Genomic DNA, 72,089 nt, shown 5'->3' with positions numbered 1-72,089 from the left:
AATCCAAATCCATCAGATTCAGGGCAGCGCCTGAATCCACAAACGCCATGACAGAATACGATGACAAAGAGCACATTAAGGTAATGGACAAAAGGAATTTGGACTGTACAGTACCAATAACGGCAGAGCTATCGAACCGCCTAGTGCGTTTAGGACAATTAGAAATAGCATGAGTAGAATCACCACAATAGAAACACAGTCTGTTCAGACGTCTGTGTTCTTGCCGTTCTACTTTAGTCATAGTCCTGTCGCACTGCATAGGCTCAGGTTTACTCTCAGGCAGTACCGCCAGATGGTGCACAGATTTACGCTCGCGCAAGCGACGACCGATCTGAATGGCCAAGGACATAGACTCATTCAAACCAGCAGGCATAGGAAATCCCACCATTACATCCTTAAGAGCTTCAGAGAGACCCTTTCTGAACAAAGCCGCTAGTGCAGATTCATTCCACAGAGTGAGTACTGACCATTTCCTAAATTTCTGACAATATACTTCTACATCATCCTGACCCTGGCATAAAGCCAGCAGATTTTTCTCAGCCTGATCGACTGAATTAGGCTCATCGTACAGCAATCCGAGCGCCAGGAAAAATGCATCAACATTACTCAATGCAGAATCTCCTGGTGCAAGAGAAAACGCCCAGTCCTGTGGGTCGCCGCGCAAAAAAGAAATAATAATCAAAACCTGTTGAATAGGATTACCAGAAGAATGAGGTTTCAAGGCCAAAAATAGCTTACAATTATTTCTGAAGCTCAGGAACTTAGTTCTGTCACCAAAAAACAAATCAGGAATCGGAATTCTTGGTTCTAGCATCGATTTCTGATCAATAGTATCTTGAATCTTTTGTACATTTACAACGAGATTATCCATTGAGGAGCACAGAGCCTGAATATCCATGTCCACAGCTGTGTCCTGAAGCACTCTAATGTCTAGGGGAAAAAAAAGGCTGAAGACAGAGCTAAGAAAAAAAAATGATGTCAGGATTTCTTTTTTCCCTCTATTGGGAATCATTGGTGTGGCTCCTTGTACTGTTATGGCTGGCAATCAGGCAACACAGCGTGCAGTAATCAGCGCACATACAGAGATCTGGCAATAATTAAAAACAATAGGACGAGCTCTGAGACGTGGAATCTCTGTAGACTGCAGTACCTGATCTATCCTCACACAACTATAAGCAGCAGTGGATTGCGCCTAACAACTACCTATGCAACTCGGCACTGCCTGAGGAGCTGACTAGCCTGAAGATAGAAATACAAGCCTGACTTACCTCAGAGAAATACCCCAAAGGAATAGGCAGCCCCCCACATATAATGACTGTTAGCAAGATGAAAAGACAAACGTAGGAATGAAATAGATTCAGCAAAGTGAGGCCCGATATTCTAGACAGAGCGAGGATAGCAAAGAGAACTATGCAGTCTACAAAAAACCCTAAAACGAAAACCACGCAAAGGGGCAAAAAGACCCACCGTGCCGAACTAACAGCACGGCGGTGCACCCCTCTGCTTCTCAGAGCTTCCAGCAAAAGACAATAGCAAGCTGGACAGAAAAAACAGAAAACAAACTAGAAGCACTTATCTAGCAGAGCAGCAGGCCCAAGGAAAGATGCAGTAGCTCAGATCCAACACTGGAACATTGACAAGGAGCAAGGAAGACAGACTCAGGTGGAGCTAAATAGCAAGGCAGCCAACGAGCTCACCAAAACACCTGAGGGAGGAAGCCCAGAGACTGCAATACCACTTGTGACCACAGAAGTGAACTCAGCCACAGAATTCACAACACACATGTTAAGGAGCTACAACTCCTAAACCCTTCATCCAATTTTAATGTGGATACCCTCAAATGAAAGCTGAAAGTCTGAACTTCAACTGCATCTGAATTGTTTTGTTTAAAATTCATTGTTGTAATGTCTGTAACCAAAATTAGAAAAATGATGTCTCTGTCCAAATATATTTGGACCTAACTGTATGTATCCATTGTTGCATGCTGTGTCCCCTGTCATATATACTGATTGGTCTTTTGACCATTTTGGCTCGTTTAGCACATTTTGTGCAAGTCTACAGCATTGAGCATCTACACTCGGTCTGGGACAGGGGTTTGTTCGCAGCTATATTTACCTGGCATTTATGTTTTTGCCTTGTCATTTCTTGTTAGGGGTAGGGAGTCACTGTATTTGAATATGCAGTACCAGCAGCATTATTAGCCTGTTAAAGGTCCATATATAATAAAATGCGTCTTCATACCCTTTTATATGTATTAAATACACCCAGCATGTAGGCTTGTTCCCCGTTTGGGGTTGCTTGGTGTCAACTAGGCTCATCCAGGGTGATCTTTGGCTGAGCATGCCAATCATTTGTGTATGAATAACTTTATTATTTTTCCTGTATAGTTTTTAAGCTATGTCACATTGAGTGAAACACTGTTTCGCAGATCAATGGTAATTGGTCGCCGTCAATACTCACTGCACCTTTGATTAGCTTTAAAATCAGACGAGCGTCTTGTCAGCCTTACCGGTGTTTGCATGCCAAACTCCTTTCTTCTGTTTACACAACTTTGCTGTATGTATAATTTTTTACCGGCTGTTCATTCCGCCATGTTTAGTACCGCTTCGAAACCAGACTCCTCTGTCTGGCACGTTTGACCTTAGATACCTTTTCACAGGGCTGATCTTCGCTATTTCTAACCGCGCATGTGCATATTGTATGGGGGCTGATGTTTTTTGAGATGTACATGAGGCATGGACGTGAGGGTGCTTAGCTGGTACGTAGTATAGTATATGGAGGGCAAACATTCAGATCGGCATTTATGCGTCCTGGTTGCCATAGAGATATGGCCGCATGCGCCGTACCCTTTGAGAATACTTACGACATTCATCGGGTGATCTCAGTATGCCGACTCCCTCTATAACAATGGATGGGTGCTAAGTCCTTTAGGTATTATCAGGGTTATTCTCTGAGTTAGATAGTGGCAGGCGATCCGACTTAATGATGGCCCTTATGGGACCTTTTCGTTTATACGGGTTGCCATGGTGATCTAAGTCGCAGGCTGACGCTTGCACAGTACATTACTCTGGGAGTCTGGCGCCTGCGTACTGGGGATTCATGTATGCCGCTTTAACAGATTTGCTCTGAGTACCGCCGCCATTATGCTGCTCACCTGGTATGTATTATCGCTTGTAATTCTTTGTATTTAAACTGTGCCCACACCACCAGCTGACTGTGGACCTTGAGGAAGATGTCTCTAGCGTCGATACGCGTGGGTCACACATTGCTAGAGTCTCTTTGCTTATTGAGTCGGTGACCTGCTTTTTTGGTGGTAGGGGGGATAGATATTGGATCCTTGGCGGCTTTTCACTTGGCAGCCGCTGAATGTCAGGCCCCTTTGGATACTCTGAAACCCCCACAAGTTTGTATGGGAGATTGCTTTATAGGTAGGCAAGCTGGTTATATATATCTCAATAATGGATTAAGGTAGAGGATACGTTGAAATTGATAGGAGACACAGCATGCTCATAGGGTATAACCCATATCTCCCACTGCATGGTCACATCCCAATATTGGTATTTATAGCTGTTATATGACTCTTCAATGTTTTCTAAGTATTGTATTTGTGTATTATATGGACCCGTATCTCCCATTGTTCTGGGAGTTTTTAATTGTTTTTACTACAGTTTTTTGTGTGGTGTTGTCTAAATAAAATATGTTACCTTTTTTTGAATTATTGATGTGGTGATCCCATTTATATGATGCCGTTTCTTTTTCTTGTGTAGTGTTGGTTTACATTTACATGCATCAGGTGATCCCCCTTGTGTACTAGTGTTGGATGGTGCCCGCTCAACCTATGGTTTCTCTCTCAAGGACAGTTCCATCCCGCACGGTAGCCAGGGACCGTGCGACCAATATTCCTGACGACAGCAGGTCGCCTCTGCTGGGCTTAATTTGGACTTCGACCCCTTCCAGCGGAATGCCAGCTCGTATAGGCAGGGGAAGCACCGTCTGCCCAGGGGGCAACACTCGATTGACTGAGGCAGGGGCGACGACTTTGCCGAGTTCCTTTCCGTCGCTGTATGCTTGCCGGACCTGGGCGGTCCGTATCAGTTGTTGAAAGACCCTTCTCTGGGCGGTTTGGTCGCTCCATTGTTGCAGGAACTGTTCCGGGGACTCATTGAAAACCAGGCTTCCGAGGTCTTTTAACACATTCATGCCCAGGGTCACGGTATGGTCTTTAGCTACCTCTCCATGCACCAGTACCACTCCTCTTCTCCCAAAGTCTTTTCCGCAGACCTCTATGTTCATCCATACCACCCCTGCGACCGGGATGGGCAAGTGATTGGCTGCCATAAGTTTGATTTACAGGGCCCCATTCCGGCCGTAGCGCCTCTGTGAAGTGACGGCGGAAATATCTCTCAGGCATGGTGTTCACTTGTGAGCCAGTGTCTATCAAGCACTGCACTGCTCTTCCATTGATTTCTGCCCAGACCAGAGGGCACGTGGAAACAAGGCTGTGGGGACTTTTACTACTCCTCCTCTGTTCTTCACACTCTGAGCAGTGCCCCTCAAGCTCAGAGCCACCTAGTTTAAAGGAGGGTGCGGGGATGGTCGACTCTGCCGGGGACACCATCCAGCAATGTGGCCGGATTTTCCACAAGTGTAGCATGTAAGAGGGCTTCTCCTCCTGGTAGTTTCACCCTCCCTTCGGGGGGCAGCTTCTCTGTCTCGCACCAAAGGGCCGGGTCCTTCTGCCAGAGTACTTCTGGAGGTCACCATTTCTTCATGGACCTGTCTAATCTCCATTCTCAGGTCCTCCACCCACTGGGGGATATTGCCTGCAGTGGTGGTTACCTCCCCGCTCTGCACCCTTCCCACCAGCCCTGTCACTCCCTGTTCTTGTTCTCGCTCACGCGCTTCACTGCCAACCTCAAAAAAATCATCTCTGGCTTTACTCGCATGCGCTCTCGCAGTGCTTGTTTCATCATTGCATCATGCAGTCCCGTCACCAGCTGATCTCTGAGCACCACATCAACCACATGACCCTGCACGTGACCCAACCCCTACACCGTCCTTTCATCTGATAGCAGTGTGAAGCTCTTGTAGGGCGTTCATGAATTGGGTCACGGTCTCCCCCTCCCATTATACCCGGTGAAACAGTCGCATGCGAAGTTCCCCTATGTCAGTGGGGTCCCCATGCGTCTCCTCAAGTATGCGCAGCACTTTGTCCAGGGTATCTCTCTCCCGGGGGGACCTATGCATGACAGATTCCCACGCCTCCCACTCCAGGGCCATCCATGCAATTTCTGCCTCCAGGGCTGGTGTCATGGGATGCATCCGCATCATTCCCCGGATACGCTCCATCCAACTCCACAGCATTACATTGTTCCCAGTGAACCTTGGCAAATTATTCAACATGGCTCCCAGGGAAATGCTAGACCTGGGAACTTCCCCAGCTGCTTGGTCTGCCCTATCCGCGCTACCATGTGACATCCTGCCGACTACGCCAAATGTAATAGCATGCAGGTACTGAGTATGTCACCACGGAACAGACAGACAAACAGTTGAGGGGTTTAATAACAGGAATCAGGTTCTCATCGCAGGGAGGAAGCAATAGAAAATAACTAGCAATAAAACAGTGCAAAAATATGGGAGTCAAACAGTGTAACAGAAGTAAGCAAGATTTCTTGAGAAAAGAATACTTATCAATCTGATGAGGACTTGCTTGAAGTTCCCTCAGTGGGGATTTCACGGTGGCCCGACCCGGACCGTGGCCCTATGAGGGGCGCCCAATAAAAGGCAGAGTTCGCAGATAACGGTAGTGTTTGTGACGCCACCTGTGGTATTCAGTCAGGGTGACCGACTCTGCTTAGGGGTCCGCTGGGGTGATGGAATGGCAGCTAGATGGTATACCTTCCCACAGGTGAAGTATTTCCCCAGGGCTTCCCAGAAGTGTAGGTGGTGATGGTGGATGGTGCAAGGCGCAGTGAATAACGAGGACACAATGAGTGCAGTCTCTTTACCTTTACTGAAGGCTTCAGCATTCACAGTCCAGGGTGCCGGATGACAGGGTCGGCATAGTCCGGCCGGTCTGATGGCAATTCCAGAGTCCCCTTATCCAGGTGGAAATCAGTAGCGTTCCCCTTGCGCACAGTAATGTAGTAGGTCCCTACTTGCATTAGCTACCATAAGGTGCTCACTCTTGTTACTTCTCTCTCTCTGTCCCCCAGATGGATAGGACATAACCCGTATGACGGTGGTGGCCTGAGGCTATTTTATAGGGACCTTAGAGACGCCCCTCCTCCACGTTGCCACCTTGTCTGATGAGGTGCTTAGGTCAGACAGCCAACTTGGAATCGACTGCCCTGCCGGTCTCTGAAGTAAAGCGTAGAGTCTATTACTCCCTCGGTGTTCCGGCCACTGGATCTGCGCTCAGATGGAGGCAGCCTGCTTCTAGCTGGTCTCCCACTGTTGTTTCACTCCTCTTGCTATGACTTCTGTGCTCACTCACTACGGCACACTTCCTTTCTTGTCCTTTCTTAGGAGGCTGCCGCATGGGTTGCAGGCGCAGCTCCGTGTCCTTCCTACTGAGCCACTGATGTTCCTTCGTGTTCCTTTGTCTGCCTGACAGGAATTCCCTGGGCTGAGCCCAGTCTGCTTCTCTCCCTCTATTCCTCCTGGCTCCAACTGTCTAACTTCCTAACCAACCCACCAGTTTTACCCTTTGTGAGGAGTGGCCTAGTACATAGAACCCTTAGAAGTGTGTGTTTGTGTGGCTGTGATACCCGGCGGGGTGAACTCCTTTGGTGCCATCAGACGTAACATCGCTCCCCCTGGTGGAAGAACGACATTACTGCAACGACCAGGACTCTGGGGCGCTACACTAGCCCAAAAGGATTGGCTGAGCTAGATTACACCAAATGCTGTGACAAACACTTGCACAGCGCAGGCACACTCCTGCCTGGCAAACAGTGCTATGAACTACTGTAACCTACCCTTAAAAGGGCTGATATTACAACTAGTCCCGACTCCTCCCGACTCCCTAAACCTATCTCTCTGAAAATTCGCTCCAAAAAAAACGCTCTTAGACTGTATAGCGCCCACAGCAGCAGCGGTGCCGTCTAATGCTAAGCTGCAGCAGTGAGGAAATGGTGGCGACGGGGCAAATGGCTGGTTCTTATAGGGCAAGGACATGTGACATACACAGCCAATGACACATGCCCTTGCTTGTGTGCATCACATTCACATTGCTGTGTGTGTGTGCACTGCTGAGAGACTGCACCGCCCCACTGTAAATGCGGGAAAGAAAAAAAAAATGGAGATCGGTGTTATTTCAGCACAGATCTATCCCCCGCCCCCCCCCCCCCACCCACTATACACTGAAACAGTCTATTAACAATGATAAACAGTTTTAATGTGCAAATCAAGTTAGGCTTTTGGTCAACGAACAGTTATCGAACAGAAACTCGAACAGCCGAATTTTAAGCAAATTGTTCGAGTTTGTCGAACGACTCGAACACACCGCCCAAAACAGCTCGAATTTGAAATTGGTTTACAGTTCGACTCAAACACCGCTCATCTCTACTTGTAACCTGTTGTATATGTTTTCTTTTTCCCAGTCCAGGAGTACTGGATTTAATGGGGGGAGGAATGTGGCACCCCAGGAGTTCGGGTACCACAGTAGTGCTGCCTTCCTCTCGGGGAGGGTAGTGCTATGCCTGGAAACAAGAGCGATCTCTTTGGCAGGTAATTCTCACACACAACACCTTCTGAATCCAGGCCAGGAGGGGAAGCTCAAAACCCGGTTTTAGGGTAGCTTCCCTGAATAAAGATCCTGGTCTGAAGGAAGAGCAAGTTTAGTCTGGAGCAGACAGTCTGAGAGTGAACACAGACAGGAAAGGAGCACAGAGGAGAGAATAGGGCTCAAGGATGCTGTGAGTGGGCCTCCGAGGAGCCAGAGTGCAGAGACCGGGTACCGGGAGCCTGAGGCTGTGGGGAGCTGCAAGCCCCATAGCAGAACCAGAGGGCACAGAACTACACGTATATTGCCCAAATTAAGCCTGTGGTACAGCAGCATTCTGGAGAATGGAGTGACCGTGCAGAGTCCCCAGAAGGAATGGCTCAAGCTACTTACCATACAGGTACCTGTTCCAGGACATGAGAAAGAACCAGGACCTTGTTAGGATACTTCAGGCAGCAAGGGACTTATAGCGAGCACAAAGTAGAAGGCTTCCAAATTGACTTGCCAAGGGCATTTCACTTGTTTCCGGGCTGCCTGGACTCCTAATGTACCTGGTAAACCAGGTAAAGACTGCAACGCTGTTTCCTTTACTCCTTAACTGGCAAACACCATCATCGCCATACACCTTAGGTACCCTGGGGACCCCGCCTCCCCTGTGGGAAGCGTCACCATCATTGCTGCAACAACATCCCCCAGAGGACCCCTTTAAAGCAGCGTCGATCCCCCTATTGACCGAACTTCATAGGTGGCGTCACGACAGACTTTATCACAATTCCCTTTAAAGACTGTTCCTCTTTTACAGCAGCCACCATGACATCCCCTTTAATAGCGACTGGACCCGGTGCCGAGTACCCCGCTGCCCTGGTGGGCGACTCAAATTATTCCATATTTTCCAACTTTTCAAGACAGGAAAAGAAGGACATTATTGGGCTTAGGCTTTTGGTCAACGAACAGTTATCGAACAGAAACTCGAACAGCCAAATTTTAAGCAAATTGTTCGAGTTCGTCGAACGACTCGAACACCGCCCAAAACAGCTCGAATTTGAAATTGGTTTACAGTTCGACTCGAACACCGCTCATCTCTACTTGTAACCTGTTGTATATGTTTTCTTTTTCCCAGTCCAGGAGTACTGGATTTAATGGGGGGAGGAATGTGGCACCCCAGGAGTTCGGGTACCACAGTAGTGCTGCCTTCCTCTCGGGGAGGGTAGTGCTATGCCTGGAAACAAGAGCGATCTCTTTGGCAGGTAATTCTCACACACAACACCTTCTGAATCCAGGCCAGGAGGGGGAGCTCAAAACCCGGTTTTAGGGTAGCTTCCCTGAATAAAGATCCTGGTCTGAAGGAAGAGCAAGTTTAGTCTGGAGCAGACAGTCTGAGAGTGAACACAGACAGGAAAGGAGCACAGAGGAGAGAATAGGGCTCAAGAATGCTGTGAGTGGGCCTCCGAGGAGCCAGAGTGCAGAGACCGGGAGCCTGAGGCTGTGGGGAGCTGCAAGCCCCATAGCAGAACCAGAGGGCACAGAACTACACGTATATTGCCCAAATTAAGCCTGTGGTACAGCAGCATTCTGGAGAATGGAGTGACCGTGCAGAGTCCCCAGAAGGAATCGCTCAATCTGCTTACCATACAGGTACCTGTTCCAGGACATGAGTAAGAACCAGGACCTTGTTAGGACACTTCAGGCAGCAAGGGACTTATAGCGAGCACAAAGTAGAAGGCTTCCAAATTGACTTGCCAAGGGCATTTCACTTGTTTCCGGGCTGCCTGGACTCCTAATGTACCTGGTAAACCAGGTAAAGACTGCAACGCTGTTTCCTTTACTCCTTAACTGAAAAACACTATCATCGTCATACCCCTTAGGTACCCTGGGGACCCCGCCTCCCCTGTGGGAAGCGTCACCATCATTGCTGCAACAACATCCCCCAGAGGACCCCTTTAAAGCAGCGTCGATCCCCCTATTGACCGAACTTCATAGGTGGCGTCACGACAGACTTTATCACAATTCCCTTTAAAGACTGTTCCTCTTTTACAGCAGCCACCATGACATCCCCTTTAATAGCGACTGGACCCGGTGCCGAGTACCCCACTGCCCTGGTGGGCAACTCAAATTACTCCATATTTTCCAACTTTTCAAGACAGGAAAAGAAGGACATTATTGGGGCATAGATATGATTGAAGCAGGGATATACCACTAAAGGCCCCTTCACATTAAGCGACGCTGCAGCGATACCGACAACGATCCGGATCGCTGCAGCGTCGCTGTTTGGTCGCTGGAGAGCTGTCACACAGACCGCTCTCCAGCGACCAACGATGCCTGTAACCAGGGTAAACATCGGGTAACTAAGCGCAGGGCCGCGCTTAGTAACCCGATGTTTACCCTGGTTACCATGCTAAAAGTAAAAAAAAACAAACACTAGATACTTACCTACAGCCGTCTGTCCTCCAGCGCTGTGCTCTGCTTCTCTGCTCTCCTCCTGTACTGGCTGTGAGCCGGAAAGCAGAGCGGTGACGTCACCGCTCTGCTTTCCGGCTGACCGACGCTCACAGCCAGAGCAGGAGGAGTGCAGAGCACATCGCTGGAGGACAGACGGCTGTAGGTAAGTATCTAGTGTTTGTTTTTTTTTACTTTTAGCATGGTAACCAGGGTAAACATCGGGTTACTAAGCGCGGCCCTGCGCTTAGTTACCCGATGTTTACCCTGGTTACCAGTGAAGACATCGCTGGATCGGTGTCACACACGCCGATCCAGCGATGTCAGCAGGAGTCCAGCGACAAAATAAAGTTCTGGACTTTCTTCAGCGACCAACGATCTCCCAGCAGGGGCCTGATCGTTGGTCGCTGTCACACATAACGATTTCATTAACGATATCGTTGCTACGTCACAAATAGCAACGATATCGTTAACAATATCGTTATGTGTGAAGGTACCTTAACCTTCCAGGACAATGGGATAGCTTTTGGTTTGGTTTGGGGTCTTAATTATCCTTGTAAAGAGAAATTACTGCAATGGTCCTTGGGCAGTCACATTACTTTTTCCTGTTTTTAGGAGCATAAAAAACCCTGAGGTTGAAGTTGCACCCAGGTACCAGTGGGGGGGCACAAAAACAGGACAAAAGCTGTGACAACTGAAAACTTTGGGCTTACATGGATTTTTTGCAATAATTAACAGCATAGTCAAACTGTAAAGCCTTAAAGGGAACCTGACAGCGGATACAGGATGTCTGATTCACTGGCAGCATGTAGTAGACGCTGGCTGCATAATTTCACCACATATGTTGGACTCTCAAAGGCTGAGAAAAACATTCTTTATAAGCTGCCAGGGACTGATCCGCACAGGAGACTAGTCAGACAGGTGGGTCCCCTGGGGCATTTCCTTACCCATTCCCCTGGAGTAACAGGTCCCTCCCTATACATACGCACAGGGAGGGACCTGTCACTCTAGGGGAGTGGGCGGGACCTGCCTGTCTAACTAGTCTCCCGTGCAGCTCAGTCCATGGCATCTTGTAAAATATTATTTCTCTGTAGCATTTTAGAGTCAGACATACCTGGCTGAGATTATACGGCCAATCTCTTATACAGGCTGACAAAGGATCGGGCAGCATGAATTCGCTGTCAGGTTCCCTTTAATACAGACAGTAACTGAAAATATGTGTAATCCTTCACACCTAAAAATCACTTTAAGATTTGTCATTGGTAAATGCCCTGCAGTCATTGGCACGACTGCAAAGGTACTAACAGTTTTATGAAGACTATAGGCCGCGCCGTATGAAAACGTAAAGTTGCTCTGATGAATGTCTCCATGCCCAACCTGTGCACGGTGATTACTCTTCTGGTGCATGGATGGCCCTCAGCAAATATCTGCACGAGAAAGTCTTTGAAGTGTTTGATGAATGTCATAATGATATGACAGACACGCTCCAACCTCGAAACCATGTCTTTTTTTAGAGCCACGAGGTGAAGGCATCACACGATACGATATTCTTCCTCTAAGAATTGCAGCAGGAACCAGACAGAAGCTAAGACACAGAGGTGACGGCACAGAAGGTGTTAGATGCCACTGTGCCCATTACAGGGCTGGGCACTGACAGAGAAGGGCCCCTGTATAGCAAATTTGTCTGCCCCCCCTCCCATCATGCTTCACTTTATCTACACACATGCACATGCATGTTCACATTAGGCACAAATATGCAGACATACAGGATATATAAAGTATGTACACCTCTACGCATAACACGTGTAGTTACACTGTTACTTGTCCCATGTCCAGAAACAAGCTTTGTATCCTGCTACATCTGGCTCTCGATCCTAATTTTGCACGTCGGGTTACCATGGTAACTCCGAATACTCCTGTGAGGTCTTGCTCTAAGGCCTTATAGGCTGGCTGGTTCTTGCCGCTTGCTGCCTGAGAAATCAAGTAGTTGGCATTACCACTACTATTTTAACCCACCGCATGTGCATTTTACTTAGTTTCTCTTCCAGTTCTGCTACATCACTCAGCTACATCGCTGGATTCTGCTGCATTGCCATACTCTATTCTGCTACATCGCTGGGCTCTGCTACAATGCTGCAGTGAGTCTCTTGACCTACTCAATATTACTCAAATGTCCCTGTTACATTATTACAGTGAGTCTCTTGACCTACCTAAATCTGCTACATCACTGGGCTCTGCTACATTATTAAAGTGATCCTATTGGTGTACTCTACTCTGCTACATCACTGGGCTCTGCTACATTATCACAGTGAGCCTATTAGCCTGCTCTACTCTGCTACATCACTGGTCTCTGCTACATTATCAGTGATCCTATTAGCCTTCTCTACTCTGCTACATCACTGGGATCTTCTACACCATTACAGTGAATCTCCTGGCTTATTCAATTCTATTACAGGGCTGGAATCCGTGACATTCCACCAATGGCAGGAGGCCATGTGGCCCACACAGTTGAAAGTAATGATGAAGGAGGGAGCATTAGCAGACGCTTCCTCCTCTATCAATCTTCCTGGGCGTCTGACATCTCTGCGTAGTGTTTTCACAATGAAGTCGCTATATGGCGCAGCTGTGCTGAGATTTGCGGCACTTCAGAGTGCTCACTGCAGAGGCCGGAGCAGTGAGGAAACAAAGATGAGAGGTCAGTATTGTATTTATTTTTTTTAGTTGTACTAGCCATAATACTGTATGGAGGCTTGCAGTGCGTTATATTGTATGGAAGGCTATGAGGGGAGTGCATTATACTGTATGGAGGACTATGGGGTGCATTATCAGTATGGATGACTATGGGGTGTGCATTAAACTGTATGGAGGACTATGGGGTGCACTGTCAGTATGGAGGACCATGAGGTGTGCATTATACTCTACGGAGGGTGTGCATTAAACTACATGTAGGATTATGGAGTGTGCATTATTCTGTATGGAGGACTATGAGGTGTGCATTTTACTGTATGGCGGACTATGGGGTGTGCATTATACTGTAAGGAGGACTATGGAGTGCAATATACTACATGGAGGACTATGGGGAGTTCATTATACTGTACAGCGGATTATGGGGTGTGCATTATACTGTATGAAGAACTATGGGGTGCATTATACTGTATGGATGACAATAGGGTGTGCATTATACTATATGGAGGACTATGGGGAGTGCATTGAACTGTATGGAGGACTATGGGGAGTGCATTATACTGCATGGAAGACTATGTGGTGTGCATTATACTGTACGGAGGACTATGAGGTGTGTAATCTACTATATGGGAGACTATGGGGCGCGTAATCTACTATATGGAAGACTATGGGGAGTGCCAAATTACAATTTCTGCAATGGTGCCCCATGATTTCTATGTATGGCCCTTGCTGGAGTGGAGAAGACTTGCTGTAATTAGGCATTGAAAATTAGCGGACAGTTAAGACTGCCAGTAGTTCACAAAACAATGGCCTGATTTATCATTTGACATTTTTAATCCCTTTTCTTGTTTTTGTCTTGTGGTGTTTGTTAACAGTGTAACTCCAAATTCTTTGAAATGGCACAAGTGGTTCACAAATTTTGTACAAAATGAAACATGCTCTTTACTCTTGCCTTCAACCTGTTTGGTAATGTTTTAGCCCAAAAAGTTGCACATTTCGCTAAATGTGCAAAACTTGCTCCAAAAATTCAGGCATACATGAAATACAGTGCCTTGCGAAAGTATTCGGCTCCCTGGAACCTTTCAACCTTTTCCCACATATCATGCTTCAAACATAAAGATACCAAATGTAAATTTTTGGTGAAGAATCAGCAACAAGTGGAACACAATTGTGAAGTTGAACGAAATTTATTGGTTATTTTAAATTTTTGTGGAAATTCAAAAACTGAAAAGTGGGACGTGCAATATTATTCAGCCCCTTTACTTTCAATGCAGAAAACTCACTCCACAAGTTCATTGTGGATCTCTGAATGATCCAATGTTGTCCTAAATGCCTAATGATGATAAATATAATCCACCTGTGTGTAATCAAGTCTCCGTATAAATGCACCTGCTCTGTGATAGTCTCAGGGTTCTGTTTGAAGCACAGAGAGCATCATGAAGATCAAGGAACACAACAGGCAGGTCCGTGATACTGTTGTGGAGAAGCTTAAAGCCGGATTTGGATACAAAATGATTTCCAAAACTTTAAACATCCCAAGGAACACTGTGCAAGCGATCATATTGAAATAGAAGGAGCATCATACCACTGCAAATCTACCAAGACCCGGAGATGCAGCCAAGAGGCCCGTGATCACTCTGGATGAACTGCAGAGATCTACAGCTGAGGTGGGACAGTCTGTCCATAGGACAACAATCAGTCGTACACTGCACAAATCCTTTATGGAAGAGTGGAAAGAAGAAAGCCATTTCTCAAAGATATCCATAAAAAGTGTTGTTTAAAGTTTGCAACAAGCCACCTGGGAGACACACCAAACATGTGGAAGAAGGTGCTCTGGTCAGATGAAACCAAAATCGAACTTTTTGGCAACAATGCCAAAAGATATGTTTGGCTTAAAGGCAACACAGCTCATCATCCTGAACACACCATCCCCACTGTCAAACATGGTGTGGTGGCAGCATCATGGATTGGGTCTATTCTTCTTCAGCAGGGACAGGGAAGATGGTTAAAATTGATGGGAAGATGGATGGAGCCAAATACAGTACCATACTTGAAGAAAATCTGTTGGAGTCTGCAAAAGACCTGAGACTGGGATGGAGATTTGTCTTCCAACAAGACAATGATCCCAAACATAAAGCAAAATCTACAATGGAATGGTTCACAAATAAACGTATCCAGGCGTTAGAATGGTCAAGTCACAGTCCAGACCTCAATCCAATGGAGAATCTGTGGAAAGAGCTGAAAACTGCTGTTCACAAACGATCTCCATCAAACCTCACTGAGCTCGAGCTGTTTGCCAAGGAAGAATGGGCAAGAATTTCAGTCTCTCAATGTACAAAACTGAAAGAGACATACCCCAAGCGACTTGCAGCTGTAATCGCGGCAAAAGGTGGCGCAACAAATTATTAAGTTAAAGGAGATGAATAATATTGCACGCCCACTTTTCAGTTTTTGAATTGGTTTGGCTATTATCCTAAGTCATGTGATAAGGCTCGTTAAAGGGTCAACATTAACTTGTAGGATTGCTACCTTCCAATAGGTGGCACTAGAGTTCTAGCTCTCTTAACAATTTGCATAATTAGCATATTACCCAGAGGAGCATTGCGGCTTTAAGTCTCCTCATCTCGGCATGCTTAGCATGTTGATCTCCGCAAGGACAAACAATACTTCTTGGATAATGAATTTCCACAAAAATTTAAAATAACCAATAAATTTCGTTCAACTTCACAATTGTGTTCCACTTGTTGATTCTTCACCAAAAATTTACATTTGGTATCTTTATGTTTGAAGCATGATATGTGTGGAAAAGGTTGAAAAGTTCCAGGGGGCCGAATACTTTCGCAAGGTACTGTAACTCCTGGAGAGATACTTGCATCAAATTTTGCGACTTTTTATTATGTTGCAAATGATGAATCAGGCCAAAACATACGGAAATCTTAAACTCGCCTACCGTAGCAAACTAAAAAAAAAAAAGAAAAATAGATTAACGCATTAAAAAAAGTGATTTTGATAAAGGCGCACATGAAAAGATGTATGTGGTGCAAAGAAAAAAAGACCAATAACTCAGCACAAATCCAATAATGAATCAGAACCATAAGCCTTATTTCCTAATAAAAATGGAACTTTCTTTCTATGTATTTGTTTAACATTGTCGATCCTCTTGTGATGACAGCAGAGGGTTCTCCCGGCAGACACGTGCAGAGACAGGAGAAGGTTCATATGCAGCTGATTGACAAGACCTAATTCAGCTCCTGATTGTTACCTGAGATCGTGCTGTGACTTCCTGCTGTGCTAGAGGCAGACAGAGCTGCTTTCTTCAAATTCATATCTGAAAATTGCTCACTTGGCTGCAGAAAAAAACCTCTTCCTCCAAGACTGTGGTAAAGAGGAGAACAGTTCTCATACACATTAAATGCCTCCGGAGTGAAAGCTTTTGTGTCTACAAACATGTACGGCATCACACCCATGTGTTACCCCGCAAAACAAATTATATCATGTTCATGATTTACACTAAGTAAATGTCATCCTGTCTCAACCACAGAGAAGTCCAGTCTTCAAGTCAATGCTAGGAAGGAAGTTGACTTCAAGAGTAAATGCAAAAGAAGAGCCATTAACTGCTGGCAGTAAATAATGTCCATTTCATGGATGGATCTTAGAGTGAATCGATTCTTCCCTGTTGTCAGTTGCTCCATGTGTTACACTTGATAATGGCTGGGAAAGTTATACGGCTCTTGCACATTATGACGCAGACTATCTAGAGCAATAAATAATTTAATATGGTGTGTACCTTCTATAGAGGTGGTCTTCCAACCACAAAATTGGGTCCTCACATGCTGCCCTTTACTCCATCAGACAAGAAGTAGGTAGATGGAATAAAATTGCTAAGGGCAGAATGAAAACAGCACAATGGGGGCACATCACCATTATTAACACACAGATATAATGAGTAACATTTCTCCTTGTGCATAGTGACAAGCCAGGCCTAGGATTCCAGTGTAAGGAGACTTATAGGCCATTCATGCTCTTCTGGGAAATTAAATATGCAAAATGACTCTTCAGAGAGGAAGAGCACTGGAACCCTAGTGCCACCTATTGGAAGTAGTAATTCTATAAGTTAATACCGACCTTTTAATGAGCCTTGTCATATGACTTAGATAAGATGTCAATCCTCGTGAAAGGGTCCATATTAACTTTTAGGATGGCTATTTCCAATTGGTGTCACTAGACTTTCAGGATGTTACTTCCAATAGGTGGCACTAGACTTTCAAGATGGTTACTTCCAATAGGTGGCACTAGACTTCTAAGATGGCTACTTCCAATAGGTAGCACTAGACTTTTAGGATGGCTACTTCCAATAGGTGACACTAGACTTTCAAGATGGTTACTTCCAATAGGTGACACCAGACTTTTAGTATGCTTAATTCCAATAGGTGTCACTAGACTTTTAGGATGGCTACTTCCAATAGGTGGCACTAGACTTTTAGGATGGCTACTTCCAATAGATGTCACTAGACTTTTAGGATGGCTACTTCCAATAGATGGCACTAGACTTTTAGGATGGCTACTTCCAATAGATGGCACTAGACTTTTAGTATGGCTACTTCCAATAGCTGGCACTAAACATTTAGGATGGCTAATTCCAATAGGTGGCACTAGTGTTGTGAATTCTGTGGCCAAGCTCCCTCCTGTGGTCGTGAGTGGTACTGCGGCTGGTTCTGTCTATAAGCTTCCTTTGGTGGATGAGAGTGGTACTGCGGCTTCTGAGTTTCCTTCCTCAGGTGATGAGGTTAAGTCGTTAGGTGCTGCTCTATTTAACTCCACCTGGTGCTTTGATCCTGGCCTCCAGTCAATGTTCTAGTATTGGTCTTGCTTCCTCCTGGATCGTTCCTGTGGCCTCTCTATCCTGCATAAGCTAAGTTCTGCTTGTGTTATTTTTTGTTTGCTATATTTTCTGTCCAGCTTGCTATATTGGTTTTTCTTGCTTGCTGGAAGCTCTGAGACGCAGAGGGAGCACCTCCGTACCGTTAGTCGGTGCGGAGGGTCTTTTTGCCCCTCTGCGTGGTTGTTTGTAGGTTTTTGTGTTGACCGCAAAGCTATCTTTCCTATCCTCGGTCTATTCAGTAAGTCGGGCCTCACTTTGCTAAATCTATTTCATCTCTGTGTTTGTATTTCATCTTTACTCACAGTCATTATATGTGGGGGGCTGCCTTTTCCTTTGGGGAATTTCTCTGAGGCAAGGTAGGCTTATTTTTCTACCTTCAGGGCTAGTTAGTTTCTCAGGCTGTGCCGAGTTGCATAGGGAGCGTTAGGCGCAATCCACGGCTACCTCTAGTGTGGTGTGTTAGGATTAGGGATTGCGGTCAGCAGAGTTCCCACGTCTCAGAGCTCGTCCTATGTTTTTGGTAAATGTCAGGTCACCTTGTGTGCTCTGAACTTCAAGGTCCATTGTGGTTCTGAATTACCTGTTCATAACAGTACTGGAGGCCCAAAGTACTAATGCTTCTCAATAGAGGGAAAAGAGAAGTTCTGAGACCATTTTTTTTTCTTTGCACTGTGTTCTGTCTTTCTTTTCCCCTATACATCAGGGTGGTTCAGAACACAGGTGTGGACATGGACATTCAGGGTCTGTCCTCTTTGATGGATAATCTCACTATAAGACTACAGAACATTCAAGATTTAGTGGTTCAGAATCCTATGTTAGAACCTAAAATTCCTATTCCTGAGTTGTTTTCTGGAGATAGAGCTAAGTTTTTGAATTTTAGAAATAATTGTAAACTGTTTCTGGCTTTGAAACCCCGCTCCTCTGGTGACCCAGTTCAACAAGTTAAAATCATTATTTCTTTATTACGTGGCGACCCTCAAGACTGGGCATTTTCCCTTGCGCCAGGGGATCCTGCATTATGTAATATTGATGCGTTTTTTCTGGCGCTCGGATTGCTGTACGACGAACCTAATTCAGTGGATCAGGCAGAGAAAAATTTGCTGGCTCTGTGTCAGGGTCAGGATGAGATAGAGATTTATTGTCAGAAGTTTAGAAAGTAGTCCGTGCTCACTCAATGGAATGAATGTGCGCTGGCAGCTATTTTCAGAAAGGGTCTCTCTGAAGCCCTTAAGGATGTCATGGTGGGATTTCCTATGCCTGCTGGTCTGAATGAGTCTATGTCTTTGGCCATTCAGATCGGTCGACGCTTGCGCGAGCGTAAATCTGTGCACCTTTTGGCGGTATTATCTGAGCATAAACCTGAGCCTATGCAGTGTGATAGGACTTTGACCAGAGCTGAAAGGCAAGAACACAGACGTCAGAATGGGCTGTGTTTCTACTGTGGTGATTCCACTCATGCTATCTCCGATTGTCCTAAGCGCACTAAGCGGTTCGCTAGGTCTGCCACCATTGGTACGGTACAGTCGAAATTTCTTTTGTCCGTTACTTTGATCTGCTCTTTGTCTTCCTATTCTGTCATGGCATTTGTGGATTCAGGCGCTGCCCTGAATTTGATGGACTTGGAGTATGCTAGGCGCTGTGGGTTTGTCTTGGAGCCCTTGCAGTGTCCTATTCCATTGAGAGGAATTGATGCTACGCCTTTGGCCAAGAATAAGCCTCAGTATTGGACCCAGCTGACCATGTGCATGGCTCCTGCGCACCAGGAGGATATTCGCTTTCTGGTGTTGCATAATCTGCATGATGTGGTCGTGTTGGGGTTGCCATGGCTACAAGTCCATAACCCAGTATTAGATTGGAAATCAATGTCTGTGTCCAGCTGGGGTTGTCAGGGGGTACATGGTAATGTGGCACCCCTAGGGGTATTTGCCACAAAAATAGTTACTGACACTAAACACAAATATTAAGATAGCAAAACTGCACTACCACCTCCGGCCAGAAGGGGGAGCTCCAGAGACTCCCCTTAATCCATTCTGGTCTGAGAGAAGAAATGGCAGTTGGGCTAAGGAGCTGATAGTGAGAGGTCATACAGCTGAATTTCTAACAGCCCTATGACGGTTTCCAGGCCCAAATCACCGGCCTGAGGAGAAGAGGGACAGAGAAAAGGGACATTGTGAGAACCGGGTAGCATTAATCACTACCCAGAACAGGCGCAAAGACGGATACCGGATCCGTGGCTGTATTCATTATATATAATACAGCAACCGGAAAAACGTGAGGTGATATCAGCTTCACTAGGGCCGGACGCAGCAACAGACAGAGTTCAGCGGTACTCCCGGAGGGGGTAAGCCGATAAAAGGACTCGGGTTGCCCGTCGAACCAGGACCCAGAGGGGACAGATTGGGCCGGCAGCCAGTTCACATACAGCAGCAGGGCCACACAGAAATTGCGCACAATAAGAGGCGAAGACCCCGGCAGGGTCAAAGTAACTCAGAGTTCCCATACAGACTCCGGTGACAGGACTGGTTGTAAATCCTTTTATGTTAAAGTAAACTGGTTAAACGTTTCAGTGCCTCAGTCTTTCATTTGGACAATAGCCATCTATCCAGGATCGGGATCGTCACCGCTGGGAGAACCTGCTGCTGATCAAGTAAGTGCCTGTCCCCTCACGATACCTCTTACACTGTGCATTGCCTGAGGCCACAGCACCGGGTCAAGCCACCTGTGACATCCCCCTCAAGAGACAGACCCCATTGGTCTGGTGCTGGGTATCCCGGTCTCCTGGGCGTCACAGTGATGTTCCATTTCTGTCTATCTCATCATCCACCCCTTCTGAGGTCCCAGAGTTCTTGTCTGATTACCGGGATGTATTCGATGAGCCCAAGTCCAGTGCCCTACCTCCGCATAGGGATTGTGATTGTGCTATCGATTTGATTCCTGGTAGTAAGTTTCCTAAGGGTCGACTGTTTAATTTATCTGTACCTGAGCACGCCGCTATGCGGAGTTACGTGAAGGAGTCTTTGGAGAAGGGTCATATTCGCCCGTCATCGTCGCCATTGGGAGCGGGTTTCTTTTTTGTGGCCAAGAAGGATGGTTCGCTGAGACCTTGTATTGATTACCGCCTTCTAAATAAAATTACGGTCAAATTTCAGTACCCCTTGCCGCTGCTGTCTGATTTGTTTGCTCGGATTAAGGGGGCTAGTTGGTTCACCAAGATAGATCTTCGTGGTGCGTATAATCTTGGGCGTATCAAACGGGTCGATGAATGGAAAACAGCATTTAATACGCCCGAAGGCCATTTTGAGTACCTGGTTATGCCATTCGGACTTTCTAATGCTCCATCAGTGTTTCAGTCCTTTATGCGTGACATCTTCCAAGAGTACCTGGATAAATTCCTGATTGTATACTTGGATGATATTTTGGTCTTCTCGGATGATTGGGAGTCTCATGTGAAGCAGGTCAGAATGGTGTTCCAGGTCCTGCGTGCTAATTCTTTGTTTGTGAAGGGGTCAAAGTGTCTCTTTGGTGTTCAGAAGATTTCATTTTTGGGGTTCATTTTTTCTCCTTCTACTATCGAGATGGACCCTGTTACAGTTCAGGCCATTTATGATTGGACTCAGCCAACATCTCTGAAGAGTCTGCAGAAGTTCCTGGGCTTTGCTAATTTTTATCGTCGCTTCATCGCTAATTTTTCTAGCATTGCTAAACCGTTGACTGATTTAACCAAGAAGGGTGCTGATGTGGTCAATTGGTCTTCTGCTGCTGTGGAAGCTTTTCAGGAGTTGAAGAGTCGTTTTTCTTCTGCCCCTGTGTTGTGCCAACCAGATGTTTCGCTTCCGTTCCAGGTCGAGGTTGATGCTTCCGAAATTGGAGCAGGGGCTGTTTTGTCGCAGAGAAGTTCTGATTGCTCGGTGATGAAACCATGCGCCTTCTTTTCCAGGAAATTTTCGCCTGCTGAGCGAAATTATGATGTTGGCAATCGAGAGTTGCTAGCCATGAAGTGGGCATTCGAGGAGTGGCATCATTGGCTTGAAGGAGCTAAGCATCGCGTGGTGGTCTTGACTGATCACAAAAACTTGACTAATCTCGAGTCTGCCAAACGGTTGAATCCTAGACAGGCTCGTTGGTCACTGTTTTTCTCCCATTTTGACTTTGTGGTTTCGTACCTTCCGGGCTCTAAAAATGTGAAGGCGGATGCCCTGTCTAGGAGTTTTGTGCCCGATTCTCCGGGTTTGTCTGAGCCGGCGGGTATTCTCAAAGAGGGGGTAATTTTGTCTGCCATCTCCCCTGATTTGCGGCGGGTGCTGCAAAAATTTCAGGCTAATAGACCTGACCGTTGCCCAGCGGAGAAACTGTTTGTCCCTGATAGGTGGACGAATAAAGTTATCTCTGAGGTTCATTGTTCGGTGTTAGCTGGTCATCCTGGAATCTTTGGTACCAGAGATTTGGTGGCTAGATCCTTTTGGTGGCCGTCTCTGTCGCGGGATGTGCGTTCTTTTGTGCAGTCCTGTGGGATTTGTGCTCGGGCTAAGCCCTGCTGTTCTCGTGCCAGTGGGTTGCTTTTGCCCTTGCCGGTCCCGAAGAGGCCTTGGACACATATCTCTATGGACTTTATTTCGGATCTCCCCGTCTCTCAAAGAATGTCAGTCATTTGGGTGGTTTGTGATCGCTTCTCTAAGATGGTCCATTTGGTGCCCTTGTCTAAATTGCCTTCCTCCTCTGATTTGGTGCCATTGTTTTTTCAGCATGTGGTTCGTTTACATGGCATTCCAGAGAACATCGTTTCTGACAGAGGTTCCCAGTTTGTTTCGAGGTTTTGGCGAGCCTTTTGTGCTAGGATGGGCATTGATTTGTCTTTTTCCTCGGCTTTCCATCCTCAGACAAATGGCCAGACTGAACGAACCAATCAGACCTTGGAAACATATCTGAGATGTTTTGTTTCTGCTGATCAGGATGATTGGGTGTCCTTTTTGCCTTTGGCTGAGTTCGCCCTTAATAATCGGGCCAGTTCGGCTACTTTGGTTTCGCCGTTTTTCTGCAATTCTGGGTTCCACCCTCGTTTCTCTTCAGGGCAGGTTGAGTCTTCGGACTGTCCTGGTGTGGATACTGTGGTGGATAGGTTGCAGCAGATTTGGACTCATGTAGTGGACAATTTGACTTTGTCCCAGGAGAAGGCTCAACGTTTCGCTAACCGCAGGCGCTGTGTGGGTCCCCGACTTCGTGTTGGGGATTTGGTTTGGTTGTCATCTCGTTATATTCCTATGAAGGTTTCCTCTCCTAAATTTAAGCCTCGTTTCATTGGTCCATATAGGATTTCTGAGGATCTTAATCCTGTGTCTTTTCGTTTGACTCTTCCGACTTCTTTTTCCATCCATAACGTGTTCCATAGGTTATTGTTGCGGAGATACGTGGCACCTGTGGTTCCATCTATTGATCCTCCTGCTCCGGTTTTGGTTGAAGGGGAATTGGAGTATATTGTGGAGAAGATTTTGGATTCTCGTGTTTCGAGACGGAAACTCCAGTATCTGGTTAAGTGGAAAGGTTATGGTCAGGAAGATAATTCCTGGGTCTTTGCCTCTGATGTCCATGCTGCCGATCTGGTTCGTGCCTTTCATGTGGCTCATCCTGGTCGGCCTGGGGGCTCTGGTGAGAGTTCGGTGACCCCTCCTCAAGGGGGGGGTACTGTTGTGAATTCTGTGGCCAAGCTCCCTCCTGTGGTCGTGAGTGGTACTGCGGCTGGTTCTGTCTATAAGCTTCCTTTGGTGGATGAGAGTGGTACTGCGGCTTCTGAGTTTCCTTCCTCAGGTGATGAGGTTAAGTCGTTAGGTGCTGCTCTATTTAACTCCACCTGGTGCTTTGATCCTGGCCTCCAGTCAATGTTCTAGTATTGGTCTTGCTTCCTCCTGGATCGTTCCTGTGGCCTCTCTATCCTGCATAAGCTAAGTTCTGCTTGTGTTATTTTTTGTTTGCTATATTTTCTGTCCAGCTTGCTATATTGGTTTTTCTTGCTTGCTGGAAGCTCTGAGACGCAGAGGGAGCACCTCCGTACCGTTAGTCGGTGCGGAGGGTCTTTTTGCCCCTCTGCGTGGTTGTTTGTAGGTTTTTGTGTTGACCGCAAAGCTATCTTTCCTATCCTCGGTCTATTCAGTAAGTCGGGCCTCACTTTGCTAAATCTATTTCATCTCTGTGTTTGTATTTCATCTTTACTCACAGTCATTATATGTGGGGGGCTGCCTTTTCCTTTGGGGAATTTCTCTGAGGCAAGGTAGGCTTATTTTTCTATCTTCAGGGCTAGTTAGTTTCTCAGGCTGTGCCGAGTTGCATAGGGAGCGTTAGGCGCAATCCACGGCTACCTCTAGTGTGGTGTGTAAGGATTAGGGATTGCGGTCAGCAGAGTTCCCACGTCTCAGAGCTCGTCCTATGTTTTTGGTAAATGTCAGGTCACCTTGTGTGCTCTGAACTTCAAGGTCCATTGTGGTTCTGAATTACCTGTTCATAACACACTAGACTTCTAAGATGGCTACTTCCAATAGGTGGCACTAGACTTTTAGGATGGCTACTTCCAATAGGTGACACTAGACTTTCAGGATGGTTACTTCCAATTGGTGACACCAGACTTTTAGGATGCTTAATTTCAATAGGTGTAACTAGACTTTTAGGATGGCTACTTCCAATAGGTGGCGCTAGACTTTTAGGATGGCTACTTCCAATAGATGGCACTAGACTTTTAGTATGGCTACTTCCAATAGGTGGCACTAAACATTTAGGATGGCTAATTCCAATAGGTGGCACTAGACTTTTAGGATGGCTACTTCCAATAGGTGGCACTAAACATTTAGTATGGCTACTTCCAATAGGTGGCACTAAACATTTAGGATGGCTAATTCCAATAGGTGGCACTAGACTTTTAGGATGGCTACTTCCAATAGGTGGCACTAAACATTTAGTATGGCTACTTCCAATAGGTGTCACTAAACATTTAGGATGGCTAATTCCAATAGGTGGCACTAGACTTTTAGGATGGCTACTTCCAATAGGTGGCTTCAGACTTCAAGTTCTCTTCCGCTCCGAAAAGGTAATTTGCATAAATTATTATCACAATAAATAATAGTTATTTGAAATAATTTAGTAGCCACTTAAAACTTGTGCCCGAAGGGTTGAACTCAACTGAGATAGTTTGGGATGAGTTGGACAAAGAGTGAAGGCAAAGAAACCATTAAGTTCTTAACACCTCTGGGAATTCCTTCAAGAATGTTGGAAGCCATTCCAGGTGATGTTCTGATGAAGCTCCAAAGAGAATGCCAAAGTGGGGGTAAAGCAATCATCTGAGTAAATGGGGAGTACTATGAGGAATCTGAGGATAACACATATTCTGGTTAGTTTCACATGTATTTCTTTACTCCTTATTTCCACGTGTTCTTTTGTGGTTTTGCTGACTTCATTCTGAATCTACAATGTGCACATTCCAGTAAGAACGAGGGGAAATATTGCATGAACAGTTGTCTTTGCTTCTGACTGGTACTATCAGGGCCACCATCAGGGCATTACTGCCCTAACTGGTGCATGGGGCCCGATAGCCAGAGAGGGCCCACATGGGGCCCACTCTCTTCTGGCCATCGGGCCTCAGTGGCAGGCTTCTGCCGGTGCAGTAACTGAACCTGGGTCCGAGACACAGGTTCAGTTAAATTCTATTGCCGTGCGAGCCAAGGCCCGTACAGCAATAGTTAAAAGCTTTCTCCTAAAAAATAGTTAAAAGCTGCCAGCCAATCAGAGGCTGGCAGCTGACGTCAGCGCGTACGTCGCCGGCGTATGATGTCACTATACCTGTAACTGCGCACATTGATGTACCTGTAACTGAGCGAATTGATTTACCTGTGCAGTGCAGATTGACGTACCTGTAACTGCGCATTGATGTACCTATAACTGCGCACTTAGACGTACCTGTAACTGTGCGCTGATGTACCTGTAACTGTGCACCTTGACATACCTGTAACTGTGCACATTGATGTACTCTTATTTGTGCACATTGACGTACCTCTAACTGTGGCCATTGATGTACCTGTACCTGAGCACTTTGACGTACCTGTAACTGTGCACATTGCGGTACCTGTAACAGACCCCTAGCTTAAAAATAAATCATATTTATTTGAGCAGGTAAAACTGTTTAGCTTGCAAAAAAGAAGGTTAGAAGAGACTTAACCCCTTAACCCCCAGGTCATTTTCCATTTTTACATTTTCGTTTTTTGCTCCCCTTCTTCCCAGAGCAATAACTTTTTTTATTTTTCCTTCAATATGGCCATGTCAGGGCTTGTTTTTTGAGGGACAAGTTGTACTTTTGAACTATGCCTTTGGTTTCAACATATCGTGAACTGGAAAACGGAAACAAAATTCCAAGTGTTGTAAAATTGCAAAAAAAAAATGCAATCCCACAGTTGTTTTTTTTTTTTTTTTTACCATGTTCATTAAATGCTAAAACTGACCTGTCGTTATGATTCTCCAGGTCATTACGAGTTCATAGACACCAAATAAGTCTAGGTTCTTTTTTATTTAAGCGGTAAAAAAAATCCTAAATTTGTTTTAAAAAATTGTGCCATTTTCCAAGACTTGTAGTGTCTCCATTTTTCATGATCTGGGGTTGGGTGAGGGCTTAATTTTTGTGCACCAACCTGGCATTTTTATTGTTACCATTTTGGTGTAGATACAATGTTTTGATCACCCGCTATTGCATTTCATTGCAATGTAGCATCTACCAAAGAAACGTAACTCTGGCAATTAATTTTTTTTCTCTCGTTACGCCGTTTAGCGATCGGATTTATTTTTATTTTATATTGATAGATTGGGCGATTCTGAACTTGATGATACCAAATATGTGTATATTTGATTTTTTTTAATTGTTTTATTTTGAATAGGGCGAAAGAGGGCAATTTGAACTTTTATATTTTTTTATTTTTTAACATTTTAAAAAATCTTTCTTACTTTTTGCATGCTTCAATAGTCTCCATGTAAGCCTAGAAGTTTAAGTACTTTGATCACCTCTGCTACACACAAGCGATGATCAGATTGCCTGTGTGTAGCAGAAATGCTCACTTCCTATGAGCGCTGACCATGGGGCAGCACTCATAACAACCTGGCAATGACTACCAAAAAAGTGTGCTGCAGACCTCTGGTTGTCATGCCAACCCATCGGTGACCCGCGATCATGTGATGGGGTCACTGATGGGGGGAGCCAGTGCGCTTCCTGTAAGGGCAAGTTAAATGCCCCTGTGAAACATTGACAGCGGCATTTATCTAGTTAACAGCCGCGGGTGGATTGTAGTTCCACCTGCGGCTGTAGAGGCACATGTAAGTTGTATAGATCAGCTGTCATGTGCCCCAAAAGGTGCGGGATCATTACCGGAACCCACACCCAACAGAGGGGATCCGACATGTGCATATTATTACGGCACATGTTGGAAAGGGGTTAATAGCTTCTACCAATATCTGAAGGGTTGTCACAATGAAGAGGGATCATTATTATCATTAGCACATGGAAACACGGGAGGTAATGGAATGAAACTGAAAGAGAGAAGATACAGATTAGATATTAGAAAATAGTAAGGGTGATCAATGAGTGGAACAGGCCACAAGAGGTGGAGAGTTCTCCTTCAATGGAAGTGTTCAAACAGAGGCTGGACAGACATCTGTCTGAGGTGGTTTGGTGAATCCTGCATTGAGCAGGGGGTTAGACACGATGACCCTGGAGGTCCCTTCCAACTCTAACATCCTAGTATTATATGATATACAGTGCCTTGCGAAAGTATTCGGCCCCCTGGAACTTTTCAACCTTTTCCCACATACCATGCTTCAAGCATAAAGATACTAAATTAACATTTTTGGTGAAGACTTTTGGTAAATTTTGGGTGCAGAAACGACAACAAGTGGAACACAATTGTGAAATTGAATGAAATTTATTGGTTATTTAAAATTTTTGTGGAAATTCAAAAACTGAAAAGTGGGGCGTGCAATATTATTCGGCCCCTTTAACTTAATACTTTGTTGCGCCACCTTTTGCTGCGATTACAGCTGCAAGTCACTTGGGGTATGTCTCTGTCAGTTTTGTTCATCCAGAGACTGAAATTCTCGCCCATTCTTCCTTGGCAAACAGCTCGAGCTCAGTGAGGTTTGATGGAGATCGTTTGCGAACAGCAGTTTTCAGCTCTTTCCACAGATTCTCGATTGGATTGAGGTCTGGACTTTGACTTGGCCATTCTAACACCTAAATATGTTTATTTGTGAACCATTCCATTGTAGATTTTGCTTTATATTTGGGATCATTGTCTTGTTGGAAGACAAATATCCATCCCAGTCTCAGGTCTTTTGCAGACTCCAACAGGTTTTCTTCAAGAATGGTCCTGTATTTGGCTCCATCCATCTTCCCATCAATTTTAACCATCTTCCCTGTCCCTGCTGAAGAAAAGCAGGCCCAAACCATGATGCTGCCACCTCCATGTTTGACAGTGGGGATGGTGTGTTCAGGGTGATGAGCTGTGATGCCTTTAGAACAAACATATCGTTTGGAATTGTAGCCAAAAAGTTCGATTTTGGTTTCATCTGACCAGAGCACCTTCTCCCACATGTTTGGTGAGTCTCCCAGGTGGCTTGTTGCAAACTTTAAACAACACTTTTTATGGATATCTTTGAGAAATGGCTTTCTTCTTGCCACTCTTCCATAAAGGCCAGATTTGTGCAGTGTACGACTGATTGTTGTCCTATGGACAGACCGTCCCACCTCAGCTGTAGATCTCTGCAGTTCATCCAGAGTGATCATGGGCCTCTTGGCTGCATCTCTGATTAATCTTCTCCTTGTTTGAGATGAAAGTTTAGAGGGACGGTCGGGTCTTGGTAGATCTGCAGTGATATGATGCTCCTTCCATTTCAATATGATCGCTTGCACAGTGCTCCTTGGGATGTTTAAAGTTTTGGAAATCAGTTTGTATCCAAAACCAGCTTTAAACTTCTCCACAACAGTATCACGGACCTGCCTATTGTGTTCCTTGGTCTTCATGATGGTCTCTGTGCTTCAAACAGAACCCTGAGACTATTACAGAGCAGGTACATTTATACGGAGACTTGCTTACACACCAGTGGATTATATTTATCATCATTAGGCATTTAGGACAACATTTGACCATTCTGAGATCCACAATGAACTTCTGGAGTGAGTTTGCTGCACTGAAAGTAAAGGGCCCGAATAATATTGCACGCCACACTTTTCAGTTTTTGAATTTCCACAAAAATGTAAAATAACCAATAAATTTAATTCCACTTCACAATTGTGTTCCACTTGTTGCTGATTCTTCATCAAAAATTTACATTTGGTATCTTTATGTTTGAAGCATGATAAGTGGAAAAAGGTTAAAGAGTTCCAGGGGGCCGAATATTTTCGCAAGGCACTGTATCAGACTTTCTAATGGTGCAATAAATCATCTATTGGAGAGAATTTAGTAAGACGGGTGTTTCATATGCGTTTCACTGACACAAAATATTTTCATTTAAGAAGCGTCTCCCTTTTCTCTAACTGTATGTTAGCTGTCTGCTACATACTGTTAAATGTAATCCATTTCTAGCAGTTGAGATGGCTGGATTACGGGAAGCGAGTGTGGCTCTATGCCTAACAGATGGGCAGGCTCTCAGTTCAGAGCAAGCGAAATGTTGGTCAATGTGTGAGGTGGCTAGGGTGGTAGTCATGACGAGGGGCTGCTGTGGTCCCACACCCTGGCACCCCGCAAAGAAAATACAAAGTCCCAACTGCTGTGTGTTATGTGTGCAGTGCAAGTCACTCACTTCAATCTCTGGGATCTCCTCCGGGCTGTTATCCTGGTTTCCAATCCAGAGTCCACAAAAACAATTTCAGACTTAGAATTTATTTCCAACAAAACAACTTTACTCACACACAGGAGTTCCGGTACAATTACAGTACTGTCCATTTTCAATTGCAGTTCCTGACCTTTCCATGTACTTTCTGATGATCCTTGTCCCGAAGACATTACTTTTGCCCCTGCAGCTCCCGTGCCCTTAGGTCCTCTAGATTCAGTTGATCTTCCATCCGGCTTCCCTTGAAAGAAGTAAGAGGCATCTATAATTATGCCTAGTCCTAGCCATAGGCCCCGGATAATACAAGAATGACCACCAAACTATAAAGTGACAGCCCCATGCTGCTTCTTCTTGGGGTCCTGTATGTCTTTAATTTTCTCCAGCCCATTGGCTTATCTGTCTCATCTCTCATATCATCGCCACACTGATCTTTATCAGGAAGTTCCTACCCTCAAGTACACTACACCCCGCATACTAGCTCCTCCCAACTTGGAAAGTCCCCTGTGATGTGAGAATAACTATAGTGCCCCCTTCCCTGACTTCTACTAAACTGTGATTCCCATTCTTTTCTACTGTTTCTAACCATACGCTGTCCTTTCCAGCACTGTACAGCATTATAAAGCAGAGCTAATAATCATAAAATAGCGCATTTGTCTTAAAGGAGAAGGGAGAAGTGCGACTGACTCTGGCAAACTCTTACAATCCTCCATTCTAAAACATGGTCGTCCCCGACCATATAATACTGGTAAAATACCGAGTAGTACCATCATATAAAATTACCTTTAAACATTAACATTTTCTACTTTTAATACTCCTAAAATCAACATTTTCTTTATTAAACGGGTCCTTTGGCCAACATTACACATTTGCCCGCAGATCCATGGGCAGTCTCTTTCAACCCGACATGATCCTTGGGTTATCCGCTTAGTCCTACGGATCCGTTTGACCTTGGTCCCTCCTCCATGGGGACCATGACACAGTGTGCTTGAGTTCTTTCACTAACACGAGTCCGCATGACCCCCGATCCCTCTTCAGTAGGGAAATCATCAAAAATGTTCAAGTTCCTGTTTAAATATGGGTCCAACTGACCCCGGTCCCCTTGCTCATGGCCCGGACACATATCCAGTTCACTTTAGGAAACACCGGGCCCGTTGGCTAGTCCTTTTTTTCTATTCAGGGAGTCCAAACAAACGTAATGGCCAAGTGGCCAACTCACCACAGTTCCAACAGTCCAGGAGCGTTCACAGTCCATGTGATCCTGACCCGGCTTGCTCCTCGGGTCCTCCTGTTCAGGCTTCCCCCTCCCTTCTTTATACAAAGTACGGCCCTTTAAAAATAATTATGCTGCTCCTCAACTACTAGAGGAAAGTTAAAGTTAAGATAAAGTCAGTTCTGGTCTTATAGGGTGCAGTCATAAAGCAGCAGCAGCACAGAGTCTGTTTTTATTGCAAAGGATGTTCAAAGCCATTAGGGTCTCAGTCCCGTAATCCAGCAGGGAATGCGCAAATGTGCACAAAAAAACTTGGAAGGGGGAAAAAGATCACATTTAAAACTTGCTCAACTGTGGCCCACTGTGGCCTGCACCAGTTGTTCCCGGTCATTCAGAGTCTCCTGCCCTCAGGGATGAAGAACAGTCTTATACATATCTATTTTTCTCAGGTGCAACTAGCACAACTTCTCTAAAAAGGGCAGCCTTTATTCACCGTCTTTGCAGCTGGCATATTGTGCCGCTCTGTGTCCCTCCACATAAACAAATGTGTTGCCTGAGGATATACTGAAGGAGGACTTTCCACTGCCTCTCCCGCTTCTTCCTCTGGCTGACAATTGATTCAGTGATCTTGGAGCCTCCCGCTCCTGTGGTCTGACTGCTGCCACCGCTTCACTCGCGGGCGTTATCGCTCTTGGGGTTGTAAGGTTCCCAGATATAGGGGGTAGCCACTTGAGCTGCAGCCATAACAGGCGGCCGCACAATATGTTGGGCCTCTCTTCAATACTGGAAATCATGGTAACCGCGATGGCGTATGGTTACCTGGGCCCCTCCTTTTTTATAGAGGCCACCAGGTCCCACTCCTGCAGGGAACCCTCCTACCATATGGACCAGGCATTCACATAAACCTTGTCAGCAGTCCCGGCCTCTTGGATTAACCTGTATCCTTTAGAGAAGTTGAAGTATTTTATCAGGCCGCGTGTCATCCGGCCAGCCATGGCTCCGCATCCAGGACACTGCTGCTCTTGCCTAATGCGACACTCCTGACGCTTCTTCTCTTCCATAACCCCTGATATCCATCTAGCTTCCTCAGTGGTGTTGACCTGGGGCTCTCCTGGGTGTCTGATGGGTTGTGGGACAGGGGCTAAGGCCGATGTTGGACTCACCGCCTGTGACGCATCTGACCGGGATGATCCTCTGCTCTGTCCACGTGAGATAAGGGCCACAGCTGTGACCGTTCCACGGCTGCTCGTTTAGACCGCATGCTCAGCAATGGTGCCGCACTGTCCTCCATGCAGACTCCTTCTTCCAACTCTGCCCTTCCGTGGGTGGAGCCACTTCCGGTTGCTGAGCCCGTTCAGCTTTGCACTCCTCTCATTCGTCAGGAATCTGCTGTAGGGGATGGGGCTTCTTCTTTCTTTGCCACGCCCACCAAGAGTGGGCACCGCTCACCAGGGGATGTGACCTGGGCTCAGGCCATTGCTTCTGCCTGGCAGATTTTCACGCCGTTTTCAATTTCGGACGCCCACGATCAACGGAGTTATCGCCAGTCTCCACGCCATCATCCGCCATTTTAAAGTCTCTAACGGCGGCCATCTTTAATCATCCCTGGGGTTCCTCTGCTTTTCAAATGCGAGGAATCTAAATCCTGCTGACTATGCCAATTTTGTGAGGTGGTCGGGGGTGGTAGTCATGACGAGGGGGCTGCTGGTTTCCAATTCAGAGTCCACAAAAACGATTTCAGACTTAGGATTCATTTCCAACAACACAACTTCACTCACACACAGGAGTTCCGTTACAAATACAGTACAGTCTGTTTTCAATTACAGTTCCTGACCTTTCCCTGTACTTTCTGATAGTCCTAGTCCCGAAGACATTACTTTTGCCCCTGCAGCTCCTTAGGTCCACTAGATTTAGTTGATCTTCCATCTGGCTTTCCTTGAAAGAAGTAAGAGGCATCCATAATTCTGCCTAATCCTGGCCATATGCCCCCCGTATAATCCCAGAATGACCACTGAAATGTAAAGTGACCGCGCGCACGCTGCTTCTCTAGGGGTCCCGTATGTCTTTAATCCTCTCTAGCCCCTTGGCTTATCTGTCTCATCTCCTCATAACATCACCACACTCTGATCTTTGTCAGGAAGTTCCTACCCGCAAGTACACTACACCCAATTCTAGCTCCACCCTACCTGGAAAGTCCCCTGCAATGTGAGCATAACTTCTAATAATACCGCACTATACAGTAGTGCCCCCTCCCCTTACTTCTACTAAACTGTGCTTCCCATTCCTGACTACTATTTCTAACCTTACGCTGTCCCTTCCAACACTGTACAGCATTATAAAACAGACATGCAAGTTCATAATCATAAAATAGTACATTTATCGTAAAGGGAAAGGGAGAAGTGCGACTGACTCTGGCATACTCTTACAAATGACAAAAGCAATACATTCTGGAAAGTGACGGGAGAGGAAGTTCCAGCACCTATGGTGCTGTCAGTAAGCTGACAAAGAGAAAGTAATGCAGTAGATGCTTTTCATAGCCAATATAATAGCAGCTAAGTCTGTGTGCCATAATGTTATCACAGATGCCAGAATATTGCCCAGGCACATTGGCAGGAACATATTAACTCTATTTTAGACAACTGGCGCAAGCAGATGATACACAGAATCGCTGCGTGCAGAAACAATGGCAGATAGGTGACACGGCCCGGGACGTCACCAAGACTTCATGAGATTACTCATTAATCAGATTGGTATAAATGTACCGCACGCACTGCCCAGATCTGCACTACTCACATACGGAAACTGGAAAAAAAGAAAACGTCAGAACTAAGAGCCGGTCAGCTATGCATGAAAATGGGTCAGCTTGTGTAAATTTGCAGCACTATATACTGCCGTAAATTAATTTCTTCCCCTTTTGGTGTCCCCCTTTGTCATTATTGTGGTTGTGTTTGTATTTATTTATTATGTATCAATTTATTTATTTTTATATAGTGCAATGATTTATCTTGCACGTTGGTCATTACGATTTTATGTACAATATATGGCATTTTTTTCTTTGGATACTTTGTGGGTTGATTACTTTATTATTATTTTATTATTATACATTTTTATAGCGCCATTTATTCCATGGCGCTTTACATGTGAATACGGGGCAAATGATTTAATATGGATGCACTGGTCATTTTTGCACTTTTCATAGTATGAATTATGTCATACATTTATGTTGAAGGATTAGCGGCACATATCAGGATGCTTCGGTGGGCTTTGTGTTTAGTCTTGTGCCTTTATGCACTTTTTAGATGCTTTTAACATTGTTTGTTCTGGTTTATGGATCATGTCGACCTGCCTGTATGACTAGTACCGCACTGTGCTCTAGTCATACAGGCGGGTCCTCAGCTTCTCCCCTGTCACGATCCATTTTTGGATTCGTGGCAGCTCTGGTTCCACTATGTTTTAAAAGTAGATTTTTTTCCTTTCAGGACCATTGGGGGTTAATGTCAGTTCCCCCCCCCCTCCGCTGGCAATCTGGTGTAACTGCCGTACTGCTGGGTCAGCTGATGTGGGTAGTGACCACTCCCACCATCCTTTAAATGGTCACCTGATGCATCAACTGACTGTTGGTGATACAGTTTCTCTGGAGACCAGCCGATGTGTGAGGAGCTCTCTGGTGCCGGCGTGTATCAGCTGTTTGAGGTCCTGGTGTCGTATTCTACACTGAGTGGAGTTTGGAGTCCGACTTCAGAGTCACCTGCTGTGTGGAGCTTGACAGCTGAGTCTGGAAGCTAAGTGTGGTGTTTTTTCCTCGTCCCTTTTGTGTTTGTCACTATCCCCTGTGTGGTAACATCTGCAGTGGTGAGGATAGTGCTCCTTGTGGCCAGTGCACTAGCCAGGGCAGGGTGAGGTGACAACTAGGGGCGAGGATCCTGACGGCGGTGGGGGAAGGACCCACTTAGGGCATTAGGGAAGTGCAGGGAGAGGCTCAGGTTTGAGCAGCAGGTGACCATTCCTTCATTTCCATATTTATACGGCCTTCCTCCCCTCTTTTCCATCCCATTGTGAGTTTGTTATGCCGTCTGCTTACCGACCACGTTGGGTCGAAATACGTATTGTGACATCTCCACCCACTAACAGTGACTGACAAACCTCTGCCTATATGTGAATGGCAGAGACCTGTCAGCGGAAGAGGAGAAGGCGCCTATGACCCAGCAGTACAACTAGTACACAGTGCGGCTCAGTCCTCGGTAGCTATTAAAAGTATGATTGTCTCTGAAACCACACAGCATTTCATAATTCATCACACCTGGCTGAAATCGTACAGCCAGTGCCTCATACATGCTGCCCATAGTTTGGGCAGCATGTGTCTGGTGTCATGTAGAGTTGAGCGACTTTTACTTTTTAAGGATCGAGTCGGGTTTCGCGAAACCCGACATTGCGAAAAGTTGGGGGCCGACCGAAACACGAAACCCAATTCAAGTCAATGGGGAATCAAAGTCTGCAGTGAGTGGAGGACAGGAAAACACCTACAGTGTCCATTTTAATGCCAAAAACATCAATTCTTATTTCTTAAGCTTGTCAATCTTAACCCCTTCCCGACCTTTGATGCACCGTATGCATCACGAAAACCTGTGCCATTCCGACCTGTGACGCAGCATATGCGTCATGGCCGGATTGGGCTCCTGCAGGCCGGGTGAAAGGGGTAACTGTAATTTCACCCGGCCCGCAGGGACAGGGGGAGTGGTACTTTAGCCCAGGGGGGTGGCTTCACACCCCCCCCCCCCCGTGGCTACGATCGCTCTGATTGGCTGTTGAAAGTGACGTTTCACTTTCACTTTCAATCAGAGCGATAGTAATATTTCACCAATGAAAATTGGTGAAATATTACAATCCAGCCATGGCCTATGCTGCAATAGCATCAGCCATGGCTGGAGATCGTGATCTGACCCACCCACCGCCACCAATCGCCTCCCCTCCGGTCCTCCGTCCTCTCATTTCATGTCCTCCGCCCTCCTGTCCGCTCCCCCCGCTGTCCGATCCCCCCCCCCCGCTATCTGATCCTCCCCATCATACTTACCGACCTCCCGTGTCCCTCCCGGTGTCCATCCGGCTGCTGCATGGGTGCCGCCATCTTGGAAAATGGCGGGCGCATGCGCAGTGCGCCCGAGGAATCTGCCGGCCGGCAGATTCGTTACAAGTACATTTTGATCGCTGTGATAGGTTCTATCACAGCGATCAAAATAAAAAAAATAATAAATAACCCCCCCTTTATCACCCCCATAGGTAGGGACAAAAATAAAATAAATATTTTTTTTTTCTTTGCCGGGTTAGGGTTAGGGTTAGTTCACACTGCGTCTAAGCAGTCCGTTAGACGGACTACGTTACACCACGGCATAAACGTGATGTAACGTAGTCCGTTATGGCCGCCATTGACAGCAATGTCAGACGCATCACTAGCGCACGCCCACAATGAGTGTATGCTAGGGATGTGCTGTCATTGAGTGACAGACCCGGAGATGCGGGCTGCTGCTAGCGCAGATAGAGCTAGCAGATGCTCTATCTGCGCTAGCGCGATGCAAACGTCGGCACTTGCGCTAGCAGCAGCCCATTAGCGTATGTGCTGAACGGGGTGCTGCTAGCGCAATGTGAACCTGGCCTTAGGGCTAGGGTTTGGGTTATGGCTAGAATTAGGGTTAGAACTAGGGTTAGGGTTAGAATTAGGCTTTGTGCACATGGTGCGGATTTGGCTGCGGATCCGCAACGGATTGTCCGCTGCGAATTCGTAGCAGTTTTCCATCAGGTTTACAGTACCATGTAAACCTATGGAAAACCAAATCCGCTGTGCCCATGGTGCGGAAAATACCGCGCGGAAACGCTGTGTTGTATTTTCCGCAGCATGTCAATTCTTTGTGCAGATTCCGCAGCGTTTTACACCTGTTCCTCAATAGGAATCCACAGGTGAAATCCGCACAAAAAACACTGGAAATCCGCCGTAAATCCGCAGGTAAAATGCAGTGCCTTTTACCTGCGGATTTTTCAAAAATGGTGCGGAAAAATCTCACACAAATCCGCAACGTGGGCACATAGTCTTAGGGTTAGGGTTGGAATTAGGGTTAGAGTTGGGATTAGGGTTAGGGGTGTGTTGGGGTTAGTGTTGGAGTTAGAATTGAGGGGTTTCCACTGTTACGGCACATCAGGGGTCTCCAAATCAACATGGCGCCACCATTGATTCCAGCCAATCTTGCATTCAAAAAGTCAAATGGTGCTCCCTCCCTTCCGAGCCCCGGCGTGCGCCCAAACAGTGGTTTACCCCCACATATGGGGTACCAGCATACTCAGGACAAACTGGGCAACAATTAGGCTGTGTGCACATGCTGCGGATTTTGCTGCGGATCCGCAGCGGATTTGGCCGCTGCGGATCCGCAGCAGTTTTCCCAAAGTTTACAGTACCATGTAAACCTAAGGAAAAAAAAAACGCTGTGCACATGCTGCGGAAAAAGCCGCGCGGAAACGCTGCGGATTATTTTCCGCAGCATGTCAATTGTTTGTGTGGATTCCGCAGCGGGTTTCAACCAGCAAAAATAGGAAAGTGCTGGTGAAAACCTGCAGAAGAATCTGCAGAAGAAACCGCAAGAAAATCCACAGTGAACACCGCAGTGCAAATCTGCTGCGGAAAAATCCGCAGGAAAATCCGCAGCGTGGGCACATAACCTTATTGGGGTCCAATTTCTCCTGTTACCCTTGTGAAAATAAAAAATTGCTTGCTAAAACATCATTTTTGAGAAAAGAAACATGATTTTTTATTTTCACGGCTCTGCGTTGTAAACTTCTGTGAAGCACTTGGGGGTTCAAAGTGCTCACCACATATCTAGATAAGTTCCTTGGGGGGTCTAGTGTCCAAAGAGGGGTCACTTGTGGGGGGTTTCTACTGTTTAGGCACATCAGGGGCTCTGCAAACGCAACGTGACGCCCGCAGACCATTCCATCAAAGTCTGCATTTCAAAAGTCACTTCTTCCCTTCCGAGCCCCGACGTGTGCCCAAACAGTGGTTTACCCCCACATATTTGGTATCAGTGTACTCAGAACAAACTCGGCAACAACTATTGGGGTCCAATTTCTCCTGTTACTCTTGAGAAAATAGAAAATTGCTTGCTAAAACATCATTTTTGAGAAAAGAAACATGATTTTTTATTTTCACGGCTCTGCGTTGTAAACTTCTGTGAAGCACTTGGGGGTTCAAAGTGCTCACCACATATCTAGATAAGTTCCTTGGGGGGTCTAGTTTCCAAAGAGGGGTTACTTGTGGGGGGTTTCTACTGTTTAGGCACATCAGGGGCTCTGCAAACGCAACGTGACGCCCGCAGACCATTCCATCAAAGTCTGCTTTTTAAAAGTCACTACTTCCCTTCCGAGCCCCGAGGTGTGCCCAAACAGTGGTTCCCCCCCACATATGGGGTATCAGCGTACTCAGGAGAAACTGGACAACAACTTTTTGGGTCCAATTTCTCCTGTTACTCTTGTGAAAATAAAAAATTGTGGGCTAAAAAATAATTTTTGAGGAAAGAAAAATGATTTTTTATTTTCACATCACTGTGTTATAAACTTCTGTGAATCACTTGAAGATGTAAAGTGGTCACCACACATCTAGATTAGTCCCTTGGGAGGTCTAGTTTCCAAAATGGGGTCACATGTGGGGAAGCTCCAATGTTTAGGCACAGAGGGGCTCTCCAAACGCGACATGGTGTCAGCAAACGATTGGAGCTAATTTTTCATTCAAAAAGTCAAATGGCGCTCCTTCCCTTCTGAGCCCTACCGTGTGCCCAAACAGTGGTTTACCCCCACATGTGAGGTATCACTGTACTCAGGAGAAATTGCCCAATACATTTTAGGATCCATTTTATCCTGTTGCCCATGTGGAAATGAACAAATTGAGGCTAAAATAATTTTTTTGTGAAAAAAAAGTACTTTTTCATTTTTACAGATCAATTTGTGAAGCACCTGGGGGTTCAACGTGCTCATTATGCATCTAGATAAGCTCCTTGGGGGGTCTAGTTTCCAAAATGGGGTCACTTGTGGGGGAGCTCCAATTTTTAGGCACACAGGGGCTCTCCAAATGCCACATGGTGTCCGCTAAAGATTGGAGCCAATTTTTCATTGAAAACGTCAAATGGCGCTCCTTCACTTCCGAGCCCTGTCGTGCGCCCAAATAGTGGTTTGTGACCACATATGGGGTATCGGTGTACTCAGGACAAATTGTACAATAACTTTTGGTGTCCAGTTTCTCTTTTTACCCTTGGGAAAATAAAAAAATTGTTGCTAAAACATCAGTTTTGTGACTAAAAAGTTAAATGTTCATTTTTTCCTTCCATGTTGCTTCTGCTGCTGTGAAGCACCTGAAGGGTTAATAAACTTCTTGAATGTAGTTTTGAGTACCTTGAGGGGTGCAGTTTTTAGAATGGTGTCACTTTTGGGTATTTTCAGCCATATAGACCCCTAAAGCTGACTTCAAATGTGAGGTGGTCCCTAAAAAAATGGTTTTGTAAATTTTGCTGTAAAAATGAGAAATCGCTGGTCAAATTTTAACCCTTATAACTTCCTAGCAAAAAAGAATTTTGGTTTCAAAATTGTGCTGATGTAAAGTAGACATGTGTGTAATGTTATTTATTAACTATTTTGTGTCACATAACTCTCTCATTTAACAGAATAAAAATTCAAAATTTGAAAATTGCTAAATTTTCAAAATTTTAGCCAAATTTCCATTTTTTTCACAAATAAACGCAAAAATTATCGACCTAAATTTACCACTAACATGAAGCCCAATATGTCACGAAAAAACAATCTCAGAACCGCTAAGATTCGTTGAAGCGTTCCTGAGTTATTACTTCATAAAGGAAATACATAGTGGATGCTTTCCTGAAACGGAAAGTACCGTATATACTCGAGTATAAGCCGAGATTTTCAGCCCAAATTTTTGGGCTGAAAGTGCCCCTCTCGGCTTATACTCGAGTCAATGTGGGTGGCAGGGTCGGCGGGTGAGGGGGTGAGGGCGCTGAGGTATACTTACCTAGTCCCAGCGATCCTCGCGCTGTCCCTGCCGTCCCACGGGCTTCTGTGCTGCAGCTTCTTCCCCTCTTCAGCGGTCACGTGGGACCGCTCATTAGAGATATGAATAAGCGGCTCCACCTCCCATAGGGGCGGAGCCGCCTATTCATTCCTCTAATCAGCGGTGCCGGTGACCGCTGACAGGAAGAGCTGCGGCACCGAAGACCAGGCAGAGGGACAGCACGAGGATCGCCAGGACTAGGTAAGTATAGCATATTCACCTGTCCTCGTTCCAGCCGCCGGGCGCCGCTCCATCTTCCCGGCCGGCGCCTCCATCTTCCCGGCGTCTGCGCTCTGACTGTTCAGGCAGAGGGCGCGATGACGCATATAGTGTGCGCGGCGCCCTCTGCCTGATAAGTCAGAGCAGAGACGCCGGGAAGATGGAGGCGCCGGAACGAGACGCCGGGAGCTGCAATCAAGGGAGGTGAGTATGTGGGTTTTTTTTTTTATTGCAGCAGCGGCGGCAGAGATTTCTATGGGGCACAATGAACGGTGCAGAGCACCGTATATGGCACAGCAATGGGGCACAATGAACGGTGCAAAGCACCGTATATGGCACATCTACCGGTACTGGGGTGGGCTTCTCTGCTGAGTAGCAGACAGTGGCAGTAAGCGCAAAATATTAACTGGTCTAAATGGAGGCCAGGGCCCCTGTATATTTTAACTATCATCTATCATTTCAACAAATTTGTATTGGCAGCACAGACTACACAGTGGTGGAGCAGGGAGAGGTAAGTATTGCAAGTGGTAGAGCACTTTTCGAGCTGGGGGGGAACACTCTCTCGTGGGCGGCGGTACTGGCCCAGGGCCCCTCATTTTACGACAGTGTGTCTGACGTTGGTTGTGCACCACCACCGTCAGAGACACTTCATTGTACTATGAGAGACCCTGTGCCAGTGCCGTCGCCCAAGAGTGGGCACACCCACCTGTCCAGGCAAATGGCACTCGCACGGGTGCTTGCGCCAGGTAGTGACCACGGCCCTGTGGGGGGAGTCAGCCCATTTAGGGAGGAATAAAAAATGGCCTATGGTGGACATTCAGCAGCTGCAAATGGCGGAATTGGAGAAGTCAGTAAGAGGAGGCCAAAAGCAAGACATTTTCTGGCAAGCTACGTGTCAGCAGGAGAAGGTGGGGCATAATAATTTGAAATCCATGATTGGTTCATTTTAATGAAGGTTAGCTCATCAACATTCTGGGTAGCCAGACGTGTCCTTTTTTCGGTCAGTATTGAACCAGCAGCACTGAATACTCTTTCTGATAGCACACTAGAAGCTGGGCAAGCAAGCTCCTGTAATGCATATTCTGCCAATTCAGGCCAGGTGTCTATTTTAGATGCCCAGTAATCAAAGGGGAATAACCTGTGAGGGAGAACATCGATAAGGGAGGAAAAGTAGTTCGTAACCATACTGGACAAATGCTGTCTCCTGTCACTTTGAATCGATGCAGCACTAACTGTCGTGTCAGCGGTCATTGCGAAATCACTCCACAACCTGGTCATAAAACTCCTCTGTCCAACGCCACTTCGGATTTGTGCACCTCTAACACCTCTGCCATGTTGCCCCCTACGGCTCGTGTGAGAACCATCACCGCCGCTGTGTGCTGGGAATGCCTGAACCAAACAGTCTACAAAAGTTGCTTGCTTGGTAGCCAGTATTTGCTCAAGGTTCTCATGTGGCATGATATTTTGTCATTTTCCTTTATATCGTGGATCCAGGAGGCAGGCCAACCAGTAATCGTCATCGGTCATCATTTTGATAATGCAGGGATCCCTTTTTAGGATACGCAAGGCATACTCAGCCATGTGGGCCAATGTTCCAGGTGTCAATTCACTGCTTGTGCTGGGTTGAGGAGCACTTTCTTGCAAATCAACATCACTTGTGTCCCGCAAAAACCCTCTGCCTGACCTTGCAACGCCACCAGTTTCTATTGCCCCCTGTGAAGCATCCTCCTCCCATAAATATTCATCCCCATCATCCTCCTCCTCCTCTTCGTCCACCACCTTGTCCACGAGAGTTCCCTGAGCAGACAATTGCTGACTGTCATCAAGGTTTCCCACCTCCTCGGCTGCAGGCGCCAGCTCCTTAACGTGCGTCAAACTTTGCATCAGCAGACGCATTATTGGGATGTTCATGCTTATGATGGCGTCATCTGCACTTACCAGCCGTGTGCATTCCTCAAAACACTGAAGGACTTGACAGAGGTCTTGGAGCTTCAACCACTGCACACCAGACAACTCCATGTCTGCCATCCAATTGCCTGCCCGTGTATGTGTATCCTCCCACAAATACATGACAGCACGCCTCTGTTCGCACAGCCTCTGAAGCATGTGCAGTGTGGAGTTCCACCTTGTTGCAACGTCAATTATTAAGAGGTGCTGGGGAAGATTCAGCGATCGCTGATGGTTCAGCATACGGCTGGAGTGTACGGGCAACCGGCAGATGTGCGAGCAAAGTCTTCGCACCTTCAGGAGCAGAGCTGGTAACTCCGGATAATTTTTGAGGAAGCACTGCACCATCAGGTTCAAGGTGTGAGCCAGGCAAGGTATGTGTTTCATTTCTGAAAGGGCTATGGCAGCCATAAAATTCCTTCCGTTATCACTGACTACCTTGCCTGCCTCAAGATGTACACTGCCCAGCCATGACTGAGTTTCTTGCTGCAAGTACTCGGCGAGTACTTCCGCGGTGTGTCTGTTGTTGCCCAAATACTTCATTTCTAACACAGCCTGCTGACACTTAAAACTAGCTGTTCGATAATGGGACACCTCGTGTGCAACACTGGCAGCTGCGGGTGGAGTGGTCGTGCGACTGCGCTCTGTGGACGAGCTTTCGCTTCTGCTGGAGGAGGAGGAGGAGGGGGGGATAACGCCTACAGCCAACTGTTTCCTAGATAGTGGGCTAGGCAGAACTGTCCCACTATGGCTGTCCCCTGTGGACCCTGCATCCACCACATTAACCCAGTGTGCCGTGATGGACACCGTACTGTTGTAAGGTGCACCTTTCTACTGACTGATTGCCTCAGTGCATGGACAATGCGGTCTTTGACATGCTGGTGGAGGGCTGGGATGGCTTTTCTCGCAAAGAAGTGTCGACTGGTTATGTCATAGCATGGTACTGCTTAGGCCATCAGGGCTCTGAAAGCTTCGCTTTCAACCAACCGGTAGGGCATCATCTCTAGCAAGATTAGTCTAGCAATGTGGGCGTTCAAACCCTGTGTACGTGGATGAGAGGATGAGTACTTTCTTTTCCTAACGAGAGTCTCTTGTAGAGTGAGCTGGACTGGAGAGCTGCATATGGTGGAACTAACGGTGGTGGTGGTGGTGGACATGGCAGATTGAGAGAGGGTTGGTGATGGTATTCTCGATTTTGGCCTACATACAGTGTTTCCTACCAATAGCCTTGTGATTCCCTGACTGCTTTGGCCTTGCGACGATACCTCCACATTTGCTGCTGGTGGTGTCCGAACCAGTGGGCTTACAGTGAGGGAAGCAATGTAGCGTTGCTGACTACCTTCATTCTGAGCAGGTGCACCAACGGAACGGGACGTTTGATAGTTAGTCCAGGCTTGCAAGTGCATGCTGGTTAAATGTCTAAGCATGCACGTTGTATTTAAATTTTGAAGATTCTTCCCTCTGCTAAAGGTCTTTGAGCATTTCTTACAGATAACTTTTGACTGATCATTCGGATCTTGGTTAAAAAATTGCCACACTGCACTCTTCCTACTATGGAATACCTTTTCAGACATTGCACGCTGTGCTACTTTCACTGGATGGCTACGCTGTCCTAAAACTGTTTTTGTTTTTGACAAACATTTTTGGCCTGATACGGGCCTGCCAGATGACAGCTGTTGCGATGTAGATGGCTGCTGCGGATCATCCTCCTCCGCTTCAGAGCTACTGGCAGCAGCACCCTCTTCCCCCAATGGCTGCCAATCTGGGTCAACAACTGGGTCATCTATCACCTCCTCTTCAATGTCATGTGCACCTTCCTCTGTGTCACCGTGTAAGGTGCTATAGCTTTCGGGACGGGGCACCATAGTCTCATCAGGGTCAGATTCTGGCTCAGTAAACGTCGAGGGCAATGTAGTGATCTGAGTCAATGGAACAGCATTATAATCTAGCTGTGGCTGTGCATCAGTGCACTCCATGTCCGAATCATCTTGTAATGGGCAGTTAACAATTTCCCGTTCTAACCCAGGCACGGTATGTAGTAGCATGGAGTAATCTGTAGTGTCGCCTGACGCATCCTTCACTTTTGGTTTGGGTGAAGGACACAAGGAAGCGACTTGTTCCTGACCGGAAGCATTCACTGACGACTCGCTGCTTTTATATTTGGAACTTTCTGAAGAGGAGGCGAAAGAGCTGGAGGCTGAGTCAGCAAGGAAAGCCAAAACTTTTTCCTGCTGCTCCGGCTTTAAAAGCCGTTTTCCTACTCCCAGATAAGGGAGCCTTCAAGGCCTTGTGTAGCCAGACGATGACGCTGGCTCAACACCTCCAGCCTTAGGTGCTATTGTGCTTTTGCCACTACCACCAGATGCACCACCACCACCATCAGTAGTGCCAGCTCGCAACCACCGCCCTCAGCCTCTTCCACCTGACTTCCTCATTTTTTGGAAAATCTAACCAAAATAACCACCATTATATGGTACTGTAAAACACGATAGAAGGTGTATATAAACGTGTTGAGATTATAAATCTCCTTTTTTGGGGGGGAGACTGAACAAAAAATCAGGCTCTGTGCAAAAAACAACACAATGTAAGTGGCTGAAAGTGGCTGGCTGATATACGACAAACTAACAGCACAGAAATATATCCACTTTGTGAGAATTTGAATCTCCCTCTTTTTTTGGGGGGGGAGACTGAACCACAACTTAGGCCCAGTGTATATAACAACACAATATAAGTGGCAGAAAGTGGCTGGCTGACATACGACAAACTAACAGGACAGAAATATATCCACTTTGTGATAATTTGAATCTCACTTTTTTGGGGGGGAGACTATACCAAAACTCAGGCCCTGTGCATAAAACAGCACAATGTAAGTGGCAGAAAGTGGCTGGAAGATATATGAAAAAATACAAGGACTGTAGTACAATTTCAGTCTCCCTACAATGATCTCAGGATAAGTATGGCAGCAATAAAAAGGACTGCTGCACACAAAAGTGTGGACAAATAAACAAGATAACTGTGCAGAAAGGAGCAACAGGATTTTTGCTTTTAAAAATCCAGTTGGTTTGCACAGAGGCGTGCAAACAGCAATGCAGCTATCAGGGAGCCTTATAAGGCAGCCTAATAAGCTACAGAGCTGATGCACAAAAATATAAACTCCACTGTCCCTGCAAAGAAAAGGTGGTGTTGGACAGTGAAAATCGCTACAGCACAAGCAGTTTTGGGGTTAATCTTCCCTCCCTAACTATATCCCTTCTTCTGATGAAGCTGCAGTAACCTCTCCCTATGCTACGATCGGCAGAAGTAAGATGGCGGTCGGCGTGCACGCCCCTTTATAGCCCCTGTGACGCGGCAGAAAGCAAGCCAATCACTGTCATGCCCTTCTCTAAGATGGTGGGGACCGAGACCTATGTCATCACGCTGCCCACACTCTGCGTCCTCCTTCATTGGCTGAAAAATGGCGCTGAAAGCTTCATACGAAACGCGACTTTGGCGCGAAGATCGCCGACCTCATGGCTGATCCCACACTAGGATCGGGTCGGGTTTCATGAAACCTGACTTTGCCGAAAGTCGGCGATTTTTTTAATTTGTCCGATGCGTTTCGCTCAACCCTAATGAGGAGTACCAAGGGGAAATATTACTAAGTATTAGAGCCAATATTGTCACTCTTGGTGGAACGGCGTTTGGTCGTCATCCTCAGCCTGAAGAATGGGAATGGATTGGTATCCAGATAATAGAAAAGTACCATTTAGAGTAAATGATGCGCAGGTCACGCGAAATGACTGGCACAGAATTATTTGTTAAATGTGATTTTCGAGAGAAAGAACATTTTGTATCACAAAGCATCGTTATCCAATTAGATAGAAATAGATTTCTAGCTTTCTATGTGGCAATGCCTACTTATTCTGTCAATCAGCCCAGAACGTGCAGTTAGGATAATCGCTCCCTAGGCTTCACTATGGGAATATTGGCTCATGTCATAGTCGTTCTATGTCAGAACACAACTTTATCCTGGCTTCAGAACAAAAAAGGAAAGTATTGGACATACTTCAAGAGATCTTCCTTCAAGTATCTGCACCATTACTGAGTTGTGCCAATGTGGGTCTATACTGGAAAACATCTCCAGAACTAATACATCATAAATAGAAATTCTGTGATATGTTGATATAACGATGATGTGAAAATGTACCAGAGAAGTCAAGTAAAAGCATATATTTGTAATATATTGCTGGCTGTTTGCTGGATCTCCGATCTCTGCAGAGGAGGTAGCGCAGGGCATGCCAAGCTCACCAGGTAAGGTGACTATACATGAGAAATGGTCGCTCATAGTCATTACTTAGTGCCAAGGTGGAGCATCATTTTAATGCTATTGTAGGCTCCTATTTTCATATTCACTGGAATTAAATGGAAACTAAATTTTCAGCAAACTTTGCATAAACCAATAATTCAGGTGAAAATAAGAAACTTTGCAATGTATCGTATCAGAAAAATCAACTTCCTTCCCTGTTTATCAGACACTTCATCCTTTCACAACCCAACTCCTTAACTTATCTCCATTCTGTAAAAACAGCCTCAATTTTGTTTTGGTTGGATAAAACGGACTGTAGGTGTCATGTGACAAAAACCCATTATACTTTATGTGGAATGGAGATTGAGGAGCAGAATGAGGAAACAAGCACAGGACACAGGAAAAGTATGTAAAGTTTTCTAAAAAGTGATTGACCTCACATCAGAGATGGATTCACATCCGCACAGATCAGTAATGCAGTTTAATGACCTCCATGCTGCTGCTTCTCTCTGTGTGCAAAAAACAAACAAATAAGGAGCATTAATCCATCCTAAACTGATTTTTACCTGTCCTCTGCTTACTGCAGAACTCTGCTCAACTCAACCTTTGAACTGCCTTGATATGCTCCTGCCTGCTGGCTGAATACCATTTGCAAACTTGGAATATTCTGTCCATCTATGTGTCAGTTGTCGCTAACAGAGTCTACGCTGTGGGGTGGCAACCTGGGGGTTCGCTATGGAAAAGTCCTGACCAAGTAAAAGATAAAGAATTTACAATCCCTTAGACTCCACTCCCTAGTGTAGACCCTTACCAATCCATTAGTGACGTATAGGATCCGCTCTTCCACCCTTCTAAACTGTGGTGTTTATTACTTCTTTCTGTACTTTACAATCTCTGAGGTGTTACTTTTATATACTTTACCACCATAAACCACCAGGAATATTGGTGAGAACATTTCCACCACCCCAAACCACAAAAGAGGTATACAATAACCCTATAGCTGCCGTAGACATCTGCGATGTTATAATAACCCCCTACCCTTGCCTAAGATTGTTACCAACAACCATTTACTACCACCAGAGATATTGGCATCACCCATTAAACCCAACAGATCATCATAGATACAACATTTAGTCTTAGGTTTCAGAACTTCTATGAGGGAGCCGTCACCAGACATGTCTGGCGATGACTGATCTAAAAAATAACCAAAAAGATCAGCAGTTCGAGACCAGGTATGCCAGATCCTTAACTCCCCAATCAATTATCAGATGTCCCTATACACATTACACTATCTTTATCAGCAGATTATGCCGACATTGGTCTTATGTGTATGTGTTTAGTGTCCTACCTACTAGATGAAGCATTGGTTTACTTAATCTGATTTAGCTAATCAAATGTCTAAGTCTTGAAGAAGATGGATTCATGGCTGGCCACTAAGGTTGAGCGACTTTTACTTTTTTAACGTCGAGTCGGGTTTCGCGAAACCCGACTTTCTCAAAAGTCGAGTGAAATCGGCCAATTATCGCAAAAAGTCAGGGTCGGGGATCGACCGAAACACGAAACCCAATGCAAGTCAATGGGAAATATGTAATCCGTATGACATACGGACATACAATGGATCCATGTGCTCAAAAAATCATAAAAACATATGTACTGTATATATATATATATATATATATATATATATATATATATGTCATTGAGACACACACACATATATATATATATATATATATATATATATATATATATATATATACAGTACGGACCAAATGTTTGGACACACCTTCTCATTTAAAGATTTTTCTGTATTTTCATGACTATGAAAATTGTACATTCACACTGAAGGCATCAAAACTATGAATTAACACATGTGGAATTACATACTTAGCAAAAATGTGTGAAACAACTGAAATTATGTCTTATATTCTAGGTTCTTCAAAGTAGCCACTTTTTGCTTTGATGATTGCTTTGCACACTCTTGGCATTCTCTTGATGAGCTTCAAGAGGTAGTCACCGGGAATGGTCTTCCAACAATCTTGAAGGAGTTCTCAGAGATGTTTAGCCCTTGTTGGCCCTTTTGCCTTCACTCTGCGGTCCAACTCACCCCAACCATCTGTAGAGGCCAGGTCATCTGGCGTAGCACCCCATCACTCTCCTTCTTGGTCAAATAGCCCTTACACAGCTTGGAGGTGTGTTTGGGGTCATTGTCCTGTTGAAAAATAAATGATGGTCCAACTAAACGCAAACCAGATGAAATAGCATGCCCCTGCAAGATGCTGTGGTAGCCATGCTGGTTCAGTATGCCTTCAATTTTGAATAAATATCCAACAGTCTCACCAGCAAAGCACCCCCACACCATCACACCTCCTCCTGCATGCTTCACGGTGGGAACCAGGCATGTAGAGTCCATCCGTTCACCTTTTCTTCGTCGCACAAAGACACGGTGGTTGGAACCAAAGATCTCAAATTTGGACTCTTCAGACCAAAGCACAGATTTCCACTGGTCTAATGTCCATTCCTTGTGTTCTTTAGCCCAAACAAGTCTCTTCTCCTTGTTGTCTTTCCTTAGCAGTGGTTTCCTAGCAGCTATTTTACCATGAAGACCTGCTGCACAAAGTCTCCTCTTAACAGTTGTTGTAGAGATGTGTCTGCTGCTAGAACTCTGTGTGGCATTGACCTGGTCTCTAATCTGAGCTGCTGTTAATTTGCGATTTCTGAGGCTGGTGACTAGGATAAACTTATCCTCAGAAGCAGCTGTGTGTCCACCAGACTTCTGCTCAACACAACTGATGGTCCTAACCCCATTTATAGGGCAAGAAATCCCACTTATTAAACCTTACAGGGCACACCTGTGAAGTGACAACCATTCCCAGTGACTACCTCTTGAAGCTCATCAAGAAAATGCCAAGAGTGTGTAAAGCAGTCATCAAAGCAAAAGATGGCTACTTTGAAGAATCTAGAATATAAGACATAATTTCAGTTGATTCATACTCTTTTGCTAAGTATATAATTCCACATGTGTTAATTCATAGTTTTGATGCCTTCAGTGTGAATGTACAATTTTCATAGTCATGAAAATACAGAAAAATCTTTAAATGAGAAGGTGTGTCCAAACTTTTGGTCTGTACTGTATATATTTACTTCAGCGCGATATAGCAGAAAAGCCAGTAATTCAATTGCCGGCTTTTGCTCTCTCCTTCCTAAACCCGACATGATATGGGACATGGTTTACATACAGTAAACCATGTCATATTCCCATTTTTTTTTGCATATTACACACTACTAATGTTAGTAGTGTTCATTATCATAGTCCTAGTTGGTATTTGTGGCTCAAAGGGTCACTCCAAAGGATATACAACAACCATAATCCTCTAGGGGGTGTACCGGGCAGAGGATAAGAAGTGAGATGAACAACAGTAAATGTTAAAATAGCTATTTATTAATACATAGATTAAAAAACAGGGGGAACACAAAAATGTATAATACAAAAAAGACGCAAAATGGGACCTCTAAGTGGTAAAGGGGGAGAGGAGCCAACAAAATAAATCAATAACGGATGTTGCAAAATAGTCTATATGCCGCATGGAATAGATCCCCCTCCAACGCAGGGTATTAATATTCCTAGGAATACAAGTATGGCTGCAAAAAAACTGTGGCTAGCTGACCTAACCTATGAAATAAAACTACCTTACAGAGCCATCACATACATAGAGTATATAATAATGAAACCAAAAAGCTGAGCGGTGGTAGGGGGTATTTCCAAAGTACAGAGAACCACTGGTGCTTAAAAAGCTACTCAAGAGGCTAATACAGGAATCCCTATACACTCACAGCATCAGTGATTTGAAGAAGTAGATGGCGTTTTATAAAGTGGGTATTATTACCTGTGCAGAGCCGCGGAGGAGATGGGGGCCGGTGCCCTGGGATCAAGCAGGCATAGGGGGTGTGTGGCTGTGGTCTCCCGACGCCCGACGAGCGCCGTTTCGCAAGGATGCTTCTTCCGGGGGCGGGTGATGTGTGAGTGTATAGGGATTCCTGTATTAGCCTCTTGAGTAGCTTTTTAAGCACCAGTGGTTCTCTGTACTTTGGAAATACCCCCTACCACCACTCAGCTTTTTGGTTTCATTATTATATACTCTATGTATGTGATGGCTCTGTAAGGTAGTTTTATTTCATAGGTTAGGTCAGCTAGCCACACTTTTTTTGCAGCCATACTTGTATTCCTAGGAATATTAATACCCTGCGTTGGAGGGGGATCTATTCCATGCGGCATATAGACTATTTTGCAACATCCGTTATTGATTTATTTTGTTGGCTCCTCTCCCCCTTTACCACTTAGAGGTCCCATTTTGCGTCTTTTTTGTATTATACATTTTTGTGTTCCCCCTGTTTTTTAATCTATGTATTAATAAATAGTTATTTTAACATTTACTGTTGTTCATCTCACTTCTTATTCTCTGCCAGGTACACCCCCTAGAGGATTATGGTTGTTGCAATGTTAGTAGTGTGTATGTGCAAAATTTTGGCACTCTAGCTATTAAATTTAAGGGTTAAATCGCGGAAAAAATTGGCGTGGGCTCCCGCGCAATTTTCTCCGCCAGAGTGGTAAAGCCAGTGACTGAGGGCAGATATTAATAGCCTGGAGAGGGTCCATGGTTATTGGCCCCCCCTGGCTAAAAACATCTGCCCCCAGCCACCCCAGAAAAGGCACATCTGGAAGATGCGCCTATTCTGGCACTTGGCCACTCTCTTCCCACTCCCGTGACTCCCGTGACATTAAGCCAGATTAATAATGGAGAGGCGTCAATTATGACACCTATCCATTATTAATCCAGTTGTATGAAATGATTAAAAAACACACACACATTATTACAAAGTCTTTTAATGAAATAAAGACACAGGTTGTTGTAATATTTTATTAGACTCTTAATCCACCTGAAGACCCTTGCTCTGTAACAAAGGAAAAAAAAAAAAAAACAATATCCCATAGCTTCCGATGACCTGTCACGTCCCACGCTGTAAATCCATCTGAAGGGGTTAAATAATTTTACACCCAGGAGCTCTGCTAATGCAGCTGTGCTTGTGCAACCCCAGCAAATGAATGGAAAGTAGGTCAATGACCTGTAGTTACCTTCATTCGCGGTGATGCGCCCACTGCTGGATGTCCTCATATGACCTCGAGCGTGGGAAAATATTCAGAAAAGTTCCCAGGCTCGAGTTCATATGAGGACATCCAGCAGAGGGCGCAACACCGTGAATGAAGGTAACTACAGGTCATTGACCTAGTTTCCATTCATTCCCCGGGGTTTTACAGACACGAGCACAGCTGCATTATAGCAGAGATCCTGCCTGTAAAATATTTTAACCCGTTCAGATGGATTTACATCGTGGGACATATCGACGGAAGGTATGAGATATTGTTGGTTTATTATTTTTAATTTGTTACAGGTCGAGGGTCTTCAGGTGGATTGAGAGTGGAATAAAATATTACAACAACCTGTGTGTTTATTTCATTAAAATACTTTGCAATATTGTGTGTGTGTTTTTTTAACCATTTCATGCTATTGGATTAATAATGGATAGGTGTCATAATTGACGCCTCTCCATTATTAATCTGGCTTAATGTCACCTTACAATAGCAAGGTGGCATTAACCCTTCATTACCCTATATCCCACCACTACACGGGAGTGGGAAGAGAGTGGCCAAGTGCCAGAATAGGCGCGTCTTCCAGATGTGCCTTTTCTGGGGTGGCTGGGGGCAGATGTTTTTAGCCAGGGGGGCCAATAACTGTGGACCCTCTCTAGGGTATTAATATCTGCCCTCAGTCACTGGCTTTACCATTCTGGCGGAGAAAATTGCGTGGGAGCCCACGCCAATTTTTTCCGCGATTTAACCCTTAAATTTAATAGCTAGAGCACCCAAATTTTGCACATACACACTACTAACATTAGTAGTGTGTAATATGCAAAAAAAAATAGGAATATGACATGGTTTACTGTATGTAAACCATGTCTCATATCATGTCGGGTTTAGGAAGGAGAAATGAAAAGCCGGCAATTGAATTACCGGCTTTTCTGCTATATCGCGGTGAAGTAAATATAAATATATATATATATACTAGATTGTGGCCCGATTCTAACGCATCGGGTATTCTAGAATATGCATGTCCCTGTAATATATGGACAATGATGATTCCAGAATTTGCGGCAGACTGTGCCCGTCGCTGATTGGTCGAGGCAACCTTTATGAGATCATCGTCGCCATGGCAACCATTATGACATCATCGTCGCTGTGCCTGTTGCTGATTGGTCGAGGCCGCGGGATGTCTACGTCAGACGCGGGATGTCTACGTCCTTTATGACATCATCGTTGCTGTGCCCGTTGCTGATTGGTCGAGGCCTGGCGGCCTCGACCAATCAGAGACGCGGGATTTCTACGTCGATGCTGTGCCGGTCTCTGATTGGTCGAGGCCTGGTGGCCTCGACCAATCAGAGAGCAGGGATTTCCAGGACAGACAGACAGACAGACAGACAGACAGAAAGACAGACAGACAGACAGACGGAAAAACCCTTAGACAATTATATATATAGATATATATATATATGTGTCTCAATGACATATATGTATATATATAAAAACGAAACCCGACTTTGGTGTGAAGATCGCCGACCGCATGGCTGATCCCACACTCGGATCGGGTCGGGTTTCATGAAACCCGACTTTGCCAAAAGTCGGGTTTCATGAAACCCGACTTTGCCAAAAGTCGTCGACTTTTGAAATTGTCCGATCCGTTTCGCTCAACCCTACTGGCCACAAATAAGCAACATTGTCCAACTTTTGGAACTTTGTAAGCCAAGAATAGGCATAAAAAGACTATTGCTTATATTATTTCCATGTTCATCTGTGCCATGAAACTTTATTTCCTGAGCCTATAGGCCAAGATCTTGGGTCTTCCCATTGTGGACGCTGGGAGAGGGAGCCACAACCAATTCTCTTTCTAACATTTTGCTATATTGTTCACTTTCTTTCAACCCCATGGTCCATTCAAAGTAAAGGACCCTACTGTAGCTCGGGAAGTGCAGTAATGGTGGAGGTGACACAGTACATGATGAGCGCTCAATTTATCTTATTTAATCCCACTGAAGGTTATGGACAGAAAAAGATATTAAATATATTTAAGACAATCACTATACAGCTCTGGCTAAAATTAAGAGACCACCACATCAAAACCCTGACATGGGCAGCCCAATCTCCAGACCTGAACCCCATTGAAAACCTCTGGAATGTAATCAAGAGGATGATGGATAGTCACAAGCCATCAAACAAAGAAGAACTGCTTACATTTTTGCGCCAGAAGCAGATTGGTGGAAAGCATGCCAAGACCCATGAAAGCTGTGATTAAAAATCATGGTTATTCCACAAACTATTGATTCCTGACCTCTTCCTGAGTTAAAATATTAGTATTGTTGTTTCTAAATGATTATGAACTTGTTTTCTTTGCATTATTTGAGGTCTGAAAGCAATTTTTTTTGTTTTTTTTTAATTTTGCCCATTTCTCCTTTTCAGAAAAAATACAAAATGTATTGCTTGGAACTTCAGAGACATGTTGTCGGAAGTTTATAGAATAAAAGAACAATTTACATTTTACTCAAAAATATACCTATAAAGAGAAAAATCAGACAAACTGAACATTTTGCAGTGGTCTCTTAATTTTTGCCAGAGCTGTATATTTTACAGATTTGCTAGACTCATTTCTAGCATTTATCAGTCAGTTGTGATATAGCAAGATAAGAAATCTATAAGATATAAGAAACCTTGTTCAGAAAAAAGTTTTAGTTTTTTAGACATTATTAGAATAACCTCTGTGTAAAAAAAATCACACAATCAATATTGAAAATCCCTGTTCAAACAATGTAATTATTTGTCTTCTAAAGAGATAATGGTTCTCAAGAACGCTGCTTCAAGGCTTATGATCTTACATCTCAGTTATTCTGTTGTCTAGCCTAAAATGCTTACCATATATCCAAGACTATAAAAAAGAAGGCCTTTTTGACATCAATGTTATGTTTCTATTTAGAAATACAGTAGACCCTACATTCAGTTCCTCTTGGGTGCAGGCTTTCACAACCTAATTGGTCCCGTAGACCCCTTATAATGCATTTTTCTTTGCTCATGCCCCAATCAGATGAACATCTTACAAACTTTTCTAAATTCCACATGAACAGCATTGGTAGAGTTCAACTACTCTCTTACAACTCCTCACCATCTATGAAATGTAGAAAGGGTAGAAAAGCTCCTCACCAAACATCATTTTCAAAATGGCTTCCTATGTGTCCTATTTAGCCGTAAAGGGGATCCTTTGCTTGGGAAGACCTATTTTAGCCAAATAGAGAAATGCGCAAATTGTCTCTTCAGAGAGGAAGAGGACTAGAACTCTAGTGCCACCTATTGGAAGTAGCAATCCTAACAGTCAGTGTCGACCCTTTAACGAGCCTTGTCACATAACTTAGGATAAAAGCCAAACCAGAATCTCAATTTGCAGACACTGTGTTTTGGGGTACTGCCCCTCCTCAGTGCAAAGTGGTGATCTGGTTTGGCTGATTGAGAGGCGTCTGACCGGGATCCAAGAAGTATCGTTTCTCCTTGCGGACAGTGACATGTTAAGCATGTCAAGGTGAGGAGACTTAAAGCCGAAATGCTCCTCTGGGAAATATGCAAATTGTCTCTTCAGAGAGGAAGAAGACTAGAACTCTAGTGCCACCTATTGGAAGAAGCAATCCTAACAGTCAATGTCGACCCTTTAACGAGCCTTGTCACATTACTTAGGATAATAGCCAAACCAGAATCTCAATTTGCAGACACTGTTTCGGGGTACTGCCCCTCGTCAGTGCAAAGTGGAGATCTGGTTTGGCTGAGTGCGAGGCGTCTGACCAGGATCCAAGAAGTATCATCCCAGCCAAATAGAGAGACACTAATACAGATGAGTGCTAGCTCTGGTGGTCCTCCATCCCCTATCTGTCAGTATCCCTGGCTTTTAAATAGTCGGATGGCTAATCATAAGAGGAGCTTGGGTTCAGTCAGTGGGAATAGAATACTAAGCTGACCTCTGGACAAGGGTCCTATGAATCAATTTGCTCATCTCTAGTTATAAATTTATGATTGGTGGAGAACTGAATACTGGAACCCATACTGATCCTGAGAACAGTAGCACCATGCTCCCTATATGAATGATGTAGTAGTACATATTGGTGGCCACCACTCTATTCACAGGGAACATTAGTTATGCACTCACACTACTGCTCCTCTCACATTAGGCAAAAGAAACCTTAGAGGTCTCAGGATTTGTGAGGGTCCCAACATCAAACCGCTACCAATCAAACATATATCTTCTATTAGATAGGTGGTAAAGGGTGTTTGTGGGACCACCCCTTTAAGATGGCTTCCAACTGAATGTATTTTTTGTAAATAGGATTGATAAGTTGGGTCAGAAATGGAATTGTTTCATTTATGCTGGGCTTGTCCTTCCTCCAAACTAGCCCTTCAAACCTATCAATTCCAAAACCATTTATCTTGGTCTCTTCAGTAATTTTTCAGCATGGTCCCTGGCAAATTGTAGGTGGGCATTTTTGTTCCTGGGCTTTAGAAAGGGCTTCCTTGTATAAAAACACCCTTCCACGCCATTGCTCTTAGTGAATGTCGTATTGTGTCACGGGAAACAATCGCCCTGCTTGGCTTTTTACCTAACTACAGCAAACTTGCAGGTCTATTTTCTTCAACCCTTCCCATCAGAAGATGCTGCTGTTTAGGTGTTAACTTCCGTGGTCTGCCTGGACGTCTCAATGAGATGGTTGCAATTCCATCTTTGATACATTTTTGTATCACTTTTTGCCGCAGTATCTGACTGATAAGTAAAGCTTTGCTGATCTTCTTGCAGCCTTCACTTTTCTTGCGCAAAGAAATTATTTTCAATCTCAGCTACTGTGACATTTCTCTTCCATGTGGTGCCATTGCTGACAGCATGAAATAGAAAGGGGTATTCTTTAAGTAATGCCCTTTATAGTCAACTGTCTGATGGATACCTGTCTAATGAAAAAATAGACTTACCTTTGGTTGAATTCTTTATTTAGAATTTTGTAGTCTAAACTTTAGCTTTGCTTCTAAGACCTTCACTGTGGTGTAACATAGTAACATAGTAACATAGTTAGTAAGGCCGAAAAAAGACATTTGTCCATCCAGTTCAGCCTATATTCCATCATAATAAATACCCAGATCTACGTCCTTCTACAGAACCTAATAATTGTATGATACAATATTGTTCTGCTCCAGGAAGACATCCAGGCCTCTCTTGAACCCCTCGACTGAGTTCGCCATCACCACCTCCTCAGGCAAGCAATTCCAGATTCTCACTGCCCTAACAGTAAAGAATCCTCTTCTATGTTGGTGGAAAAACCTTCTCTCCTCCAGACGCAAAGAATGCCCCCTTGTGCCCGTCACCTTCCTTGGTATAAACAGATCCTCAGCGAGATATTTGTATTGTCCCCTTATATACTTATACATGGTTATTAGATCGCCCCTCAGTCGTCTTTTTTCTAGACTAAATAATCCTAATTTCGCTAATCTATCTGGGTATTGTAGTTCTCCCATCCCCTTTATTAATTTTGTTGCCCTCCTTTGTACTCTCTCTAGTTCCATTATATCCTTCCTGAGCACCGGTGCCCAAAACTGGACACAGTACTCCATGTGCGGTCTAACTAGGGATTTGTACAGAGGCAGTATAATGCTCTCATCATGTGTATTCAGACCTCTTTTAATGCACCCCATGATCCTGTTTGCCTTGGCAGCTGCTGCCTGGCACTGGCTGCTCCAGGTAAGTTTATCATTAACTAGGATCCCCAAGTCCTTCTCCCTGTCAGATTTACCCAGTGGTTTCCCGTTCAGTGTGTAATGGTGATATTGATTCCCTCTTCCCATGTGTATAACCTTACATTTATCATTGTTAAACCTCATCTGCCACCTTTCAGCCCAAGTTTCCAACTTATCCAGATCCATCTGTAGCAGAATACTATCTTCTCTTGTATTAACTGCTTTACATAGTTTTGTATCATCTGCAAATATCGATATTTTACTGTGTAAACCTTCTACCAGATCATTAATGAATATGTTGAAGAGAACAGGTCCCAATACTGACCCCTGCGGTACCCCACTGGTCACAGCGACCCAGTTAGAGACTATACCATTTATAACCACCCTCTGCTTTCTATCACTAAGCCAGTTACTAACCCATTTACACACATTTTCCCCCAGACCAAGCATTCTCATTTTGTGTACCAACCTCTTGTGCGGCACGGTATCAAACGCTTTGGAAAAATCGAGATATACCACGTCCAATGACTCACCGTGGTCCAGTCTATAGCTTACCTCTTCATAAAAACTGATTAGATTGGTTTGACAGGAGTGATTTCTCATAAACCCATGCTGATATGGAGTTAAACAGTTATTCTCATTGAGATAATCCAGAATAACATCCCTCAGAAACCCTTCAAATATTTTACCAACAATAGAGGTTAGACTTACTGGCCTATAATTTCCAGGTTCACTTTTAGAGCCCTTTTTGAATATTGGCACCACATTTGCTATGCGCCAGTCCTGCGGAACAGACCCTGTCGCTATAGAGTCACTAAAAATAAGAAATAATGGTTTATCTATTACATTACTTAGTTCTCTTAGTACTCGTGGGTGTATGCCATCCGGACCCGGAGATTTATCTATTTTAATCTTATTTAGCCGGTTTCGCACCTCTTCTTGGGTTAGATTGGTGACCCTTAATATAGGGTTTTCATTGTTTCTTGGGATTTCACCTAGCATTTCATTTTCCACCGTGAATACCGTGGAGAAGAAGGTGTTTAATATGTTAGCTTTTTCCTCGTCATCTACAACCATTCTTTCCTCACTATTTTTTAAGGGGCCTACATTTTCAGTTTTTATTCTTTTACTATTGATATAGTTGAAGAACAGTTTGGGATTAGTTTTACTCTCCTTAGCAATGTGCTTCTCTGTTTCCTTTTTGGCAGCTTTAATTAGTTTTTTAGATAAAGTATTTTTCTCCCTATAGTTTTTTAGAGCTTCAATGGTGCCATCCTGCTTTAGTAGTGCAAATGCTTTCTTTTTACTGTTAATTGCCTGTCTTACTTCTTTGTTTAGCCACATTGGGTTTTTCCTATTTCTAGTCCTTTTATTCCCACAAGGTATAAACCGCTTACACTGCCTATTTAGGATGTTCTTAAACATTTCCCATTTATTATCTGTATTCTCATTTCTGAGGATATTGTCCCAGTCTACCAGATTAAGGGCATCTCTAAGCTGTTCAAACTTTGCCTTCCTAAAGTTCAATGTTTTTGTGACTCCCTGACAAGTCCCCCTAGTGAAAGACAGGTGAAACTGCACAATATTGTGGTCGCTATTTCCTAAATGCCCAACCACCTGCAGATTTGTTATTCTGTCAGGTCTATTAGATAGTATTAGGTCTAAAAGTGCTGCTCCTCTGGTTGGATTCTGCACCAATTGTGAAAGATAATTTTTCTTGGTTATTAGCAGAAACCTGTTGCCTTTATGGGTTTCACAGGTTTCTGTTTCCCAGTTAATATCCGGGTAGTTAAAGTCCCCCATAACCAGGACCTCATTATGGGTTGCAGCTTCATCTATCTGCTTTAGAAGTAGACTTTCCATGCTTTCTGTTATATTTGGGGGTTTGTAACAGACCCCAATGAGAATTTTGTTACCATTTTTCCCTCCATGAATTTCAACCCATATGGACTCGACATCCTCATTCCCTTCGCTAATATCCTCCCTTAAAGTGGACTTTAGACAAGACTTTACATAGAGACAAACCCCTCCTCCTCTCCGATTTTTACGATCCTTTCTAAACAGACTGTAACCCTGTAAGTTAACTGCCCAGTCATAGCTTTCATCTAACCATGTCTCGGTTATTCCCACTATGTCAAAGTTACCTGTAGATATTTCTGCTTCTAGTTCTTCCATCTTGTTTGTCAGGCTTCTGGCGTTTGCGAGCATGCAGTTTAGAGGATTTTGTTTTGTTCCAATCTCCTCGCTGTGGATTGTTTTAGAAATGTTCTTACCTCCCTTCTGAGTGTGTTTTCCTGGGTCGTCTTTGTTCGAGTCTAATGTTTTTCTTCCCGTCCCCTCTTCTTCTAGTTTAACGCCCTCCTGATGAGTGTAGCGAGTCTTCTGGCGAATGTGTGTTTCCCAGGTTTGTTGAGGTGCAGTCCGTCTCTGGCGAGGAGTCCATCATACCAGTAATTCACACCGTGGTCCAGGAATCCAAATCCTTGTTGTCTGCACCATCGTCTTAGCCAGTTGTTTGCATCAAGGATCCTGTTCCATCTCCTGGTGCCATGCCCGTCTACTGGAAGGATAGAAGAAAAAACTACCTGTGCATCCAGTTCCTTTACTTTCTTCCCCAACTCTTCAAAGTCCTTGCAGATTGTCGGTAGGTCCTTCCTTGCCGTGTCATTGGTGCCAACATGTATCAGAAGAAATGGGTGGACGTCCTTGGAGCTGAAGAGCTTTGGTATCCTATCGGTCACATCCTTGATCATCGCACCTGGAAGGCAGCATACTTCTCTTGCAGTTATGTCCGGTCTGCAGATGGCTGCTTCTGTGCCTCTCAGTAGTGAGTCTCCCACCACCACCACTCTTCGTTGCTTCTTGGCTGTACTTTTTGCTGTCACTTGTTGCTGTGTGCCCTTTTCTTTTTTGCTTGCTGGTATTGCTTCATTCTTAGGTGTGCCATCTTCATCCTCTACAAAGATTTGATATCGGTTCTTCAGTTGTGTGGTTGGTGATTTCTCCATGGTCTTCTTGCTTCTTTTGGTCACATGCTTACACTCATCTGCTTTTGGAGGTTCTCTGACACTTTTTGCACCTTCTGTGACCAGTAGAGATGCTTCTGTTCTGTCTAGAAAGTCTTCATTCTCTTTGATGAGTTTCAAAGTTGCTATTCTTTCTTCCAGACCCCGCACCTTTTCTTCTAAAAGGGCCACTAGTCTACACTTCTGACAGGTGAAATTGGATTCTTCTTCTGGTCGATCTGTGAACATGTAGCACATGCTGCAGCTCACCATGTAGGTTGTCACATCTGCCATGTTGCTCCTAGATCCTGCTGACTTGCTGTGTGTTTTCCTTCTTGTGTAATCTACTCAGCCAAGCTCTCTTGCAATAATGTCCTACAGGCAAAAATTCGCGCGCAAAAATTCGTACTCATTTTCAATTCAACATGGCCTTGAATTAATTTGCTTGTGTTGTGCAGACTTCTGCACAACACAACTGATGGTCCCAACCCCATTTATAAGGCAAGAAATCCCACAGGGCACACCTGTGAAGTGAAAACCCTTCCCGGTGACTACCTCTTGAAGCTCATCAAGAGAATGCCAAGAGTGTGCAAAGCAGTCATCAAAGCAAAAGGTGGCTACTTTGAAGAACCTAGAATATAAGACATAATTTCAGTTGTTTCACACTTTTTTGTTAAGTATATAATTCCACATGTGTTAATTCATAGTTTTGATGCCTTCAGTGTGAATGTACAATTTTCATAGTCATGAAAATACAGAAAAATCTTTAAATGAGAAGGTGTGTCCAAACTTTTGGTCTGTACTGTATATATCTACGATTTACTAAGTGTAGATCCCAGTTCTGAGTGAGCCATATTCCCCAAAATGGCCATTATTGCTGCAGAATAGGGCACAGCTACTGTACATTGATAAATTTTGGGAAACTGTAGCAAATCATAAAAAGTGAAAACAGAAAACCCACGTTTCTTGTCGAACGTCATGTTTTTCAATGCAATTATGCCCAAAGTTGTGTAATTATATTGATAAATACCTGAAATGTTATATAGCGCAAACGTTCCAGAATGTTCTAAATTCCGAGTTTGCAAATTATAGCTGTCAAATATCTCTACACTTCTATAAAGAGGGGGCGGAAATCTATGCAGTAGGAAGGATACTGAAAAACAGCGGAAAGTTTTAAAGATTGTTCTCGAAATAAAAACTGACAAAATATAACCAAAGCCATAGAGCCAAGTAGAAAATAAATAAATTATGGAGGTGTAGTGTCACCCCCCAAATAGGATATCAAACCTACAATAATTACTACACACATTAATTATGTAAAAATATAGCATATCTTTATTAATCACAATATAAAAGCATAAAAGAGACTAAAAACGGTAATCAGTAAAATCAGGAGATAATCATCAAGATACACAAATACATAAAGAATATAAGAATTCTGATATGGCTCAAAATACCAAAAAACCACATACTATAGATAATAAAGTGAAAATGTGTAGATAAAAGTTATGACATTTCAAAAAATACGGCTCTGGCAAAAAATTAAGAGACCACTGCAAAATGTTCAGTTGGTCTGATTTTTCTCTTTATAGGTATATTTTTTAGTAAAATGTAAATTTTTCTTTTATTCTATAAACTACTGACAACATGTGTCTGAAGTTCCAAGCAATACATTTTTTATTTTTTTCTGAAAAGGAGAAATGGTCAAAAATTTTTAAAAAAACACAGTGCTTTCAGACTTCAAATAATGCAAAGAAAACAAGTTCAGAATCATTTAGAAACAACAACACTAATGTTTTAACTCAGGAAGAGTTCAGAAATCAATATTTTGCGGAATAACCATGATTAGCAATCACAGCTTTCATGCATCTTGGCATGCTTTCCACCAGTCTTTCACACTGCTACTGGTGCAAAAATGTAAGCAGTTCTTCTTTGTTTGATGGCTTGTGACTATCCATCATCCTCTTCATTACATTCCAGAGGTTTTCAATGGGGTTCAGGTCTGGAGATTGGGCTGCCCATGACAGGGTTTTGATGTGGTGGTCTCTTAATTTTTGCCGGAGCTGTATATCAAAGTGCCATAAGTATACATGAATAAGTAACCCATAAAGATTGGGTATATGAAACAATCAAGGCATCACAAAGTACTAGTGCATAAAAAGTGATCATAGTCCTAGAAAAAGTTTAATGAATGTGCTAAATAACAGTTATAAAATACATAATGAACACCCCTGTGCACCTTACCATCTAAGATGAAAGTCATGAAATAAAGGACTTGTCATTCAAGCTGCCATGGTGAGTGCCGCATACTTTTTTCTGAATTATTTATATATATATATATATATATATATATACATATATATATATATATATATATATATATATATACAGTTAAGTCCATATATATTTGGACAGGGACAACATTTTTTTAATTTTGGTTATAGACATTACCACAATGAATTTTAAACAAAACAATTCATATGTTGTTGAAGTTCAGACTTTCAGCTTTCATTTGAGGGTTTCCACATTAAAATTGGATGAAGGGTTTAGGAGTTTCAGCTCCTTAACATGTGCCACCCTGTTTTTAAAGGCACCAAAAGTAATTGGACAGATGAAATAATTTTAAATAAAATGTTCATTTCTAGTACTTGGTTGAAAACCCTTTGTTGGCAATGACTGCCTGAAGTCTTGAACTCATGGACATCACCAGACGCTGTGTTTCCTCCTTTTTGATGCTCTGCCAGGCCTTCACTGCGGTGGCTTTCAGTTGCTGTTTGTTTGTGGGCCTTTATGTCTGAAGTTTAGTCTTTAACAAGTGAAATACATGCTCAATTGGGTTGAGATCAGGTGACTGACTTGGCCATTCAAGAATATTCCACTTCTTTGCTTTAATAAACTCCTGGGTTGCTTTAGCTTTATGTTTTGGGTCATTGTCCATCTGTAGTATGAAACGACGACCAATCAGTTTTGCTGCATTTGGCTGGATCTGAGCACATAGTATGGCTCTGAATACCTCAGAATTCATTCAGCTGCTTCTGTCCTGTGTCACCTCATCAATAAACACTAGTGACCCAGTGCCACTGGCAGCCATGCATGCCCAAGCCATCACACTGCCTCCGCCGTATTTTACAGATGATGTGCTATGCTTTGGATCATGAGCTGTACCATGCCTTCGCCATACTTTTCTCTTTCCATCATCTGGTAGAGGTTGATCTTGGTTTCATCTGTCCAAAGAATGTTCTTCCAGAACTGTGCTGGCTTTTTTAGATTTTTTTTTTTAGCAAAGTCCAGTCTAGCCTATTTATTGATGCTTATGAGTGGCTTGCACCGTGCAGTGAACCCTCTGTATTTACTTTCATGCAGTCTTCTCTTTATGGTAGATTTGGATATTGATACGCCTACCTCCTGGAGAGTGTTGTTTAATTGGTTAGCTGTTGTGAAGGGGTTTCTCTTCACCATGGAGATTATTCTGCGATCATCCACCACTGTTGTCTTCAGTGGGCGCCCAGGTCTTTTTGCATTGATGAGTTCACCAGTGCTTTCTTTCTTTCTCAGGATGTACCAAACTAGATTTTGCCATTCCTAATATTGTAGCAATTTCTTGGATGGGTTTTTTCTGTTTTCGCAGCTTAAGGATGGCTTGTTTCACCTGCATGGAGAGCTCCTTTGACCGCATGTTTACTTCACAGCAAAACCTTCCAAATGCAAGCACCACACCTCAAATCAACTCCAGGCCTTTTACCTGCTTAATTGACAATGACATAACAAAAGGAATTGCCCACACCTGTCCATGAAATAGCCTTGGAATCAATTGTCCAATTACTTTTGGTCCCTTTAAAAACAGGATGGCACATGTTAAGGAGCTGAAACTCCTAAACCCTTCATCCAATTTTAATGTGGATACCCTCAAATGAAAGCTGAAAGTCTGAACTTCAACTGCATCTGAATTGTTTTGTATAAAATTCATTGTTGTAATGTCTATAACCAAAATTAGAAAAATGTTGTCTCTGTCCAAATATATATGGACTTAACTGTATATATACCAGTTCAACAGAGATAAACATACTGTAAAGGAAATACAGTATATACAGTACATCAATAAAGACCTCACACATTTGCACCTGAGACGTGTTTCACCATCGCTTCATCAAGGGGCAAATTTAACTGATTGTGATTTTTAGTCTCTTTTATATATTTATGTAGTATTTTATAAGCATTCAGTTTTTACTTTATAAATTTTTAGGCAGTCATTATTGTAGGCTTGATTTTTCTCCAACTACCAAATATATGTGGTGTGCCAAGAATGAAGAGGTTCTATTTGACACTTCCAAATCTCAGTTCTACAGTTCCCTTCAGCAAAAATATTTTTAGGTTTCCTTTGAAATTGGTCCTAGTGTGTATTCATGTTTGTGTGTAAGGAAAAAATAGATGTACTCAATAATGTATACTGTGCTTCTCTGTTCTTGCAGACTCATTATTGTGCCACTATCCAGCTCTTTTGCAAACGAACTTCCCCCTATTACTGCCAAATATTAAACATCTTTACTCCTCAATCCACAACACTTGCTGCCATTTTTCTGCACCCCAGTTCCAATACTTTTGTAAAGGTGTTTGTTTTTGGCTCCAATTCTACCATGAAGACCACTTCTGAAAAAAAACCTCTCCAAAGAGTAGGTAGGTATAGCTGGATCCCACAGGCTGCTGCCAGTTCTGAGCTGATGGCACTGCTGGACTTCTTCCGATTTAGAAAATAAGTAAACATGATGTTGCTGTCATCTACTGCACTATTTCCTTGACCAATCACTGCACTTGCAGTCCTTAACTTTGCCATTTCTTGGTGCTCTTTTCAAAAGAGCTTGAAAAGCACATCATAAAATCCCAGTCTTCTTACCCATCTTTGCCAGGTAGAGACCTTGCTGATGCAGTATAACTACCTTGTATCTTGCTGCCTTGCTCATTCTTGCCATGGTGTATGATCTATGAGATGAAATGGTCTTCCATAACCTCCCCTTCGAGTTTGGCTGTTCCTCCACCCAGCATTGAGCCTTCTACACAACTGTTTCTGCTTCAGTTAATGATTGTGTATCAGCCTATATATGATGATGATCACTATCACCTGTTTGGTATAACTGGTTACTCATACACCAGACTGTAATCGTATCGTACAAAATCACTAAATTTGTGTGGGTTTACTTAGAAGAACTGATGCTATTTTGAAGGGAAAGGCAGGTCACACCCAATATTGATCTTATGCTACCCATTTTGCACTTTTACAAATGGTGTACGTTAATACTTTTAAAAGTTTTCCATTTTGAAAATTGTCATATTCAATGTATGCAGTTTTTTCTTTGCAGCTAGTTCAGCTAACAATAAAATGCCTACTGGTAACTGAGGAAGAGGGAGTAGGTCACAAAAATTTGCATATAGGGGGTTGACTTACATAAAGCCCCTCTGTTGTATGGTATTGTAGAATTTACAATAGTTATCACTCATGTAAGAAGTGAAATCTGGCATTGTACTATACCTATATTTCTCTGCTGAATCTGTGCATCATGAATCATGGTATATGTTAAAGGGGAGCCCACTGAGACTCTTTCGCCCGGGGCCCTCAAAAAACCTGGAGCTGGCCCTGTCCCTGGTTCCGCTGTGGCCAGTGTCCTGAACCTGAATCCCTTATCCCGCTGTGGCCAGTGTCCTGAACCTGAATTCCTTGTCCTGGTGTGGCCAGTGTCCTGAACCCGAATCTCTGATCTCTCTGTGGCCAGTGTACTGAAAACTAATCTCTGATCCCGGTGTGGCCATTGTCCTGAACCCAAATCTCTGGTCCCGATGTGGCCAGTGTCCTGAACCTGAATCCCTGGTGCTGTTGCAGTCAGTGTCCTGAACCTGAATCTCTGGACCCAGTGTGGCCAGTTCTGTTCCCGAAGTCTCCTGTGTGGCCAGTGCCTGAATATTGTTCTCTAGTCCCAGTGCAGCCAGTACTGTTTCCAAAGTCCCCCGATCCCCCCGAACATTGTCACTCGATCCGTGTGCGGTCAGTCCCTGATCCTGAATATAGCCCTAATCAGTGTCAGTGAACCTGGAGTTACCAGCTGAAGCACCGGAGCTTGCCTAGGAGTGGTACCTGGTGGCTACCTGCAGCCCAGTCTTTCTCCACCATCAGGAGATCCAATGATCACCAGATAGCCATTTAGCCACCCTCTTCCTGGGCAGGCCCGCTCCTGTGGCACAGTTAGTCCACATATCCACTTATGCCACCATTAGGTGTAATAATACAATATATTTATAAGTTAGTCCTTTGATTAAGCTAATTTTCAGGTCTGATTTAGAAAGACATTTTAAGTTAATAGAAGATAGTGGCAATTAGGATTGAAAGGGATTCTCCACTAATGGTGGGTTATGTCAGTGGCATACATAGAAGAGAGGGGTAGTATAGTAGCATGAATTAAACTGGGCCACCCAGTATGGAGCTAGATTTTTCCCCCTTTTGACCATTAAAATTAAATACCTGATCATCGGTGAAAGAACAGGAACATTTTGAAGTCTTTGAGTTTAACCAACTTTTCTCCTTTTTTTTGTATATGGGGTCTTTAGGGTCTTCTGCACTCAGGATCTAAGTAACCTAAAACCTGTAGCAAACAGCCAAACAGCGGTCCCTAACTCCCCACACATGTGCATGCTCATTACAACTGAGCAGGCATGTGTTGTCAATAGAAAGTGGGGAGTAAGACACTACCCGTCACCATCTCTCCTGAAAACAAAGGAATTTTGCAGTGGATGAGTGTTTCAGTGCCCGTTCCCCTCTAACACAATGGCCGGGATTTATGTGTCATGTTATGGAATACAGAAATAAATATCTGCAGTTAAGACTTTGTCAGGAAAAATAAAGTGTTTTTACACATTTGCTCTGTCGATATGTTTCCTATGTTTTCTAGGAAAAATCATTGGCACTCGAATTAACGGAAATTTGCTACTAAAGAGGAGAAGGTGTTGACATTTTTATAATGGGTTCATTGGAAAATATCCTCTATTGTGAAGCTAAGAAAATATAAACAGCCCAAAGTACAGCAAACTCGTACCCTGGCATGGTAGGACTACATACAAAAGATTACAGGTGAGCAAATCGATTTGACATATGAAGAGATGGTCAGGGGACCACCACTGTGCAGGAAGACTACTGTACACAAGATGAGGTGCAAACAACAAAGGGTTGATTTATTAGAAGGCAAGGAATGAAGGGAATGAGGAAGATGCAAACAGGGGTTTACAATGTCAAAAGACAATGTACATGTGTTATCTTTCCTGTAAAATAGCACGGTGCTACAACTATTACAGACTCAGAATATGTCTCACAAGCAAGTTTAAACAATTAACAAATAACGATGCTACTCTACGTATAACCTCCCTGGCCTTTACTAAACAGGCCACATGGCTCCCGTGTACTGACTACTGAAGCCTACACTAGGCCCTAACAGGTACACCAAACAGGAACAGACTCAGGGTGATGTTGGGGACTCAGCTCCAGTCCCAGGGGGCCCCCAGAAGTCCAACATGGTGGTGCGTACGGCTTTCTGTCAGCTCTGTGAAACGTGATCTTCTCCTTGCTTCTGGATCCTAGGGATGCTCCTGGAAACCGTAAGTCCCTTTCTCAATATCTTCGTGGCTTCACAAACTAGCACAGGACAGCCACCTTTGCTGTACCCGGAAAAGTCTTGCAAATTTCACAAGTAAACTTCGTCCCAAGCTGTAGGACCTTTCTTGTAGCAAACAGCACACAGTTCTTTCTAGCAGCTTCAGCTCACACACAGTTCAGGCTCAACTCCTCCCCTCATCCTAGGGCAGTTTATCTTCACTGTCTAAAGCAGGGGGAAGCAAGACATTCCATCATACCAGACAAGGGGGTGCTGTCTCTTAAAGTGGCAGCGTGTTACTGTTCATAACAGCACTACCCTCTTACACATAAATGGAACTCAGGTCAAATCTTAGGAAATATGCAGGTGAACCTGAACAATTTGCAGTTCAAACAAATCACCGCCATTTCACACACAGCAGGTTGAAAGAGACAGAAGGCTGAAATGACCTCAGGTATATTTGCTCTGACTTCTCTATATTGACTTGCAGCTATCCCATCTTATGGTGTAGCACAGACAATCATGACCTTTATAAAAGCCAAGGCAGGGAATGCAGCAGCTGCTTTGTTGTGAATCTGGATAGTGAGAGGACGTCACACTTCACAGCAAAGCCATAGAGATAATGTGAGAGAAAGCTTTAAAACACTAAATAAACATTACAGATAATGTGAGGAAGAACAGCTAGCATCCTTTTAATCATAGCAACATCTATTGAGATCACTTGGACATGTTTTCAGGGCAATTGCACTTGTGATTCGCATCAGATCAATTTCCTTAAAATTTAATTTTGGGGGAAAATTCAACAAAGCTGGCGAATTGGAATTTCAAAAGATTTGGTCATCTCTATAAAAGATAGATAAATACCTAATAACAGATCAAGCCATAATTACTACAGCTCACCTACTCACTTACTGGTCATGTACCAGTCCTGGCATCTATCCTGTAGACCAGTGTTCCCCAAGTCCGGTCCTCAAGAGCCTCCAACAGGCCATGTTTTCAGGATATCCTTAGTATTGCACAGGTGATAATTGCATCACCTGGACAGGCAAGCATTCACTGACCTGTGTAATACTAAGGAAATCCTCAAAACATGACCTGTTGGTGGCTCTTGAGGAACACTGCTGTAGACCAAGGGGTCACTCACATGGAGGATGGTAGAATGATCCCAAACTCGATCTGTAAGACTTACCGTAAAATAGCACTTCACTACCCAAATTCAGCTTTTTTCAATGTTAGGTGCTCCATTGTGACACCTCTATCGGCTTTGTATAGACCTACACTTTCACTGGAGCAAGACTCCCAGATTGCTGGTACGTCCAGACCTCCTCAGTCGGATTGTATCCCTCTCTGGACTCTACGCCACTGGACACACATCAGCTCACTATTTGGTTCCACCTCCTACTCTACTTTTTTGGGATTGATTACTCCTAAATAACGTCTATAGCATCTCCCCCCAAAATAACTTTGCCACACCTACTGTATGTGACCTCATAGTATGGTGGTCACCAAAAGTTTCCCAAAACATTGCTCACCTGTCCCACCTGCCCAGGTAAAATATAACACACAAATGCCAATGCAAATACAAATGCATATATGAAAACAGAATATAGGACATATTAACACACAGTACATCAGCTTATCTCTCGGACCTCCCTACCAGACTCAAACAGCCCAAATACTTGACCATTGTTTAGACTGTTAGGTTGTATGAATGGAATATCTGCCCCTGGTTCCATTGGAATAGGAGTGACACTTCCAACCATTTATAGCGGAAGTCGAGCCAATCAAGTAATTCAAATGGCAGCATGCAATACTTCAGTTAACCTGTGGGAGTGCTAGAGATTAATGAAAGTCTTGTTTCCAAGTTCCTCGGCAATTTACAACTGACTGTTGAGGTCAATGCTCCTTGTTTTGTAGGAACTTGATTTTTGTAGACCCTATGTTGTGACAACCCCTGGACAAGTCTCCCTGTTATGTTTCCACAATGTATTTTTTTTTCTCGATTCCAAAAAATGGTAAAATTGCAACATTTTGTCCATGTTTTTGAAAAATTTGCAGAAAAAAATGTATCTGGAATGTATCGTGTGAACACAGGCTTATGCTGTAATTTGGCCATATAGGTTTTTCTCATAATTATATGACAGGCAACTTGGGGATAGCTCTGATCTGGAACATTAAACCCCCTCTAGATCGTATATTGCCCTTGGTCAACCCAATAAATGTTCTATTGGATTGAGCCAATAACCCGTCAGCCCAGTTACATAATAAGAGTGTGTTGTTGCAAATTTTTCTTACACCCATTGAAATATTTTTAACTTTTTTTTGTTTGATGCTCCACATCAAAATATAAAAGTGTCTGTCATTCGGACCTGTGCAGATGAAACCTTGAGAAATCTAGTAAAACTGGTTTTATTCCAGGTCAGAAATTGCCATAAATAACATCATGAGATTATTACGCCTTGGGGTATAGGAGCAGAGAGTGACAAGAATTAAATTGGTATATTAAATCATTCTGAAATGCCGCCTGGGTGATAAAAACTGAAAGGAACATACTCTGTTTCCGCACACAGTATCCTCTCCTGAGGGGTCTGATTGCTAAGCGATCCCCTGTGTAAGGGTACCGTCACACAGTGGCACTTTTGTCGCTACGACGGTACGATTCGTGACGTTCCAGCGATATCCATACGATATCGCTGTGTCTGACACGCAGCAGCGATCAGGGATCCTGCTGAGAATCGTACGTCGTAGCAGATCGTTTGGAACTTTCTTTCGTCGCTGGATCTCCCGCTGTCATCGCTGGATCGGTGTGTGTGACACCGATCTAGCGATGCGTTCGCTTGTAACCAGGGTAAACATCGGGTTACTAAGCGCAGGACCGCGCTTAGTAACCCGATGTTTACCCTGGTTACCAGCGTAAATGTAAAAACAAACAGTACATACTTACATTCCGGTGTCCGTCAGGTCCCTTGCCATCTGCTTCCCGCACTCACTGACTGCCGGCCGTAAAGTGAAAGCAGAGCACAGCAGTGAGTGCGGGAAGCAGACGGCAAGGGACAGACACCGGTATGTAAGTATGTAGTGTTTGGGTTTTTTTACGCTGGTAACCAGGGTAAACATCGGGTTACTAAGCGCGGTCCTGCGCTTAGTAACCCGATGTTTACCCTGGTTACCCGGGGACCTCGGCATCGTTGGTCGCTGGAGAGCTGTTTGTGTGACAGCTCTCCAGCGACCACACTACGACTTACCAACGATCACGGCCAGGTCGTATCGCTGGTCGTGATCGTAGAAAAATCGTATAGTGTGACAGTACCCTAAGGCTTTGTTCACACGCAAAAATTGCAACACATCCAAGCATAAAAAACAGAATCCCTTACAAACAGAGCATGCTCTGTTTTCCATTTTCCATCTGTTCTTGTAGCAGATTTATTTTTACTATAGGTGACTTTGAACACCTCTAGGGTTCTGGGTGTTTGTGATGCTGGAAAAAACTGATCCGATACAGTATTTGATAATTTTATTCTCATTTTTATAATTCCAAAATGGTCCAAAAACAGTAATTACTACTGGACATGTGAACAGAGCCCAACAATTTGAGCGCATCGGTTATCGTACGTTGATTTGATTGCTTCTTTATTTTATCACCCGCTTGAGCGAGGGCAAGGCCACCCTGTCAAAGCTTTTTCCCATTCAAACAACATAACTTCAACTGGTGTGACCTTTCCTTGGCCTTGTCCCACAGTGCCTGGCCACGGTGATGTAAATCTCAGTAAAGAATGCTCTAGTAATAATAAGGAGGAATTTTAGTGGACCCAGTTTTGGGTCCTGGATTTAGGAGTGACCAAAAGAGTTTGGATGGGAAAGGTTGCTCCCTTACATTCCAGTCCGGTACTTGCATGTCCTATATAACGCAGCTGGGTTGGCTCAGGTGTGATCTGAACTGATGGAGAGAAAAAGACCACTAATGATGAACAGACTGTGCCGAAGGATAAGCATTGCCTGTACTGCTCTCTGGGTGAGACTGTGCTACTTTATTGTGCCTAACCTGAGAAAGGATTGTGTTTTTGTTATTGAATGTTTTGACTGAAGAAAATCTGTTTACGTTTTGTTGAAAGTTTATGCTAGAAAATAAACTTTAACCTGTTTGACACGGAAACTCATACCTGTGTGGACCTCAACGGCTTCCAAAGAGCGTGAACCCCAACAATAGATGACGGTCAGCAAGAGACCGGGTCCAAATGGTCATCAAATT

This window comes from Ranitomeya imitator, chromosome 2 (assembly GCF_032444005.1).
Source record: "Ranitomeya imitator isolate aRanImi1 chromosome 2, aRanImi1.pri, whole genome shotgun sequence".
Taxonomy (NCBI): domain Eukaryota; kingdom Metazoa; phylum Chordata; class Amphibia; order Anura; family Dendrobatidae; genus Ranitomeya; species Ranitomeya imitator.
Note: the sequence above shows the minus strand (reverse complement) of the source record.